Genomic DNA, 72,089 nt, shown 5'->3' on the forward strand with positions numbered 1-72,089 from the left:
CAAGCTGGAATACAACAAAGGTTTGGAGAACAAAGACACAGCCGAAGAACAGAAAATTGAATTATACGGAAGTCTGACAACAACTAACCGTTCAACAGGGATGGCAAGAGGGGTGGAGCCAGCAGCAGAGCAGGATTGGGCAGGACAGATCCCCCGACCTAGGCGCGCAAGTGGCCCGGACCCAGTCAGGGTGTGGGGCAGGTTGACCGAGGTCGCACATTTGCGCACAGTGAGACTGACCACACAGGCCCCAGGGGGCGAGGGCTGACTGTGGTGGCACACTCGTGTGCAGCAGGATGAAACGCGCGGGCCCCCATGATGGTAGCAGCTGTTGCACCTGTCGGGGACGCGGCTGGAGGTGGCAGACGGGACACCATTGCTCCTCTTTGACCCTGCCCCCACATACAGTGTCACAACCCAGCGACTTAGTTGCCCTGCTCAGGTGAAGACCTAGGGCTCTGATCCTGCTAAGTAACAGGCACGAACAGCCCAAAAGATGGTGCAGGAAGAACTCAAAGTCCCAGAGCTGATATCCCTAAGCGACCGAGAAATTGCCAGCCTCTCAGAAGCACAGTTCAAGACACTGTTTATCAGGATGCTCACAGAACTGGTTGATTATAGTCATAAATTAGAGGAACATATGAAGGCTAAACTAATTGAAATGAAGGGAGATGTCCAGGAAATCAATAGCAATGGAAAGGAAACTGGGACTCAAGTCAATGGAATGGACCAGAAGGAATGAAGAAATGACCAAACAGAAAAAAGTGAAGTTACAAGAATTCAAAAAATGAGGAGAGGCTTAGGAACCTCCAGGACATCTTTAAACGTTCCAACATCCAAATTATAGGGGTACCAGAAGGGGATGAGGAAGAACAACAAGTGGAAAACTTATGTGACCAAATAATAAAGGAGAACTTCCCCAGTCTGGCAAAGGAAATAGACTTCCAGGAAATCCAGGAAGCTCAGAGAGTGCCAAAGAAGTTGGACCCAAGAAGGAACACATCAAGGCACATCATAATTACATTAGCCAAGATTAAAATGAAGGAGGGAATTCTAGAAGCAGCAAGAGATAAGGGGACAGTCACCTACAAAGGAGTACCCATCAGACTGTCAGTGGATTTCTCAAAAGAGACCTTATGGGCAAGAAGGGGCTGGGAAGAAGTATTCCAAGTCATGAAATCCAAAGACCTACAGCCAAGATTGCTTTATCCAGCAAAACTTTCATTTAGAATGGAAGGACAGATAAAGTGCTTCTCAGATAAGGTCAAGTTCAAGGAGTTCATCATCACCAAGCCCTTATTATATGAAATGCTAAAGGGACTTATATAAGAAAAAGAAGATAAAAAATATGAACAATGAAAGGACAGCAAATTCACAGTTACTAACAACCACACCTAAAACAAAAGCAAACCAAGAGGACAGCTAGATCAGGAGTGGAACCATAGAAATGAAGAACACATGGAGGGTTAGAAACAGAGGGGTGGGAGGGGGAGAAGGGAGGAGAAGGCACAGAAAATAGCATAGATGGTAGGTAGAAAATAGATAGGGGGAGGGTAAGAATAGTAGGGGGAAATATAGAATCCAAAGAACTTGAGACACGTGGTTATAAACTAAGGGGGGGAGAATGGTGGGGGAGGGAGTTTGTGGGTGGAGGGGAATGAAGGGGGAGAATAGAGCAACTGTAATGGTATAATCAATAAAATATATTTTAAAAACCTGGAAGGAAAAAAATAAAAAAATAAAAATAAATAAAATACCTGGTAAAAATTAATATCCTAGTTTAATTAATTGTGAATGAATTTGGGCATCTTATATGTTTGTTATTTTTCTTACTGTAAAATTTTTCCCTATTTTTATTTGTCTGTAAGTTACTGATTTTTTTGAGCCTTCTACTATTTTTCTTTTTTTTTAAAGATTTTATTTATTTATTTTTAGAAGGGAAGGGAAGGAGAGAGGGAGAGAAATACCAATGTATGGTTGCCTCTCATGGGTCCCCTGCCAGGAACTGGCCTGCAACCCAGGCATGTGCCCTGACTGGGAATCTAACTGCGATCATGTGGTTCGCAGGCCTGCGCTCAATCCACTGAGCTACACCAGCCAGGGCTACTATTTTTCTTTAATGTTTTCATTTTATAAAACATTCTTGGCTATAATGTTGGCCTTACACTAAAAACTTTGTAAGCAGTTTGGGGTATAAATACATTCCTAATTCTTTGTTGAAAACTTCACTCAAAAATGTAGCAGAGAGGACTTTATAAGGCGGATGATTCGATGGTGTACTTTTAAGAAAATACAATAAGTAGGAGGAAGATAAGCCAAATTGAAGAATTAAGGTCTTATTAGATATTAATTCTTTTTGTTAGTCTTCTCTTTTATAGGTTTTACTACCACTTTATGTTATATATGGTCGAGCAAAAGTAGGTTTACAGTGGTTTGTATGAAAAATAATATAACAATTAATAAACAACAATACAATAGTAAACTCTGTATTTTGTATACTCTCAACTGTAAACCTACCATTTCCCCACTGTCTTTTAGCATGTAGATTTACATGTATATTATAATACATACTTTGTCATGTTATCTCTAGAACTATTATTTTTTAAGCTCAGCTCATACTGAATAAATCCTCTATGTTGTTGGGTTTTCTTTATAACTTTTAACTTTGGGAAACCAGAATCAACAAAAGAATTTCTTAAAAGATTTTGTAAGATATAACTAAAATCTTCCACACTGTGCTCTGATTATAATTAAAATAAATGTTCTCCCTTTTACTTAAAATTTTAGCTCTGAAGGAACTGAAGCCATGGAATCATTTCCTTTTTCTCCATTTTTATGCATTATAAAAACTTCCATATTATTCTTTATAAAAACAGCAACAAAAACATATCCATTGAAGCCTAAATTTATTTATTTTTATTTTTTAATTTTTATTTTTATTTAATTCTTGTTTAAGTACAGTTTTCTTGAAGCCTAAATTTATGTAGTTGTCTCCTTTTTAAAAATTGTAAGATGTTTTAACATTGTAATTATAAACCATTTAAAAGCCTCCTGGAAATCTGAATTTAATTTTTTATGTGGCTTTGATATTAATTACCTAAGAATAAGGATATTTGGGGGTTAATATAGCCCATAAAATCTTTGGTAAAATATTTATGTGGCATATATATTCAATTTATATATATTTAATAAGCTCCTTTTTTATCGGTGACACTATTACAAATGAGCCCCTTTTCCCTCCCTTTGCCCAATTCCACCCAGTCCCCTTCCTCCTCCCCTGGCCTGCACCACTGTTATGTAATTCCACATAATCTATCATTTAATATTTATCCTGGAATTTGTTTTTTTTGTTTTTTTGCTGTAGCACATCAACTTTTTGAATTTCACTGGGATCTGAGAGTTAACACCTTTTTTTGTTATTTTAAATGGTAAGTTTTGAAATACTTTAGTTGATTCCATATATTATGAAGCTTACCATAATATGAATTTCATTCTTCTTAGTTTCATGCAAGAAACTATTAATTCTCTCAGTCCATGCTGTCATTGGTAGTCTCTTAATTTTAAGACATCAAATTTATTTTAAAAAATTGAATTTTTTGGCCTGTCATCAGTTACTCCAAATGTATATTTTGTAAGGAGGCAACTAATTGGTTCCACATAATCAAAGTTATCATTGTCCTAAAATTATGTAATCTATGTTTACTTTCTAAATTTCACCATAATTTGAGATTTTTCATAACATTGAATAATTTCTATATCCATTTTTCCTCTCAAATATTTTAGAGAGTATAGAAAGTTTTGACAAACGTTATAAAATTTTAAATAATGGAAAATTAATTTGAAAAATTAAGCCAATTTTTTCTAAAATGTATAATGTTCAGTAAACATCTATATTTAGAAACTATTCTGAGAAAAGATAATTTTTCATTTTTATCTAGAAAAATTATTTTAATATTATAAGATCTTAGTAATACATTCCAAATGTAATAATCAGAATCTTTATTTTTGCCATATTAGTACAGTGATAGCAATCATAATTTTTAAATACCAAAAACTATGGGGAAACTTTTTTGTCTTTTACAAATTTGAAAAAGTCATTTATGTATGAACTAAAAGCTAAAAACTTCTTTATGCTGCACTATCCAGCTTATTTACTGACTCCCTACCATTGCTAATTACCTTTTGATTTTAAAATATATGGTAGTAAGGAGCTCAAATTTACAGTATTGTTAAAATAAGGATGTGAATTCTTTTGTATAAATCTGTATTATTGAACTAATGAGCCCTCTCATTCAAAACAAATTTTAAATGCACCACTCATTGTCTCATTCATTAATTCATTCCATAATGACTTGCTTATTTTTCTAATGGTTTCTAAACACATACTATGTACAAGACATTAGTTTATTGATGGGGAAAAAGATTTCTCAATACACGGAATAGAAAGAACCATAAATGCTTAAAGTAAATAAGTTGAGTGCAATGGCAAATGTGTCCATGGGGCCATAGGAACCAAACACATATACAATCCAGCCTCACCAGGAATAGTAAATATTATATGCAGGCAACTGAGGGCAGAGGCATGAAAGTAGATGGAATGATGCTTTGTGTCTGAGAGCAATCTCCACGGATTCTGGAATATAGAAGGCACTGACAAGTGTTAGGTGAGAAAATGACACAAAGAAATAGCAAAATTATCAAGTGCAAATTAAAACAGTGTTTTAAAGATGGGAGAAATGTCCTCCAAAGTTTTGGGAGCATGACCTCATATATTCTATCAATGCTAAAACTTTTTGCTTACAAAATTGGAGGAATATTTTTCCCCTAAGAGATAAATCTGTAGTTCTTTATTCAAATTGTTTAAGAAGGAGATATTAGTCAGAAATATGGGTGGTCATTTCACCTTTGGGACTTCAGGGCTAAAATTTTTTCACCTTAAAGAAATAAAATGCCAAAGTATACAAAGGGAGTTAACCTAGTCAAAGTCGGAGTGTTAGATCCAGTCTATCTGGACATGAAGTCCAAGTTCTCAAGTCTTGAGTACACAAAGTTCTGCCGCTCAGCCCTTTGTGATGTTAATTTGTTCTCAAATAAAATAAATTTTTATCGTCCTTCAAGCTCACAACTAATTCTTTTGGCACCTAAGAAAACTGAAGGTTTTGTAAAGATACATTTCACCTGCTGAATTTCTCCAGCAATACCCAACCACTCAGTTTGTTTCTTTCTTTTTTTTTAATTGTGCTCCTTCAGTCAAAAGCTGACAAAACTGTCGAAACACAGTCACTGTTACACTAGTCAGTCACACTCCGATAATGTGTCTGTCATCATGTTAAAGCAGTCATTTGCTGACATATTTTATGGCCATGAACATGTTTCAGAAACCAGCAAAAAGGATTGGCCTTTAAAAAATAAGCTAGAGTAGCATTTCCTTCTAGTGAAATGACATATAATTTGAAATAATAGTGTGTCAATAGTGACTATAGGAAATTGCTAGAAAGTGGACATTTCCAAGTCCACTTTTATCTGGGAGAAAGTAGTTCTTCTTAAACCAGCAAACACTTTATTAAATTCAAAACATTTTTTTCAGATTTTGAAAATGTTTATTGAACAAGGTTTGAAGTTCTTCTCTAAATATGTAGAATGCAATTTTGAAAGAATAAATATTAATGTCGTACAAGAGAGCATTCTATTTTCAATACCTCTTCATTTCTATTAGAGCATGGTTAAATTGACTTTTGCATTTAATAACCTATATTGGAAAGTATAAGAATAGTCAGGGAAAAATTTATAAATAGAAATGTAAATGTACACCTAGATCATCTTGTGTCCAAAGGTTTGTTCTGAAAACTCTTAAAATGTATCATGGATAAACTTCCATTATTTGATAGGTAGGAAACAATTTGAAAATAATAAAGCATAGACAAATCCAACAAGGTTAAATACAAATGCACACTAATTTTTATATGGCATTGAAATTGGCAAAATGAATATTTTAGTGGATCCCTAAGTAGCTATAAGAATAGCATCTCCTTAGGGTGAAGTATTTACTCATTACAAATACCTGCTATTTCTCACTCTGCATGCAGCTCTTACAAAGAAGAGCTCACATTCTTTTCATAATACTATTGTATTTTGATCCATCAGACTATTTATAGATAATCCTAAGAGCTTATTGTTGAAATATGAAAACCATTAAATATGAAACTATGAAAATGATTTACTTTCTAAATTGCTTGCTAAATTAGGAAACAAATCATGGTCCTGAAAACTATTTAATCAACACTGGCACACTATTGGAGTACATGATCAAAAAGATCATATACTTTTATGTTAAACATTCTTGAAATTATAGGGAATTTCATATCCAACAAGATTTGTTAGTATTTTAATGCATTTTAAGGAGCAATTCAGTATTTCCTCTTAACACAGACATTTAAATCTAGTATCATCAGCTCCCTAGAAACACGGAAAGCCAAACTGTTTTATAGATGCTTATGTCCACAGAAGCAATTTTTACAGAAGAAGCATTATTTCACTTACTTGGCTCCTTTGTTCATTAAGCTAATTACTCTAGTCTACATTCATGCCTTTCATCTACCTTGTTTCTTGAGCTTGATCCTTTCCCAACCCTGAATCGACTGTTACTGAACAGTTGAAGCTGAACAGGAAGGAATTGCAGGTGTCAACTCACAGTTTACAAATATGACATCTCCTCTGGCATAGCTGGAAATATGAAATATTGATTTATGTGCAGTAAAAGGTCTTATAAAAATGATCACATACACATGAGAGATTAATGCGCAGGAGATCAATAGAAATTTCATTCTTGACGCTAGACTGTCACCTATGGTGAAATGCTAAAATACAGAAATCAATATTATCTATGAAATGTCAAATTTATTATAATTATGAGGATGAAAGCTGGCCAAGTGGCTCCCAGGAGAGAAGGAAGGATAGGTTACTGTGCTGAAGCATCCTTCATGTCCCTTGTTCACTTGCTGCCAATTTGAGAGCAATATTGGTGCAGGGGGGTTTCAGGCATTATGTACCGCTGTGTAGGAACAAATGCCTGCTGGAATATTTAACTCTTGAAACTGACAATAACACAAGTGTCCACGTAGTCAAAAGATGCAGAACTTTTAGCTCCAAAATATGGGGAACGTTTTAACATAGATTTTAATGTGGTATGTGTACCACAGCCCACTGCTTAAGAAAATCGAGCTTTTACAGACAGAAGATTTATAAGATCTTGGTGCAATTTTATTGGAGCTCATGTTCTGTTCTCTCCGGTGGTAGGGGGAAAGACGGAAATCCTAAATTATCTATTAGTAGGCTTCACATTTTCTATAGTTTAAGCCATTAGCTTGATTCTTAGAAATTGCCATTCAATTTCCACTCTTAGGCAACAATTCTTTGAAAAGATTTTTATGAGTTTGTGGCAGCCTTCTAGTCTCATATATCAAGTTTAATAGAGTCTTTGAAAAAGTAACACAAAGCTAAAAGTTTATGAGCCTATGAGAAAACAATAAAATGAGAGTATTTTTGTCTTTCCAAGTGAGGAGGGGGATTTTTAGAAGTTGAAGGTAAAAGCATAAAAAACAAATATTTCTTTTCACATATTTCTTTTCCATGTCCACAGAAAAACAAAGTATTAAACCCTTGTCAATAGTATTATTATTGTTTCTTCTAGTAAGTGTGGGTCTTACTAGTGAATGTTAATGATGTTACACGGTGATTCTTGGAGTGATTGGGACTTGTGGGTACAAGAAAGAATGAATACACCTCAACAACTAGTGATGTGGGCTTCCTGAAGGAAAATCAGGTGCTATTGTAAGTGGTATAGGTGATGAATAGACTGTGTTATTTTCTGTCGATGAACACTGCCCATACAGCTTTCGATACAAATTTTAATGATTCATAGCTTTGAATATAAGGAGTGTGCTCTGACAGCCACACCACAAGGACATCATGAAAAGCTGGTTTATTTTATTACTTGGGTGCCTTTATATGGAAAGTCCTCAGAAATTCATGAAATGAGTGAATGAGTGAATGAAACAGTAATTCACTCCATGATACTCTGGTTCCACATGAATTGTAAGGGCTAAAATTTCATCTCTTTTGGACTTAATGTTCTATTTTCTTCTCTTATGATTCTCTTTTCTCTCTCTCCTCTTCTGCAATATAGGTAGTGCTTTGGTAACCAACACTTCTGGTTGGAACATGGACTTGAGTACAAATTGCTACATATCAAAATTTTAAAACATAAAATCTGCCGAGTATTGGTACATTTCATTACGCATTACTCACTAAACTTTTAACTGAAATTACACACAATGTGGGTATTTACTTTCATTATTAGTAACATTAATTTATTTTACAACCATTATGAATTTGTTAACTGTCTTATTTGTTATTCTGCATTTTTCTTGAATCTTCCTAGCTCTGAATTTCTTTTATTTTTTTTTTTTTTTTTTTTTTTTTTTTTTAAATTTTTTTTTTTTAATTATTTTTAAAGTTTNCATCCTCCCCCCTCCCTCCCATTTCCACCCTTCTCAGTTGTTGTCCATGTATCCTTTATATAGGTTCCTCTAAATCCCTCCCTTATTTCCCCTGAAATTCCCTCCCCTCTCCCCTCCGGTCACTGTCAGCCTGTTCTCTATTTCAGTGTCTTTGGTTATATTTTGCTTGCTTGTTTGCTTTGTTGTTTAGCTTCCTGTTAGAGGTGAGATCATATGGTATTTGTCCTTCAACACCTGGCTTATTTCACTCAGCATAATGCTTTCCAGTTCCATCCATGATATGTTAAGAAAGAAGAACAAAGTAGGAGGGATCACAATACCTGATATCAAACTGTATTACAAGGCCACTGTAATCTGAATTTCTTTTAGACTTTGTTTTTAATCCTTAGGGAGATTATTCTCGTCTAGAATTAGATTAAGTTGAAGACATTTTGACTAAAGATATCTAAATACTAATATTTAATATTCATTCTTAATTTTTAGGTGTTCATATAAAAATTGTGCAACATCATTTAATTAGTAAGAATCACATTTCCTTCCCACTAGTAGATTACCATTTTACTAGAGCTTCAGTTTTTCAGTGCTATTGTGTAAAGCTTTTTCTTTTTTCATGGCATATATTTTGCAAGTGTTGTTAATTATTCATTAATGAGCACCTATCATAGGTGCCCCAGTGCTGGCAGACTTAGACATCTCTCATGGAGAAACACACAGAGGAGTCACAGTGAGTGCTTGTAAGTGCTGAGCAAGACCCCGTGCGTATGCCATTTAAGTCAATGAACATTAGTTCATTGTCTTAATGTCTACTATATGCAGGAAACTGGGGACAAACAAAGAGGGAACAGGAAAATCATTCAAAAATTGTACAAAATAGTACAGATTTGGTGACATTTAGAAATGGGAAATATTTAGAAAAGGAAATTTCAAAATTTGGAACTTATACAAGCTCTCTTGAATCCTTGAGTTGGTGCATTCTCAGCTCAAAGAAAATCCCATTTCCATACCCTTTAGAAAAGAGTCAGTCCATAGACACGCCAGAGACATAAAATACAAAGTTCTTTCTCATCTATTATTACTGAATTATTTACTCTTCTTAAATATTATCTCTTTTGACCAGAATTTTAGGATTACTGTTACTGCCAAAGATGATGGAGAACTCATAAACTTTCCTCCAGTTGGTAATATAAACAATTTTTTAAATCTGGAAAAGAGATAAAGAGTTATTTACTTTTATAAAAAATGCTGTAGCATTTACCCAATTTATAAATAGAGATTTGGGAAGATTTTCCACTCTACACAGCTTCTTAAGGCTTCCCCCTCCCCCTTCTGTACCTCAAGTACCCAAAGCAGTTAAAGTTAATACCTAATGCAACCCAGTTGAAGAGATAGGCATTTCTTGCAGTCAGGTCTCAATTAAGAGATAAAAGACAAAAAGTGCAAAGCGCTTGATAAAGCTAAGAATACAAGGCCAGCCATGGATGTGCTTGAAGCTGTCCATAGCGATAACTGGATAGTCAGCTGGAATCTTCTTGAATTGAAGTGGGTGCTCTAACTTATCAAATTCCACATATGGGGAAATTATTGGTGCCTACAGTGGTGATTAACACTAACCCACTGGGTCAGAAACAAGCTGGGATAAAGGTGAAAACTGTATCTGACTATCAACACCAAATACATCCATTTAGAGAAAGATAGCAGAGGGTTTTTTTCTTTTTTTATATCTTCAGTTGTGCAGGTTGTCAGGCTGGTCACACGGTTAACGCTGCATATAGAGTGCTCTCTATAATGTGCAAATTGCAATGCACATTAAAATGTAATCTACTTTAATAAGTCACATGAAGATTACATTTTAAGATAATTGTTTGTGTGTTTATACTACACACCAAAAATATTTTCCTGCTTTGTTTACAGTATTTTCTCTTTGCCTTTAAAACATAGTGATCACAACTATTAGCACTAAATAACTCTTCTTCAAATGGTTGGGGTTGAAGTTAATGAAGATTCCAATTTTGGATTTCTGAAATCACGGTTCATAATACAATGTTCAAACTGCTTAATCTCATTGACTTTCCCAAAGTTAAACGTGTTATGATGTTATGATTATGAAAAACCTCACTCTGCATCAGTAATTAGAACACTTGAATTATGTAGATAGTTTTGTAAAGTTGTTCACTTTCCAATTCCTGTGTAGGCAAAAATATTTGAAAGGTGGTAATTTTTGAAATAATTATAATAAACATCATAACCTGGGTTTTCTGATGAATCTATTTACTTGGAATATGACCAATTATCAAAGGTTTATTAGAATGGGTGAGAAAAAATTAGAGAAAAATAAAAATGACAAATAATCTCAAAATTCACACTGTTCATTCATTTAAAAGTGCTTCTCCACTCAGCCACTGGTACAATTATTTACAAGTGATAACATTTAATTGAAAATATTTTCTTTTTTAAAAAAATTATTTTATTGTTGTTTAATTACAGTTGTCTGTATTTTCTCCCCCTTCACCCCCTCCAAACCCACCTCCTTCCCTTGCTTCCATCCTCCTCCTTGGTTTTGTCCATGTGTTCCTTATAGTAGTTCCTGAAAACCCTTCTCCTCTCTGTCCCTTTCCCTCTCCCTTCTGGTTATTGTTAGATTGTTCTTATTTTCAATGACTCTGATTATATTTCGTTCGCTTTTTCCTTTTGTTAATTATGTTCCAGTTAAAGGTGACATCACATCGTATCTGTCTCTCACTACCTGGCTTATTTCACTTAGCATAGTGCTCTCCAGTTCCATCCATGCTCTTGCAAAGGATATAAGCTCCTTCTTTCTCTCTGCTGCATAGAATTCCATTGTGTAAATGTACCATAGTTTTTTGACCCACTCATTTGCTGATGGGCATGTAGGTTGCTTCTAGCACTTGGCTATTGTAAATTGTGCTGCTAATACTTGAAAATATTTTCATCTCTTTTTTCTCCCTCTTATCCATTTTTTAAAGAAAGTACCAAGGAATACAGAAATAAACCACTGTGGTCAAGAATCCTTATTTTTTAAAAATTATTTATTTATTTATTTATATATTTTTTATTGATTATACCATTACAGTTGTTCTATTCCCCCCTTCATTCCCCTCCACCCACAAACTCCCTCCCCCACCATTCTCCCCCCTTAGTTTATAACCAGGTGTCTCAAGTTCTTTAGATTCTATATTTCCCCCTACTATTCTTACCCTCCCCCTATCTAGTTCCACCTATTGTCTATGCTATTTTCTGTACCTTCTCCCCCCTTCTCCTTCTCCCACTCCCCTGTTGCTAACCCTCCATGTGATCTTCATTTCTATGGTTCCACTCCTGATCTAGCTGTCCTCTTGGTTTGCTTTTGTTTTAGGTGTGGTTGTTAATAACTGTGAGTTTGCTGTCCTTTCACTGTTCATATTTTTCATCTTCTTTTTCTTATATAAGTCCCTTTAGCATTTCATATAATAAGGGCTTGGTGATGATGAACTCCTTGAACTTGACCTTATCTGAGAAGCACTTTATCTGTCCTTCCATTCTAAATGAAAGTTTTGCTGGATAAAGCAATCTTGGCTGTAGGTCTTTGGATTTCATGACTTGGAATACTTCTTTCCAGCCCCTTCTTGCCTGTAAGGTCTCTTTTGAGAAATCCGCTGACAGTCTGATGGGTACTCCTTTGTAGGTGACTGTCCCCTTATCTCTTGCTGCTTCTAGGATTCTCTCCTTCATTTTAATCTTGGCTAATGTAATTATGATGTGCCTTGGTGTGTTCCTTCTTGGGTCCAACTTCTTTGGGACTCTCTGAGCTTCCTGGATTTCCTGGAAGTCTATTTCCTTTGCCAGACTGGGGAAGTTTTCCTTTATTATTTGTTCAAATAAGTTTTCCACTCATGGCTGTTTCTTTCCCCCTTCTGGTACCCCTATAATCCGGATGTTGGAACGTTTAAAGATGTCCTGGAGGTTCCTAAGCCTCTCCTCATTTTTTTGAATTCTTATTTCTTCATTCCTTTCTGTTTGGATGTTTTGTTCTTCCTTCTGTTCCATTCCATTGATTTGTGGCCCAGTTTCGTTTCCATCACTATTGGTTTCCTGTGCATCTCCCTTCATTTCAACTAGTTTAGCCTTCATATGTTCCTCTAATTTGTGACTATAATCCACCAGTTTTGTGAGCATCCTGATAAACAGTGTCTTGAACTGTGCGTGTGAGAGGCTGGCAATCTCTTGGTCGCTTAGAGTTATTGGCTCTGGGACTTTGAGTTCTTCTTGCGCCATCTTTTGGGTTGTTCGTGCCTGTTCCATAGCAGGATCAGAGCCCTAAAGTGTTCACTAGAAGAGGGCAACTAAGTCACTGGGTTGTGACGCTGTATGTGGGGGCGGGGTCAACGAGGAGCTATGGCGTCCCATCTGCTGCCTCCTGCCGCGGCTCCCACAGGTGGCCGGTGCTGCAGCAGCCACCGTCACTGGGGCCCATGTGTTTAGTCCCACTGCATGCGAGTGTGCCACTGCCATCAGCCCTCCACCACTGGGTTCACCCTCTGGGGCCTGCGTGGTCTGTCTCACTGGGCACGAATGTGCGACCACAGTCAGTCTGCCCCACACCCTGACTGGGTTCAGTGTACCTGCACGTCTAGGGCGGGGGATCTTTCCTGCCTGACCCTGCTCTGCTGCTGGCTCCGCCCCTCTTACCGTCCTGGTTGAATGGTTTGTTGTTGTTGGACTTCCGTATAATTCAATTTTCTGTTCTTTGGCTGTGTCTTTGGTCTCCAAACCTTTGTTGTATTCCAACTTGGTTGTGGGAGAAGGCAGTGTTTCCACCTATGCCTACATCTTGGCGGAAGTCCAAGAATCCTTATGAGTCTATGTAGGTATTGTGCACTTAGCAGGAAGCAAAATGACTAGCCCAGCATTGGTAACCAAGAAATATTTCTTTAATGAATGAGCAAATAAACAGAGAATTAAAAACATAACTGAATTACGAGTTGATAGAACTATTCATTTTGAAAATATGAATATTGAAATGCTCAAAACTTGCTGCATTATTTTGGTTTGCTTTGTGGAGAGTCTATCCTTGAAGAATAGGCACATGGCTTAGTCACAGATGACTACTTTTTAAATTATATTAATGTCTATATTTCTCATATGACTTAGAAACATGATCTAGCCTCCTCTGGAGGAGGACACTAGGACATAAGGCATTTGTTTCATCAGTAATCTTTGGATTACTGGTGAAATCTCCAAACTACTTTCTACTGAAATAATTTGGTAATCATTTTTATCTGCTGGAATATCATAGTATGAATTCTTACATCCTGAATAAAGAATGAAGCTCTACATTGAGAAAAGTATTTTAGTGCTAACTGCTATAAAACTCAACTGTAATAGGCTGCAGAAGAAAGAAATATTAGTTTATATATGTATCTGAAAATTTGGCAGGAGGACTTCAGACATAACTAGACACAGGAGATCAAATAATATGATCAGAATTCAGATTTTCTTTAACTCTTGGCTATGACTTCCTTTTTATTGGCTTCCTTTTCAGGTAGCTCCTCCCACAGGAAGATTAGATGCCCTCAGTGTCTCAAGGCTGCATTGTTACTAACCTCAATGAATGGAAAGAGAATCTCCATTCTATTACTCCCACTAAAAACTTGCAAGTTGAGCTTCATTGACTTGCTTGTGTCTTGTCCCAATCCTTGACCGGAACACTCTGGCTGGACACATGTAATATGTCATTTGTAATGCCCAGATTATAGGTGCTAGAACAATTCAGTTTGTGTTGTTGACACCCATTAGGCTCTCTCTTGGGTCCTATATCTAATGTTTGAATTCGGGAGTAAGATTAGTATGAACTGAACCCCAAGAACTGGGGGTGAAGGAAAATGCCTCTCTGGGAAGCAAAATGGTACATTTCCAGAAGAAAGAATGAATCTTGAAGTTATGGGGACCATGGATGTACATAGCAAGAAGTATAGATGGGAAAAAATGAAATGTTAAAAAATTACAAAGAATAAAAGCCCACAGAAGCTCTGAAATCCTATCTACTAAATGACTAAAGTTTTCTCAGAGGCTGTATCAAGTTATTAAGTCAAACACTGTAAAGCATTACTCAAATATCTAGGTCTATCAAAATATTTTGGGCTATAGTCAATCATGTAGTTGAAAAATATAATCAATACATTATTTTTGATGTTGGTCAAGCTAGGAGGAAACCCAGCATTTACAGACTTTCCTATTATTAATTTAATCTGGATTTTGGTTTTGAAGTCAACTGAGAGTCAAAGCTAGGGATGAGCAGAAGTAGCACATTTCCTTGTAGAGGAGACTCATCAGCTCGGGGCATATGCTGACTGTTCACACCACATTGAATTTTGCTGCCCCTAGAGGACATTTTTTTTGGTCAGGAATAAAATTACATTATTGAATCAGAATGGAAGAAGGAGAAAAATGATTGCCTTGATGACGTTCAGTAGATTAGGTAAAATAATATTCAACTATAAAATCTCCTCAATAACTTTAAGCAGCATTTCATTCTAGACTCTTAATATGATTTAATAGGTTAAGTAAAAGAGAGCATCTGAAAGATTTGGAGTCTAGAATAAACTAATCTAAACTTAATATAATTTGTGAATAAAATATTTTATACTTTAAACTTGGTACAGAATCTTGTCTTGTCACTTTGTTCTGTGCTTTGGCAACTACTACTGAAGATAACATTATTTTTTATATTTCTATACTATTGTTTCTAGCAGAAAAAGATATTGTTCTTTCATCACAATTTCATGATAATTTCTTAATTCTAGACTTTAGAACAGTAGTGAAGGCCCTGTGGTCTTGGTATGATTGAACAGACTCTTGACTATAAATCTATTTTATAAATGATCTTCTATAATTTCATCTTATTTTATCATTAAAAATATACAGTAATTTTCTTCAGCAAATCATCAAATTGTACTAAGTTGTGCCAGCATTGGCAACCTATTGCAGTTCTTTCCTAAATTATCTCAGATTAAAATCTCTATGCCTTTGGAGTATCTTCTGTATTAAATGAAGATGATATTACAGAATTTGTGTTGAGTTTTAGATAAGGCATTACATTTCAGTTTATCAAGAATTGTTTTCGTATTTCCAAGCCATCTAATCTGAATTGACTTTATGAGTAGGCATCTTTGTGCTATAGTTGAGGGGCAGCCAAAAGGCCCTCTGGACCTACTAAAACTTCCTTCATCAGTCTCATGAAATAAGTACTGTAATTCCTATCAAGTGAGTCACCTTATGGTTAACTCATTATTTCTAGAAAGGCCTGTGAGGATAACATATGGGGTCATTAACAGAGCCATTAACATTTGAAGCCAGAAAAGGTATGGAGCTGGAAAGGGAATGGGTGAAGGATAGTGTCTCAAGCCTGTGGTTTTCAGAGGAAGATCCTGTTTAATTGCAGAAACAGAAATAATTTCACAATTTTGTCTTCTTCATCATTTTGTATAGAGCAGACTCTAGCTGACATTTTTTAAAAAGATTTTATTTATTTTACTTTTAGAGAGAGAAGAGGGAGAAAGAGAAAGGAACATCAATGTATGGTTGCCTCTCATGCACCCCCTACTGGGGACCTAGCCTGCAACCCTCTAGCTGAGATATTGTAAAAAGAGAAATTGAATTGAGATATAAAGATTGTATACAATATTGAATATGTAAAATTTTGGAAGATATGGTTATTTGTTATAATGAGTTTCTGTTTATTCATCTGTTCATTCTTTCATGTAATAATAGGTGTTTTTTTAAGTTTACTGCAAACCAGATATTGTCTTAATTGAATTACCTGTATTATTTAAGCCTTCTAAACAATCTTCTGAGATAGGTACTATGATACACGTTTTACAGAATGAAACTACTTGCATAGACATTAAATTAGCAAGGACATAGTTGGTAGGTGATGTGTATTGGCACTGAGGAGGGTTGAAACATAGCAAACAAGTAACATGTACATGAAAATCTACTACTGTATATGCAAAAAATGAGTGATAGTATAGAAGCATGGAGTTTGGTTGTTAGGAAAGTAGGAATTATATTGCATCAGGTGGTTAAGGAAGGGTTTTTGGAAGATGTGAAATTTGAGAGAAAACTTGTAGCTCAAGAGAAATGAGCTATGCAAATGCAGTATAACCTTTCTAATGAAAATAAGCTCGGTGAATTTGATGAGAAAAAAAAAATTCCCTGTTAGCCATGTCTCAAGTATAATTCTTCTGCTTCAAAAGCCTGATCTACTTAGAGATCTAGCAAGATCAGAGGAAGAACAGGTAGTTTTTTTTAAAGTTCTGTTCAACTTTGCTCATTTTCTTTGAAATCAGCAAGTATTGGGTACTGGAGTGTCTTTTTCACCTTTTGAATTTCACATAAAATTTCTCTCTTTAGCCTTTTCCTCCCAATACTTATCTGAATGGCATATATACTAAAGGTCCACAGCATTTAACTAAGAAGGAACTTCTTTCTGTTTTCAGTCCTTATTAACAGTAGAGTCTGAATGTGATTAAAAAGGCAAGTTTCTTTAATTCATAGGCTTACATAATCACTAATCGAAGGCCTACTATATATACTTTGGGTATTACCGAAACAAATTTATCACAGACACTATCCTTCAGAAGTTTAAAGTTTAATAACATATGCATTTTAAAATATATGAGCTCAGTCCAGAAGGTATCCAGCCATGTAATAAAAAAATAGAGACATTTATTGAAGAAGATGCAAGATACAAGAAACATTGTACATAGGACAATGACACCTCAGTCCTCTTCAAAGTAGGCCCCTGGGGACCTCACACAGTTCTACCAGTTGCCATCAGCTGCCCTTTTGTATTTTCCTGAATCACATAAATGGTCTGAAATCTCTTCCCTTTCAAAGGTGATTTGAGTTTGGGGAAAAGCCAGAAGTTGTAGGGTGACAAATTTGGGCTGTGTGGGTGCTAAGTCACCTGAGTGATTTGATGTTTTGCCAAAAAACTCTGCAAGTGACATGATATATGAGTGGGCATGTTGTCAATCACCAGCTGTCAAGCTGTCAATAACGAGCTGCCTATAGCTATGGCCTTCTGAATCATCTGAATAATTTCCATGGAAGAATGTTCAAGCTTAACGCAAAATTTGATGCAGATTTGTTGCTCTACTCTCTCGGTCATTTTGAATGCAACAGCCACAGAGTATACATCCTCATTCAACTGGCTCCTACCGCCCCCACCTGCTAGTAGAGTGAAGTCATCATCGTTCACACATGGGCATCCTGGTCCACTCTCCTTGGCTGCCAGGTTACACTGATGTTGTGCACAGTTCTTGTTATATTAGCAATGGCTGGACTTTTTCTGGACAGACTTCATATACATTATTTTAAAAATATTTGTCTTATTTATTTTTTTCATCCCATCAATCTTTTTACCTTGTGACTTCACTTTCCTTAGAGCTGATGGGCTACTCAGAGAAAACAAGGAAGTCATTATTCAGGCTTAAATTTCAAAAACAATTTTAAGCTAAAGAGACAAGAGTATTAAAAATCAAGCTTTGCCAAGAAAGAAAACAGAGAAAGAAAGAAAGCAATTCCAAAAAATTGTTTTTACATAGCAGGTGGAAAACTTGGGGATCTTAGTGTCTTATTATAAAGCATAACATGTGGAGATTATAAGAAATTATGTGAGAAAACTTCTTTTTTAAGTATATTCTATTGATTACAATATTACAGTTGTCCCATTTTATTCGTACTTTTTGCCCAACTTCACCTAGTACCCCCATTCCCTCCAGCAATTCCCCCCTTAGTTAATGTCCATGGGGTATATATATATATATATATATATATATATATACACACACACACACACACACACACACACACACACTCTTTGGCTTCTCCATTTCCTATACTGTTCTTTACATCCCCCCGTCTATTTTTTACCTACTACTCATGCTTGCTATTCCCTGTATCTTTTCCCTAATCTCCCCTTTTCCCCTCCTCATTCATAACCCTCCATATGATCTCAATTTTTATGATCCTGTTCCTATTCTAGTTGTTTTCTTCGTTTGTTTCTGTTTTTGCTTTTTTTATATTGATGTGTTGATAGTTGTGAGTTTGTTGTCATTTTACTGTTCATAGTTTTGCTCTCCTTCTTTTTCTTAGATAAGTCCCTTTAACATTTCATATATTAAGGACTTGGTGATGATGAACTCCTTTAACTTAACTTTATCTGGGAAGCACGTTATCTGCCCTTCCATTATAAATGATAGCTTTGCTGGGTAGAGTAATCTTGAATGTAGGTCCTTATTTTTCATGACTTTGAATACTTCTTTCCAGTCCCTTCTAGCCTGCAAGGTTTCTTTTGAGAAATCAGCTGACCTTATGGGAACTCCCTTGTATGTAACTAACTGCTTTTCTTCTACTGCTTTTAAGATTCTTTCCTGAATTTTAACCTCTGGCAATTTAATTATGATGTGTCTTAGTGTGGCCCTCTTTGGGTCCAACTTGTTTGGGACTCTCTGAGCTTCCTGGTCTTCTATGTCTATTTCCTTTACCAAACTGTGAAGCTTTTCTTTCATTCTTTTTTCAAATAAGTTTTCAATTTCTTGCTCTTCCTTTTCTTCTTCCGGCACCCCTATGATTCAGATGTTGGTACATTTAAAGTTGTTCCAGAGGTACCTAAGCCTCTCTTCATGTTTTTGAATTCTTGTTTCTTCTTCTTATTTTGGTTGAATGTTTATTTCTTCCTTTTGTTCCAAATTGTTGATTTGGATCCTGGCTTCCTTCCCTTCACTATTGGTTTCCTGTATATTTTTGTTTACTTCACTTTGCATACTTTCCAATTCTTCCTTTAGTTTGAGGCCATACTCAACAATTTCTCTGAGCATCGTCATTACTAGTGTTTTGAATTCTGCATCTGATAGGTTGGCTATCTCCTCATTGCTTAGTTCTTCTTCTGGAGTTTTGATCTATTCTTTCATTTGGGGCATATTTCTCAGTCTTGTCTATTTGTCAGCACACCTATTATGTTGTAAGGGGTGGAGCCTTAGGTGTTTGCCAGGGCAGGGCAATCTGCTTTGCTACACTGTGGCTCTGGATATGGGGGAAGAGTTAGAGAGAGAACAATGTTGCTTTCTGGGCTTTTGCCCTGCTTTCAGTCACTTCCCCCACTTCCCAAAAGTGATTAGCACCCTTCTGATTGCTGCTATGGTGATTATTTCTCTAGTGAGTGGGCTTGTGTACATTCTAGAATGGTATGGGCCCCTCAAATGGCCTCTCCTGAGATACTGGCAGTTTTTTCCACCACTTCAGATCCAACAGGTGTTTATAGGCAGAGGTTATGAGGCTTTTTTTTTTTCATGGTGCTGGAACCCTTGGTTATGAGGTTTCTCCTGGCCTGGGGTTGCTTGATCTGCAGGTGTCCCTCCTGCAGGTGACTCCCACAGGTGCCAATGGTTTTCATTGGCATGTGAATGTGGAACCTCCTGGTCCTCTAGCTGCTGCCTCATCAAGCATCCTCTCTGTCTCTGCTGTCCATCTCTGCTCCTCCTACCAGTCGGAATGAATGGTTCTTCTTTAACATCTTGGTTGTTGGATTTCCATACAGTTTGATTTTCTGGCAGTTCTAGTTGTTTTTGTTTTCCAGTTGTTGTTATCCTTCTTTTAGCTGTGTGAGGGGGCCAAGTGTATCTACCTATGCCTCCATCTTGCCAGAAGTCAGAAAAGATCTTAACCAAGTACTAGAGAAAGAAGATTTTTGTTTAATGAATATGAAAACACAGAAATATTAAAGAACTGGCCAGAAGTACTTACCTGGATAGTTCAAAGACTCTTCAGTCTTGGCTCTAGAAGGTGATTATAGAAAGATGGACCAAATGAAAACAATATATAGTTGAGATAGAAGCCAAAAATATGGGGTTTTGTGCTTTCTTTCTTCTTAGAAAGTTTATGAGGAAAACTGTCACAATGGGTCACCATGTACCTCTGAGCACCACACAACTTTGGGAGTGTTAGTCAAATTATAATCTGTTTCAGTTGTGCCCCTGAAGTTGTGCATTGCTCAGCCGAGTTATGAATATGACATCCCTGATTATCTTCTTATTATAGAACAGAAATTGTTTCATGAGATGCTATGGCAAAGAGGGTCTGAAATAATTCTCATGAGTATCCTTCTTTCCATGTGTGAGGAAAAGGACTTGAAAAATTTCCACATATCTCCAGTTAAGTAATGTAGAAGGAAGATGTCAATGCGGGGGATTACATGAGAATGATGGTCAAACCCTAGAAGATTTATAACCTGAATAAGAAAAGAAGAAGGGTCCTGGATAGCAGCTGGGTGTTTACGTTTCCTGGGAGAAATGACTATTCTCTTTAAGAAGAAAATAAAAGAAGCAAGTTAAACTGCAGCCACTTCAGTACTGCAGCCAGTAGCACAGAGGCTGCTTGCTTCTCACTGGCTAGTCAGGTGGGAACACCCCAGAGGAAGTAGAGCACAAGATCCCCTCCTCTATATTATGAGGCACAGTTAGCTCCTCCTCACACCCAGATGCAATCTTGGGAAAGAAAAGAGGTGCTGTGAACGGGAGCTGAACTTTGTATTGTCTTATAGTTACCAGCAATAGATGATTCTGAACATGAGGAGACATAATTAATATGACTTGGTAAGATCAAGGGTTTCATTAATTTTTCCACCTAGATCCTTGCCACAATAATTTTAACCTCTGCCCCCACTTTAAGTTTGTAGTTTGAGAAGTTTTTTCTCCCACTTCTGTATACATATATGGTACTAAATATAAAACAAGGCATCTGACAAAGTTTCAGTAACGTGGTTTTGAGGTCAGACAAGAACCAGATTCTTTATATATAAAGTAACTTGGTTTTAGTAAAGTTAGCGTGCTGCTTTTGGTTTCTTAACTCTAAAAAAGGATTTCCCACATTGATATTAATTAATTTGTGTAGTTGGAGCTTTTTATACTTTATTGATTGCTTTTAAGATTCGTTTAGAGTTTAAACAATAGTGCTTTCAATAATTAAAGAATTAGTTTTATTACTATGAGTTACAATCCATTTTGTTTCCAAATGTATTAGATTTCTCTACTATATGCCAAAAGTAGAAGCTCAGATGTTTTTCACTCACTCAGTTAATTAGTTACCCAGTACCAACAAAATTGCTTTGAGGTTTTTTTTTTGTAGGAAATGGGGTAAATGAAATCTTTTATGAATATCTGCACTAAGCTTAATTTAAATTTCTAGCAATAATGTAAAAGTTGGGTCACTTTGGTAAGGTATTGGCTTCATTTTTTGTTTCTTGTCAAATCTTTTGAAAACTTTTCTCCAACAACTGTGTCCCTAAGCTTAGCCACAGGGAATATTTAAAATGATTTTATCAATTACTTTGCCTTATTGTTAGCCAATAAGGGCTACAATAGACTGACACCACCCTATGGCTTTCCTGATGTTGGCCAGCAGATTATCAACCTTGGTTTAGGGTAAATGACTTCAGCCCGATTTATCCTTTGTTGGGTTTGACACTAGTAGTACTAACAGTTGCTATAACTATAACAGTGAGGATTTCTGATACTCCGTCCTCACTTTTTTTTGGAAAAGGGTGCATATCCTCCTCAAAGAAGATTTTTGTTTAATGAATATGGCTGAGGTCTTGGTCCACACACAACTAGATAATAGTTATTTGATTTATTTGTTCTCTGTTTACTTTGACAATGTAAACAAAAGGGAAAAATATATTTTGGTAGCATAGTAATGGAAAGGTTCTGCAATTCGGATGATCAGTGTCCGCAAGTAAGGGCTTGGTTTGTGTTAAAAATTATTTTCATGGAGGGTGAACTATGAAAGGCATATTTTTTTATCTCCTTCACCAGAATCTGGGTCTGCTCTCTTTCCCTCAACTCACTTCAGGATGAACTATGTGGGTCAAAGCATGGAGGAGAAAGACCAAGAACTCTGGCTAAGCTCAGAGGAAATAAAGTATGAGGAGGTTTAGGAAAACCAGGAGAGGAGAGGTGAGAGAGGTAGGTGATCCCTAATGTCCATGAAGAAACAGACTCCGTGTGACTGACAGGCAACTGCTATTAACTATTGACAAGTAACTATTTTCCACCAGGTCTTCGACACTTTTCATGCTTGACTGTCTCATAGTGCTTTATGTGATCGGCCATCCATTTTTATCCTTTTAAACATTAAGGGCACAGCTTAATTTTTTTTGTGTGTGTGCATCTCTGTTTCCTAATGTGAACTGTATTGTTTTGAGGATTATGTTATATTTTTCTCTATTGTTCCTGCCACCATATTTGACACATTCTCAGTAAATGAGTAAATTACAGTGGAGGAAATTCCAAAATTACATATTTGTTCTTTGTGGCTCTGAACAACAGATTTTGATTTAGTTATTGGCCAATTTGTCCATTCAGGGGACTTTAAAATTCAAAGTGATCAAGATGTAATTTGATGCAGGTGTCTTTAAAATCTCCAAATGTTGTATGTTTTCTTCAAATATAAAGTAAAAAAAATGAAAAAAATTAAGTGACTTATCTCATCATAGAAAAATCATCAAATGAGCTATGGTATTTATAGCATGTTCTTATAAAAATGTAGTAAAACTCATTAAACTTTTTCATTAGATTACCTTTTACATAGTAGCATATTGACACAATATCATTTTCACTGCCTTCCCTTTGAAACAGTGTTTGGCCAATTAATTTTTTTGTTTGACAATTACGTGTCTTTACCACATGCAAATCATTGTTATTGGCCAAAGGAACAATATAGTAGTGAACAAAATACTTTCCTGCTCTGACAGAGATTACATTCAAGTATTAGACACAGAAAATAATCAGATAAATAAGTAAATAAGTGAATTACAAAATATGATATGTTTACTCCTATCTTACACTGTATAAAAATTAACTCAAAATGGGACAACAAAACCTAAAATATGGGCATTAAAATTATAAAGCTGGCCCTGGCTGGGTGCCTCAGTTGGTTGGAGAGTCATTATACACATCAAAAGGTTGTGGATTCGATCCAGGTCAGGGTACATACCTAGGCTCTGGTTTTGATCCCAGTCAGGGCCCATATTGGAGGCAACCAATTGATGTTTCTGTCTCGTGTCAATGTTTTTTCTCTCTATCTCTCTCCTTTCTGTTCTCTCTCTCTAAAAATCAATGAACATATCCTTGGTGAGGATTAAAAAATACAAATCTGTTATAAGATAACATAGGAATGAATTTTTATAACCTTGGCTTTGGCAAAGAATTCTTAGATATGACAATGAAAGTACAAGTAATAAAAGAAAAATAAATTGGAATTTGTAAAAATTAAGAATTCTCATACATCAAAAGACATGATCAAGAAAGTGAAAATACAATCTAAAGAACCGGAGAAAATATTTGATAATCATATATTTGATAAGGATCTAGCATGAAGAATACATAATGAATTTTTACAACTTAACAATATAAAAGACAAACATCCCAATTAGAAAATAGAAAAAGAATTTGAATAAACATTATTTCTGGAGAAGATACACAAGTGGCCAACATACACATAAAAAGATGCTCAACATCATTAGTCATTAAGGAAATGCAAATAAAAACCATGATGAGACACTACCTCACACTTACTAAGATGGATATAAAGTAAAAAACAAAAACTAAAAAATTAAAGAAAACTTGGATAATAATAAGTGTTGGTGAGGATGTGGAGAAATTGATATCTTTATATATCACTGGTGGAAATATAAAATGGTACAGCCACTGTGGAAAGCAGTTTGGCAATTTCTCAAAAAGTTAAACATGGAATTAGCATATAATACATTAGTCCATTCCTAGGTGCATAACCAAAACAAATGAAAACAGGTATTCAAACAAAACTTGTACATGAATGTTGAGAGCATTATTTATAATAGTCAAAAGGTGAAAATAACTTGGTGGCAATTAATGGATAAATAGATAAAGAAAATGTGGTATATCAGTACAATTGAACATTATTTACCCCCAAAAAGGAATGGAGAAGTGATACATGCTACAATGTGGATAGACTTTGAAAACATTAAGTGAAAGAAGAGGAAACAAAAGACCACATATTGTATGATTCAATTTATATGAAATACTCAGAGGAGGCTATAGAATACATGATAGAATTTGATGACAGATTATATGTGCTATATTAGAGAAAGAAGAACGAGGACTAACTCTATTTTTTTTGGTCTGAACAACTGAAAAAGTGGAGTTTTCATTTCCTGAGATGAGGAGGACTGAAAAAGAAACAGGTCTGGGAAAAGACCAAAAACTTGGTTTTGGAGATAACTGCAAAAGACCTATTTGACACCCATGGGGAGGTATGGAGTAGGTAGCTGAATATACTAGTCTGGTATTCAGGTAAGTGGTTTGAATTCATCAACAAAATGATAGTAGTTAAAATGGAGAGACTTGAATGGGATCACCAGAGTGTGTTTAGACATGGGAAGAGTTACAATGACTGAGCCTTGGAACATTTCAGTGTCTAGAGGTTGGGGAAATGAGAGGTTGGAAAGGAGCCTGAGAAGAAGCAACCAGGGATTTCATCTCATTCTGATGGCTTTAGTTATCATTTTTATTCTAGTAATTACTGTATCTGAATCACCAGCCCCAGCCTTTCCCTAAGCCACAGATTTCAGTTTTCACTGTCATTTTAACACCATACTTGAGTTCTGGCAGAACCTCTACTAGATTGATATACTGTGTGGCCAATTTCTCTCCAACCCCTTTGTCCAACTCCTTCCTTACTCCTGCTTTCTGTATTCCGACAATGGCAGTGCCGTTCCCCCAGTGACCCTGGTCTGAAACATCAAAAACACATGATTCCTTTTTTCTTGATCCTGAAAACATCATAAATCAGACTCTCAAAACCCTCACCTGGATCATGGCAGTAGGTTTCCAAATGATCTTTCTGCTTTACCTAGCTTTCCTTTCAAACCAGTCCTGTGCACTGTTGTAAGTTTAACCTTCCTAAAGCAGATCTCAGCAATGTTATTCTCCTTTCAACCTCTTCAATGTCTCCTCTTGGCCATCTAAGTAAACATTCCAAGGCCTTTCCAAATGCAACCACATGTTAATTTATAATCTTATTCTCATCATGTCTGTACACACACTCCTGCAAACACTAAACTCTTCTTATTGTTCCTGTACCTTCCTTGCTAATCTTTGCATAAATCCTAGATATTTCAAGGTCCATTTTACATGTAGCACTCAGACATGGACCATCTCACTTTTCTTAATCTCCGGTCCTCACAAACTATCTCATGCCCCTGAGAAGGTTTCACATCAGCTTTTCTTAAGACCCAGAAGGCTTTGGTTATTTTGTAAGTTGAGAAGCCATATATCCTTCTGCAACACATCTTGAGTTTCTCTTGGGGGAGCTATTCTATATTCTTCTCCTGGATGACTTGGGTGGTATTGAGGGCATTTCTGTGGATACAGAGATGGTCACATGTCCCAGGCCTGCCCAAACAGTATCTCTGAATGATCAGGGATGGACAGGAGACACAAGCTGGGTAGGTGAGTTACTTTTAATCCCATACCCTGATTTAATTTTCTTTATAACTCTTATTAAAATAAGTTAACATATGTATTTTTGTACTTGTCTAATGTACACTTTTCCCATTAGCATATGAGTTCAATGAAGGCAGGAGCTTTGTCTGTTTTGTTCACTACCATATCCTTGAAGAACCACCTAATACTTAGTAGGTGCTTAACGTTTGTTCAATGACTGAACAAATCAATGACACCAGCCTAAGTCTATTACAAGAGCTGGAAGAAAAGAATATAGAATATAAATGTGGAACTAGTAGTTATTCTTTTGCCACTGCAGAGGAGAGACTGCCTGAAAATTAAGCCAATCCTGGGCCAAGGGGAGTAAGAATTAACCAAAGACAGATTTCTATCAACGTGATTTGAATGCCTGGACCCAGCTGCTCTGGAGTTACTACTACCTGTGGGATTTGCAGTTTCTGAGGCAATATATTTCCCTTCCCAACATTTTTTTTCATTAAGCCAGTTTTAGTCATTTGCAATGTTGAATCCTAATGCATAGCTTTCATTGTACTCTTACTATACAGCATTTCACAGATTTAGAAATTTTTTAACTAACCGAGAGTAAAGAATATGCCTCATAGTCATCTTTACATTTCATGTTGTATTGACCCACTGATTTCTTGTGGCCACTTGGTAAATATTTTGTAAACACAAATTAATATGAAATCATTGGTTTTCATTTGAAAGTCAGATATAGAAATTCTTGCATAATAGTTTAGAGAAAGATATTGATATTCCAGAACAAAATGTTTCCCATATTTCCACTTTTCAATGTCCTTTAAGGATAAATCTTGACTACTTAAAAATGTTTCAATAACATATTATACTATATTCTATGATAATATATTAATCATATGAGCATTTTGGATACAAGTCTCTAAAGAAGCTTCATAAAATTTGTCTCCTTATCAAAAGCCTGGGAAAAATATTGCCACATCTCTTTTTGAATTTATAACTTGTTCTGAGTGCTTCTTTGGTGTGCATTAATTAAAAAAATAAATTATAAGTTATAAAAATAAAAAATGGTTCTTTTCTAACTTTTATTTTTTTATGTGTTTGTTGTTTAAGTACAGTTGTCTCCACTTTCCTGCCACCACTTTCCCCCACTGCACCCACCCCCACTGCCCACCGTCATTCCTTCCCCACTTTGGCTTTGTCCATGGGTCCTTTAGATATGTTCCTTGATGACCTCTCCTCTTCTTTCTCCTGTTATCACCCTCCCCCCTCCCCTCTGGGTGCTATTCATTTAACAGATGGCATGACATGTTTTTGGAGTTGCAGATTTATCTAATCCAAATGATTTGCTACCAACAGTCTCATCTTTAATCTTGCATTTCCGCCTAGGAAATGCAGGTCAACTAAAAGGTTGTATATGTACCCAGGTCTGTTCATTCTCTCTTACTCAATCTTCCTAGTGACCAGCAATACCTACAGGTCTGCTAGCTAGAGTTAGAAACCAAATGATCTTCCCGGTCAGAGAATCAGCAGTTTTGATCTCCAGAGCTTGGCTTTAAAGTCATGGAAATGAGCACCCAAGGATATAAGGTCATCTTCTCTGGTTCAGTAGGATTTCAGGGAGAAGAAAACAAAGACCATCTCTTTTCCTTTGCATTTCTTTGATGGAGATATAAACTCTGACGTGCTCACAGGCCAGGAACATGCCAGCAATTTTCTACATACTTTTCACTTGAACATTAAAACATGTGCCCCTGAAACTGTATTCTAGTCAAGAAGTCAGAGACATGTTTGACCCAGTAGAAGATTAGAAATCATTGGGTACAGAGCACAGAACTGGGGTGCAGGAGATATTCTAGCTTGAGATGTGAGACCATGCTTTCTTTATATGCTTAGATGTGGAGAGCAGGATCAATAAAATGGTACTGGTCCAGTTAAGATAGAATAAGGTCTACAAAACAAAATGGAATCACTCATATTGATGAAGATAGATGCCAGTTCAAGAGGGAAACTAAATCATGCTAGACACATCTGGCAAGAAGACACACCTGAGATATCTGCACATGTGATCAGAACAGCCATGTCTGCAGAGCAGGACCACCCATAGAGAGGATCCTGGAGGAATTCCCCAGTTGCCATCAAGGGTGCCAAGACAGTCATCAAGAGAACCGGAAGCATGAAGTATACCATTTTCAAGGTATAACTGAGCAGGCTCCAGACCACCACTGAGGCAGCCGAGCTCCACACACCAGAGTGCTATTCCATGCCACACTGGTCTCCCTTTGGCATCAGCCACCAGAAGCTCTGCCCTGCTGGACTGAGGACTTCATCTACCCTGTTGCCCATGTGGCTCTGGAAATCCTTCCGTGTGTGATGCTGACAACTTCCTTGCCTACCGTGCTCTCTCTTGGACCTGCAGACTGAGACTCTGGGACTTGGGTTCATTATTCCTCATTGATTGCTATGTGTGTGTGTTTTATATTCCTCTTAGCTTGTTATAACGTGAGTAGGATATTAATGTATGTTGATGTTCTACTTTGAGTGAACCTGCATTCAATAAAAGCTGAGTGAATAACATAGTTATCTCGTGCGATTCTTATCCATTCCTTCGTGCTAGGAGGCAGCTAGCAGAGCAGTTGCCCAGCTGACTTATAGGAAAGACTATGTTGTGAACATACACTCCCAACACTTACACACACAGGGTCTGACACATAGTGTAGGCTTAGCAATCTACTACTTTGACAAATAAGGAAAGATTCCAGCAACCTTTCTTGAGGCAGAATTATAAGCTATAAAACCCAGAAAGTTGATTTTTTGTTTTGTTCTTTGAGACTTCCTAAGTAGATTTGGTATCATTCACTGATTAGCAATTCTTAGAGTCTAGATTTTGGGGGTTATATTTCAGTGATATAACCATCTTTTGTTGCCTGTCAATATATATTTTTTTAGTTCAATGCTCTATGGAATTAGAGAACAGCTGCTCAACACCTTCTTTATAATTTCAATTCATTAATGTAGAAAACTCTCAGACTTATATTCCCCTCTAGGTTAAGTAGCCTTAACTTCTCGGAAAACACCCAGCATTAATTTTTCCCCCTAATTACCTTTCTCTGGATAATCTCCAGTTCCTCCAAGTGCCTCTTTTAAGGGTGTAAAAACTCATTACTGCAGGCTTTCTTGGACAATAACAATTCTGTTCCTTGTTCTTTGGTTGACAGGGTAACATGCCTAACATTATGGTAATACAAGGGCTGAGGGACCCGAGAGTTGTTTTCTACCTTTACTCAGTGGCCAATTTAAATACTATCAATATTCCCAAATTTACCACACAGTGATCACACACTGAGAAAACTCTTACACGGAAGCAAAAGTCTTTAACATTGTCCACCAGTCCTTGTAACATGAGAGGCAATTTTCTAATTCTTGCAAACACATCTGTAGGCTGGAGCCCCAATATCAGATGCCACGGGTCAAAGTCGTTTAAACCAATGAAGCTGGTCAAGTACCAAGCACCTGTTCTAAGCATTCCATATGGTTTTTCTCCCAGAAGGAATGACCGATCTAAAGCAGCTGTGAGTAATTTTATTAGCCAAAACAAGCTGGAAGCAAAGGGAAAAATAACATAATTAAAATCTTAAATGGAACGCAGTACAATCTCATTAATAAGCTACAAAGCACTTCAATAACTCGAGTGCGTATGTGCTTGCCAGTATTGCCACATCATCAAGAAAGTGAAAAATGGAATACATGTTATGCATTAAATTCTTGAAGGTAGGAAATTGTGGACTGATTAATTCAAGCAGGTAAATGAAGCCAAGAAGTGTGGATCACTTGGTGGAAAATAACCAGGCCATTACTAGCTCACCTAGCTTGTTGTGCGATAGAGAGGAGAAACAATACAGCACAGGTGGCCAGCACAAGGCCTGCAGACCGAATCTGGCCCTCCACCTTGATTTATCCTGCCCAGCACCTTGTTTCTACCTGGTTCTCACTTAACTGTTAGGAAGTAGTTACATTTATACAGTTCTAAAATTATATCTGGCCCTTTGAAGGCAACTGTGAGGCTGATGCGACCCCCCAGTGACAATGAGTTTGACACCCCTGGGATAAAGGATGCTACCAGGAAATAATAAATGAGCATCCTCACAGAAAACTCAGAGAAAAAAATTGTGGGGGTTACTAAGTCAGTAAATAATTCTACAATTCCTGCTCACGGTACTGTTTCAGTCACATTACTGGTTGCTAAAGGTATTTACTAAACTTTGGAGTGCTAAAGTAGAAAAAAATGCAACAATAGAAAATTGCAATTATAACCAAGCCAGAAAAAGTATATAGTAGATAATTAAAACCTCCTTCCATTGCTATCTGTACATCTGTTTGTAATGTGACATTGGTGGTCCTCTCAAGCAGTGAACTTAATTCCTCTACTCATTAAATCTTGCCCATGTAACTTCCTTTGGCCAATGGAGCATTAACTAAAATAACTCAAGCAGAGGCTTAACAAGTCCTCATATATTTGGACCTGTGATGGTTAATTTTATGTGCAACTTGCTGGGGCTAAGGGTTACTCAGATAGTAGGTAAAGCATTAGCGCTGGTGTGTCTGTGAGGGTGTTTCCAGAAGATATGAACATATGGCCCTCCTCAGTGTGGGTGGGTAGCATTCACTCTACTGAAGATCCGAACAGAACAAAAAGGCAGAGGAAGGGCCAATTTTCTCTCTCTTTTTGAGCTGAGACACTTATGTCTTCCTACTTCTGGCTCTCAGGACTATTGGGAATTACATCATTACCTTTCCAACTCCAGCTTTCTCCTGCACTTTCTCTTAGGCCATCCAACTCAGCCAGAATTACTATACCAGTTTTCATGGTTCTCCAGCTTGCAGGTGGCTGATCATGGGACTTCTTAGTTTCCATAGCTGCACAAGTCAATTCCTATAATAAATCTTCTTTTATGTATATCTACATATATTTTATTGGTTCTGTTTCTCTAGAGAACCCTGACTAATATAGGTGCTGCTGGGAATCCTGAGTGCCAGCTTCCAGGAAAGAGAACAGAGAGAGAAGCTCTAACGTTACGTTATCTCTACTCAAACAAATGTGTAGATAGAGGCCCAAATGTGCCAGTCACACCATCCATTTGATGCCCCAAACATTTGAGGGGAACCAAACCAGACCAGTCAGTCTTCTGCTTAACCACCACAAACCAGAACTGCCATGCTGTCTACAGAAATGTGAGAGATAATAATTTTTTTGTTGTTTTAAGGCCACTAAGTCAGCAACAAAGACTAATTGATACACCATGAACTAAAGATTTATACAATTAATATTTAACTGCAAAATATGATATGTGGTGGAATGATTAGAGATATTATACAGGAGTGAGGCCAGGATGGAGGATCCTTAAAAGCAAGTGAGGTTTGGTGCTTTTGTGTAGAGTCTTTTGCAAAGATCCTTTTGTGCTTCCTTGTCAGCCCCAAATCTTATCTGCGAATTCTGGTTGCTTTATATTTAAATTCCTACCAACACCATCTTCTACATCTTTCATCTCATTTTGTCTATAATCCAAATAAGGAAGTTTAGAGCCATTTGAGTTACATACAAATTCTATGAGGACTGGAACTATACTTAGTATCAAGATTTTTTGATTGTTCAAATAAAATGTTTTAACTTGGAAGCTAAGTGCATAATGTGGTAGCTTTAAAATATGTCCACAAATTCTTTGACCTTCTCCTTTCCTTCAAAAGGTGGAGTCCATATTCTAATTAGTTTTCTAACCAAGTCAGTCTGTTTAATAGGCCTCCACATGAAATGCCATTTGTCTCTTGTTCAAAGAGAAAGGCCAGACTCAGTGATTTGCTTCTGATGAATAGATTGCATCGAAAGGGATTCCAACTGACTTCTGAAAATAGGCTGTTTAAAGGAAAGTTTCTATTGGTTCTCTCTCTCTTGGATTATTCATTCTGGAGGAGGTCGGCAAATATGTGAGAATAATCAAGCCTTTGGAGAGGCCAACCTAGCCATTAACTGTGTTTCCTACCATCAGTGAGCAAATGGGTGTCACATCACTAGTAGGTCTAGCTTAGAATGCTAATTGTTCAACATTTCTTGTGTATATGCTATGAATACAAAATTCATTCACATCCCCTAATTGATAAATGCAGACTTGTTCTTGAAAGAAAATTACAATCCCCTTTTTCTTTTTAATTGTATTTTATTGATTATGCTAACACAGTTGTCCCAATTTTTCTCCCTCTGCCCCCTCCAGACAACACCTCCCACTTCCTCAGGACATGCCCACATCATTGTTCATGTCCATGGGTCATGTGTACAGGTTCTTTGGCTAATCCATTTTCTATACTGTACTTTATATCCCCATGGCTATTCTGTAACTATCTATTTGTACTTAATCTCTTACCTCTTCACCCATTCACCCAAATTCCATCCCATCTGGCAACCACCTTTCTGTATCCATGATTCTGTCTCTGTTCTTCTTGTTCACTTTGTTTTTAGATTCAGTTTTGATGGATATGCATCTATTGTCATTTTATTGATCATAGTTTTGATATTCTTTTTCTTAAATACATCCCTTTAACACTTCATTATAATGGTTTGGTGATGATGAACTTCTTTAGTATTTCCTCGTCTGGGAAGCTCTTTATCTGCCTTTTGATTCTAAATGATATATTTGCTGAGCAGCGCAATCTTGCCTGTAGGTCCCTGCTTTTCATGACTGAATATTTCTTGCCAATACCTTCTAGCCTACAAAGTTTCTTTTGTGAAATCAGATAACAGTCTTACGAGAACTCCCCTGGAGGTAATTAACTGCTTTTCTCTTGATGCTTTTAAGAATCCCTTTTTATCTTTAACCACTGGCATTTTAATTATGATGTGTCTTAAAGTGGGCCTCTTTGCAACCATCTTGTTTGGGACTCTCTGTGCTTCCTGGACTTGCATGTCTATTTCCCTCACCACATTTAGTAAGTTTTCTTTCATTATCTTTTCAAATAAATTTTCAATTTCTTCCTCTTTCTCCTCTCCTTTTGGCTCCCTATGATGCAAATGTTGGACCATTTGAAGTTGTCCAGGAGGCTGCTTATAGTATCCTAGTTTTATTTTGGATTCTTTTTTTTCTTGTTGTTCTGATTAGTTTTTTGCTTCCTTATGTTTGAAACCATTGATTTGACTCTTGGCTTCATTTATTCTACTGTTGTTTCCCTGTAAATTATTCTTTAGTTGATCCTCTGTTTCTGACTGGATGCTTTTTATGCTGCTGAGGTCCTCACTAAGTTCCTTGAGCATCCTTATAACTAGTGTTTTGGACTCTGCATCTTATAGATTGCTTATCTCCGTTTTCTTTAGTTTCTTATTTTCTTGAGTTTTCATCTGTTCTTGCATTTAGGACATGTTTCTTTGTCATCTATTTTGGCAGCCTTCCTCTGTTTCTATGTGTTAGGTATAGCTGCTGTGGCTCACTATCTTGGTACCATGGCCTAAGGTGGTAGGTGTCCTGTGAAGTCCAGCAGCCCAGCCTGCCCTATCACCCAAGCTGGGTACTTGAGGTATGTCCTTCCCGTGGTCTGAGTACACCTTTCTCTTGTAGGTGAAGCTTGATTGCTATTGGCGGGTCAATGGAAGGGATTTACCCTAGCCATTCAGCTGCAAGGACTGGCTGTGACACTGACCACCAACCTCCCCCAATCTGTGAAGAATCAGCTATGCAGGGGCAGAGTAGTGGTGCTCCAATGTGATCAGCATCTGTCTACTGGATGTGCAACTTCTGGTGTTTCCCAGGTGATGTAGGCAAAGTCAGCCCCTACATGTGTTCTGCCTGTGGCCGCTCTGCATAAGCTATAGCATAATCTGAGATGGCTGTTATTTGTGCTGGTTTGTGAATCTAGGCTGACTTCTGGTAGTAGGAGGGCCTGAGGCCAATCAGCTAGAGTATGGAAGCTGAGGGCTTACTGAGGCTGGCTGTTGCTTGTTTGATAGGATTTAGGATGTTTTAAAGCATGAACCAAGTCACTGTTAACAGTTTGGGTGGGCCCATAAGTTAGGTGGGATAGAATCTCAGGGTATCTCCTGGATAGGGCAAGCATAATTAGCCTGGTAGATGGAGTCTCAGAATGGCACCTACCTCCCTTTGCTGTGGCTCTTTCAGGGAGGGCTCAGCAAATGGAAAATGGCCTCTGCCTGACTTTCCGTCTGGGATAAAGCTGTCCCCCAGCTCCCGTTTCCATGCCAGACACTTTATTCCTCCCTGTATGCCATTCGTACTTTTCAAGTTACTACCCAGGTGGTGGAGCTCAGAGGGAGTGAGTTTAAGTAAATCTGTATGTGGGTTCTTTAAGAACAACTGCTTGGGACTCCAAAAGTTTCTTCCACCAATTCAATCTCTGCTGGCTTTTGCAGCCAGAAGTTATGGGGACTTATCTTCCTGGCACTGGAACACTGGGCTGGGGGTCCTGGTATGGGACTGGGACTCCTACTCCTAACTCCTGAGATGTCCCTCTTGAATTTGTATCCACCACATTCAGATGTGGGACCAGCCATTCCACATCTCCATCCATCCTACCAATCTTTATGGATGTGGTTTCTTTAATTCTGCAGTTGTCAGACTTCCATTCAACTTGATTTCTGACAGTTCTGAGTGATGGTTGATTTATATTTTAGTTGTAATTTTGATGTGATTGTGTGAGGAGGCGAGCTGTGTTTACCAATGCTGGCATCTTGACCAGAAGTACTGGAAACTTATAATCTGGAAGGAGGAATTGACTGAATGATCTCAAACAGAAAATCATAGGACATGACCCCAATTTAAAAAATTCAGAATAAAAGCATTTATGTAATTAAATCTTTAGGATGATTACCATTAAATGGTAGTGAAAATAAGAATCATTCAGTGAATTTGTTAATATGAAGGCATCTGGATATTTTCACTGGCGATTTTGAGTTTTTGGTCTCGGTGCAAAAGCCGCTTTTTTTTAAACAAGGTCTACAAGGCATTAAAAACTTAGTGAAAGACTGGCCTTTATTGCTTAAGGCAATCAACATTAAAGGCTAATTTTAAAGCCAAAATGGATGTATTCATGATCCAAAGATAATTCTTTCTCTGTAGCAAAAACTAACTGAATTCTAAGAAAATTGGAGTGGTTATCCTAATATCAGACAAAATAAGCTTTAAAATAAAAAAAATTAGAGATAAAGAAGAGCATTTTATAATTACTAAATGGTCAATCTATTTGAAATATAAAAGAATTATAAACATATATGCACCTAACAATGGGAAACTAAAATTTAGGCAGAAGCAAAAATGGAGAGATAAATTATATTTAATAAAAATTTTAATTATTTGTGCATCAAAGAACACTATTATGAAAGTGAAATCACATTAATAAAGTGGAAAAGTGTGTACAAATTATATATTTGGCAAAAGATTTTTATCTAGAATCTATCAAGAATGCTTAAGACTCAAAAATAAAAAGACAACCCAACTGAAGAAGAAATTTGCAAATGGCTAATATGCACATGAAAATGTACTTAATATTATTAGCCACCAGGGAAATCCAACTTAAAACCCCAGTGAAATAGCATTTCACACATGCTAGGATGGCTACAATCAAAATGTCAGCTTATAGCAAATGTTGACAAACATAGAGAAATAACAATCTTAATATACATACTACTGGAAGGAGTATAAAATGGTATAGTAACTTTGGGAAACAGTTTGGCAGTTTCTAAAAAACTAAAGATAAAGATACACTTTGACTCAACAATATACACTCTTAGTTGTATATTAAATTACAACATATGTCCATACAAAAATTTGTACATAAAAGTTTATAGAAGCATTATTCATAATAGCTTAAAGGCAGAAGCAACCTAAATGTCCATCATCTCATGAATAAAAAGCAGTGTGGTATAGCTACACAATGAAATATTTTTTTCATAAAAAATAATTAAGTACTGACACAGGCTACAGTATGGATGATGCTTGAAAACATTGTGCTAAGTGAAAGAAACCAGACACAAAACATCCCATACTGTGTGATTCATGACATGTAGAGAATAGACAAATATGTACTGACAGAAACTAGATTAGCAGTTGCTTAAGGAAGGATGCGGTGGTGACAGATACAAGGTACGGGATCTTTTTGGAGTGATGAAAAATTTTATAAATGACAGTGGTGTTGGTTGCACATCTGTGTGAATATGTTGAAAACTCATGTCCTTTAAATAGGTGAATTGTATGGTATGTGAATTGTATGTCAATAAAGCTGCTACAAGAAAGCTCAACTAACAGAACACTGACAACACATTTGCAGACTCTTAATTAATGTGTGTCGTGTAGATAGAAAATATTTTATCTCTGACTGTTAATTTTCCAATTAACGCTGCAGGCTAGTTTCTGTTAGAGGATACATACCCCCAAATTTCCAAAGAAAGTTTCATTAGAATCATGAGAACAGAGTAAGTTGGAGCAGAGCAGGCTGTGGATTGGAGTTTTTTGCTCAAAGTGGACCTGTATTGACTCTGCATACAAGACATCACGATGTCACAGGACCAGAGCCAGCTGAATCATGAGCTAAATAAATGAAATCTCTAAAAAAATTACAGGCTCTTTTTATTCTTCAAACAAGAAAGATGCTATTTCTAAACTTTGGGGACAAAATGTTGGAATACAGATATGATGTTATTATATAAGACATGTTAAGCATGTGCATCAGTGTGTCAGCCCCACCCATCACCAAACTATCCCAACCTGGGGACATTTTCCTGAAGACTTTCCCCATGTATTTTTGTCTATATTTTCTTTTCCTTTACCTTCTACAAGTTATCACTAAGAACTATTAACTATTCTTTAATAATATATTAGAGGCTATTACATTTTGTCAATTCACAAATACATGAAATTCTTTTATGTTGGAAAACAGCTTATCTTGGAGTATTACTGCCCAAACGTGATAGGTTAACTTACAATAAAAGGCTGGGTAGGACTGGGGGTTCTTTAAATTGGTACAAGATCAGGAGAAGAGGTGAACATGGCTGAAAGAACACCAGAGTGGCCTTGAGAAATCCCTGGGAGAAGAAGAAGGAAGGGAAATGGAGCAGAAAGGTACTGGGGTATGGTAGAGTGAGGCACAGTAGGCAACTACCATGGTGGTTTCTTTTTCTTTTCCTTGCTACAGACCATTAGTGCTGGTGAAATCCTCCTTCTTCACTCCCTTCTGACACTTCCTCTCCCTTGGGCTACGCTTGAGATTTTTGAGCAGGATGAACCAGTTAGAGGTGATAGTCCTAAGGTATATTTCTCAGGGCCAGAGTGACCAAGTGTCTGAAGAAGGGGGCAAAATACATAGCCAACAGCAGGTGTTTAAAGTCTGCAATAAGATGCCCTGAGGGGCCTGTAGGAGCTGTAGCCTCCAAATCCTACACAGAGATGCAGGAACTTAAGGGATATTCTGAAAGCAGATCTTTGTTCAGGTAATAGCTCTACATCTTACTAGCTCTATGATCTTAGACAAATCACTTTACATCTCTGAAACCCATTTGCTTCAATGATAAAATGGAAATAATAGTAACATCTACCTCACATAGTTATTTCAGGGACAACAATAATTCTCAAAATTTAATAATAATAAAATGAGAGCAGTGCCTGGTACACAGTTAGAAGTAAATAAATTATAGACATCATTATTATTGTGCTCAGACATCACACACCCAAGGCAGTGGAAGTAAGACCCCAAACCTTATTTTTTCACTCAACCTACCAACAAATGTTGACAATTCTTTGATCATCTTAACATCCTGACTAGCCATTTGGGATAGTCAGTGGAAATATTTAAAAATATTTAGTAAAGGCTCATTGCAACATTTTTTTCCAATGAAATGACAGATATAAATGGGTAAGAAAACATTTCCCATCACTTGTTTTTTACAAGTTCCAAGGTATTTAACATTATCAGAAGAGGAACAGATTCTGGAGATCACTTGAAAGATCTTCTTTATTTACTGAGCAATACTATACCATTTGATTATTAATTCCTAACATTTTACCTTTAAGAGAAGCAAGGTAAGTATCTTTTGAACCTTTATCCCACATACTCACAGGATTTGGGACCTAAAAAATAAATAATCTTATTGACTTAGAATCTCATGTTATACCAAAATAATGATGAATAGTTACTAACAGTTCTATACTTGTCAACAAAGAACTTACTTTCTGGTACATATTATTTGAATTTGTATTTTGTATATTGGCAAGGTTACTTACTGGTTTTTATTTGTGTCAATGACAGAAAGTTAAAAACCTATTTTTAAAAAACGAGTTAACAAAAAACAAAATAAGAACATATAGGACAGGTAACACGTGGATATGCAATGACAGAGCCCCAGTGTGTATTCATATCTCTGGGTTTTCAGCATCTGTAATGTGTTTAGTAAATGCTTGTACGTGAATGGATGTGTGGAATTCTGCCTTGCTTTCCAGTGCATGCCTGCCATGTGCCCAGTTCAAGAAACGTGCTTTCACCGGATATGCCATTCTGTGTGCACATTTACCTCTTGAGTCTGCACCTCCCTTTGAGGCTTTATTTCTGCCTTATTATTGTCTGCCATTCCTGAGCACTTTAAGCCTAGGGCCGCTCTGCATGTTCTTTGTCTTTGCTCTTTACCCTTTCCTTTCCCCACCCAATGTCATCTCCAGTCTCCAATTTCAGGGACCTTTCCTGCTATATTCGTTTTGTACCCTCCAGGACATAGCACAATGACTGGCATTTAAGTACTAAATACAGGTTTAAGAGGGACCATAGAAATAATTTAGTGGCTTTGTAAAGTTAAAATCTGGTAAAAATTGTATAACCTGCTTGCATAAATAGATTGGTCAATTCTCAGTTCTCATCTTTCTTGATCTTCTAATCACTTGTCACCATTTGTTGTTATTTCTTTCTCAAAACACATTTTTCACTTTTCTTCCAGAAAACCATACTCTCCTGGTTTTCCTCCTACCATACTTAACACTCTCTCTCAGTGTTCTTTGTTGGTTTTCCTCTTCTGTGCAAGCTGTTGATGTGGGTGTGTACTAGAGCTCAGTATTGGACTTACTCTTTATTTATACTCACTTTGTCAACAACTTATCAATTTAATTTTTTTCAGTTGTTAGAGCCAAAAATCTTGGAGTCATTCTTGAATTCTTTCTTCCCTCACTTTATATATCTAATTCTTCAGCAGAATTTATCAACTGCCTTCAAAATATATTCAGATTTCAATCACTTCTCTCTACCACTTCCATAATTCTGATGCAAGCAACAATTTCATATATACCTAGATTATTGCATGAACCCCCTAACTTAAATGTTTACTTCTACCCTGTCTTCCTGTAGTTTATTCTTAAAAGAGTGATTTAAAAAATCAGTACTATCATGTTGTTGTCCTTCTACTTCACATCCTTTTTAATATCTGCTTCAATTTTCTCCAGTTCTCTCACAATTATTTTTAGCATTATACTGAGGTGTAGTTGATGTGCAATAATCTGTACATACTGAAAGTATTTAATTTGATCAGTTTTGACATTTGTGTACACCCATGAAACAATCCCCACAATCAAGGTAATTAAGACATTCATTACCCTGAAAGTTTGCTCCTGCTCCCTTTTATTCCATGCTTCCTGCTTTTCCTTTACCTGGTCCATTTTCCAGGCAACCATGCATCTGTTTTTCTATTATGATGGTTTGTTTTAATTTTCCAGAACTTTATATATGAAATAATGTGGTGTGCATTTTTCTAATTATATCCAGCATAATTATTTTGAGATTCATGTATGTTTTTCTGTGCATCAAACATCCATTTTTTTTTTTTTTACTGCTGAATTATATGAGTTTTCCATGGTTTGTTTTTCCATTCATCTGTCAATGGACATTTGAGTTGTTTCCAATATTTGATGCTAATATATAAAGCCACTATGATCATTAATATGCAAGTGTTTGCATGAATATAGGCTTCCATTTCTTTGGGGTGAACACTCAGGAGTGGAATGGTCAGATCATGTGGTAAGTGAATTTTTACTATTAAAATAACTGAAATACTGTTTTCAAAAGTGTTTTATCACTTTACCTATCCACCAGCATCATATTATAGTTCCAGTTCCTTCACATTGTCACTAACATTTAGTGTGACCAGTCATTTAATTTCAGGAGCTCTAAATTCTCTGTTGTATAAAAGTGTAATTTTAATTTGCATTTTTAGTGACTAATGCTGAACATCTTTTCATATGGTTATTTATCAATCCTATATCTGTTTTGGTGAAATGTTTTTAAAATCTTTTCCCCATTTTCTTTTTCTTTTTTTTTTCATTGTTGAATGTGAGGGGGCTCTGGCCACAGCCCTGTCCCCCACCCCGCCCTGCCCACCCCTGCTCTGGCTGCCATGCATTAGAATAAGTCTACTAAGACATAATCTGCTTGGGGAGGAAAGGTGGCCGATCTCTCAAAGGAGAAGGGTCAAGAGCCTTTTCCTCAATGGGCTTTTATTGAGTTCATTTTGCATAGGAATACAGGTAAAGCTCATTAATTATTGTTAGGCAGTAAGAATCAAACAATAGATAACATGCAAAGAACTCTGAGGACCTATTCTGAGTCAGGATCTGTTATCTAAAGGGCTACAAAACTTTGGGAAACAAACTCATTTCCTGCTCTGACCCTTATCATTTAATGATAAGAATTTATCATTTAAATTCTTAGCAAAGCAGGTTTCACAAGATTTTATATATTTTTCTTAGGTCTGATCACCCAGGGAACCCACCCTTTCCAGTTCAGGGCTGCACTGCCCTCTGTCATTGTTTTAGGCTTAAGTCAGGCAGGGGAAATAAGGCAACCAAGAGATTAGGAGACTTCTCACTGACAGAATGAGGATTCAGGCTGTGTCAAAGCTGAGGAGTGAAGGTCCATCACCCCCTTTTGCTGTAGCCCCCCAAGTCCTTCCCTGGGGCCTTCCTATGATCATGCCTGTCTTGGGTCATTCGCCCCTTGAGGAATATTACCCATCACTGGCTAACCGATCACGCATTGGGGGCCAGTTATGGATGAAGTGAAAGGAGCAGAGGCAGTGCTCTTGCCAGGGAGATAAGCTTTGTCTCCTTAGTGTCTTAGGGTCCCAAGGTCACTCATTCAGCCTTAGCTTAGCTTATCTTTGGAGGGGGTTACAGCTTCTGACACCAGGCAGGGTTGTTCCCAACAGTTGAATTTTAAGACTTTTTTAAAAACATGTTTTAGATAGAAGTATTTTCATTAGATATATCATTTGTAAATATTTTCTCCAAATTTTGGCTTGCATTTTTATGATTTTAACAGTACTTTTGAAAAGCAGATGTTTATCGTATTTTGATAAAATCGAATTTATCTTTTACTCTTTTAAGTATCCTTAAGCTTTTGTGTTGTGTCAAAAAAATCTTTGTGTAACTGAAATAGAGAACAGGGGGACAGTGACCAGAGGGGAGAAGGGAGGGAATTTCGGGGGAAAATGGGGAAGGATTTACAGGAACTAGTATAAAGGACACATGGACAACAACTAGAGGGGGTAGAAATGGGAGGGAGGTGGGGAGCACCTCCCAAATGGGGGGGGTGGGCTGGGATGGGAGTAAAAGACAGAAAACTGTACTTGAACAATAATTAAATTAAAAAAATGAAGGAAAAAATCTTTGTCTAAGCCAAAGTCACAAAAGTGTTCTCTTATATTTTCTTTCAGAAATTTTATAGTTTTAGGACATATTTAGATCTATGATTCTTTTTGAGTTAATTTTATATGGTTTGAAGTTTGTTTTTTGCATATGAATTTTCATTTATTCCATCTCCATTTGTTGATGATACTATTCTCTTTTTTTAAAATATATTCTTTTTTCATCTTTGTTAGAAATCAATTGCCCATGTATATGTAGATCCATTTCTCGAGTTTCTATTCTGTCTCACTAATCTATTTGTCTGTCTTGATGCCATATCCAAACTGTCTGGTTTATGCATCACCTTCTAATAAAACATGCTGCATATTTTCCTCCTTTATGTTGTTTTTTGTTTTCTCTCACCCTTAGAAAGCCAGGTCCACAAGGAAAGAGATTTTTGTTTTTGTTCTTTGGTGTTTCCCAGGATATTCATGTGTGTCCCAAAATATTGTCCATTATAGTGTAGTCACTGGATATGTTTTCTTAGATAAATGAATGAACAGAAATAGAGAACTCTAGGGAAGAGATGATTTGCTGCTGTCAATTTGAAGTGACAGCAGAGCCTCCAGAGAGAGCTGGCTTTTGAAAATACGAGACTTGAGAAAGGTCAGATCGCAGGTAGAAATTTGGGAGACATTTGTGTACAGGAGAAAATTCTTGGGGTCTTTTCACTGTTTTAGAGGACATAAAGACAATGATGAGGGTACCCGCATTCCGCCTGTCATGAAAAGTAGGCAAAGCTGTGTTTCCCTCTTGAAGGTGTTTGGTGTATCAGACTACACTTGCTTCCGGTCTCTGCTACTTGTCCCAGTTTAAAACCTACTGTACGAGCTTGACATCCGGCTAAGGACTGATCTCTTTTTTTTTTTTCCATTTCACTCTGCCTTAATCTTCTAATTGGCCTTTGCTGACTTGTGTTACTTTTCTTGGTTCCAGACTGTCTGCTTGCCCTGACCCTGTGCTTAATTTCTGACCTGTCCATGACTCTTAGGAACCAAAGCCTGAACCTTAGATTGACTGATGTCCACAGTTCAGTCAGAAGATGGACGCCTTTAAACTAAATGAATTCTTGGATGCAGGAGAAAATATACTTATATAAGTATAGGTCTTTGGGTCAAACCTTGTGAAATCTTAAAAGTAGGAAAAGAAAGAAGGGAATGAAAAGAGAATAAGACAGAAAAGGTGCAAGCGTATAAAAGAGAGTAAACATTTTCTTGAAGAAAATAATTAGCCAACTGAATGAAATTCTACAGTAATATCCTACAGAAAAAAGAGCGAGTCAAATCCATTGGACTGTGTGAACAGGAAGCCATTGGTGACCTTTAATTGCATTTGGATTTAGTTGTTAGATAATTTTGGTACTTTTGAATGTGCTTCTTTACCATTTAGAAATGAACATATGTCTCTGTATATGTGAGTGCAAGCTTTTCAGAGAGGTGATTTGGCTTAATCCCACTGAAGGTAAGAAGGCATATGTTTGTGTGTGGGTGTGTGTTTGGGTAGGCAACTGTAGGGGAGAGAAGCACTTAGGATTTTGAAATTTTTATTTGTATTTTTCTCTTATAACAAATCCAAATTGTATAGAAGTGGGAGGTTGTGGTCTGGTTTGAGGAGTATGCTCTGTCAGGCAAGTAATTTTATGTTTGCTGTAAACAAAAAAGAACCTCAGCTTTTCATCCACCCATCTTGAACTCTTGATTTAGTGTTCTTAAAGGCTAACAGCATTTGTATATCTATGTTCTACTACATTCAGTGATCTCAGCCTGTTCCAGTGGTTTGCCTTATAGACTGGTCTCGCATAGTTCTTTCAAAAGTTCAAATCTGGGTTGAAGAAGCTGAAGCTGTCAGTGAGCTGTGATTAAGCATAGCAAAAGGGCAAAGACATTCTTATGTTTCTACAACAGCCAGAGTTTAAAGGAGCTTAATTCAGAAACATGAATATAGTATTATACATATTTATATGTTGTATACATAATGTATATGTAGTACACATTTCAAACTAGAATTTGTGGCACAAAGCACCTTAGAATTTGGCACGGTGTAATCCCCCAAGGACTTTTCTTTCTCTGTTCAAAATTTAATTTCTAGCTCTCATTTTGGTGAAAACATTACTGTTTAATAATTTAAGAAGATAATCTATTTAAAGCCAAAAATATTTTGACAAGTGCATCTTAGTTTCTGTCATTGGCAGATGTTTTACAACAAAATTGCAATGGCCCACTTTAGAGGTTGTCTAGTAGTATACACACACACAGACAAACACACACACAAACACACACATTTAAGGTATGGAGTAGGGGGGAAAGTAGTAGTTTTGGGGACCCTGCTTGACTGTATGCTGCAATTCAAGGTAAGCAGGTGGCCTGGTGAAATAGAAAGGGCTTGCTAAACAAAGAATGTTGTTTCCTGGTTGGTGCCTGCAGGGGAGACGTTATAAAGGAAAACAGAAACCTGACAGCAAAAGAGAGTCCAGAATTTTGAAGCGAAATGTTTTTATTGATTTTAAAAGGCATGCAAATTGATTATGATGTACAAAATCCCCTAAGCTTTTGAATATGATAAATTATTTAAAAAATAATAGTTAAAATAGTTTCTTTATATCCTGTTAGAAACCACCACTGTAGCTCAATAGGAGGGTGTAGCTATTTTATCACAGATGATTGATTTTGTAAGAAGTCAAATAAATAGTTTGAAAGAAAGCATGGTATAATGCTTAGTTGCCTACACTTTTGTGTAAACTATTAATGAATAGATCAAACAGGAAAAGAAAAGTCCTTGGGGAATTACACCATGCCAAGTTCTAAGGTGTTTTGTGCCACAAATTCTCATTTCAGTTTATTTCTAAACAGGAAAGACCATCTACCTCAACCTATATAAAATCTTTATTTTAATAGACATGCTAAATTACACTATGTGCTCCTCACATTTCTAAAATTAATAGTTACTTGAGGCCACAAAGGCCCATATTTGTTTTTTTATTTTCATAGATGATTTCACGAAGAAGAAGCCTTGTTAATTCTACATTCACACAGATAGAAGGTCAAAGTTGGTCAGTGAGCCAAGAAATACCATATCAGAGTTTCTTTCCTCTTCAATTGAAAAAGGTATAAATTGTGGAATTAGTGTATTGATTGAAGGCTACAACTTCAAGCAATCAGTTTTTCTGGCTTGACAAGATTATTTTATCCTACTTTTCTTTCATTATTATGTGTAGTATTTGAGTCATCCTTCAGGCAGATGAAGTGACAGCTTGATTTAACTCAATAAAATCCACCAGTTAGGTAACCTACTGAGCTGAACAAAAGATGAAAACGACTGCTGGGCAGGTGCACTGTTAGTTTGAGGGAGCAGAAGAGTCTGAAGAAGAAGAAAATATTAACAGAAATTATGCCCTAATCAATCCATTTCTATGGAAACTTGAGAGAAATTTGTAAAACCTTCTGTCTGGGCAATTGAGCGAATAATACCTTTGCTTTAAAAACAAGACAAAATAAACAAATCTTTAAAACTAGACTATGTGCAGGAAACACAATATCTCTATAATGGCTGTGCTTTTGTTTAATTGCAGTAAGTCAAATAATCATTAATTTCTTGGTGTATTTGAGACGAAAATGCCACATGATGTATTTAGAGTAGTTTGGAAATTAAAATTATAGTATCTTTCATTGAACCTTTGCTTTCTTACATCATATTCAATTGATGCTCTTTATGATTTCTTGAAATTAGGTTATTTGAACATTTACAAATATAATCAATTTAAAATTCTCTATGGAACCAAAATGCATAAGTCATAGTGGATACTTTGCAGAACTAGAAGAGTTTTATAATTTTTAATGACCTCTTAATAAAACTGAAGTTTTTATTTAAATCTCTTCAAACCTAAGGATGCTCATTACTCTTTGATTACATATAAAGATTTCATTCCTGAGAGTGGGAATGGCTTCACAGTCAATTGGGATCAACTTACATGAGTGGAATTTGGCATTTAACTTAGCAATTTCATTAATACTCACTTCCAGAGCTTTTGAGACCATGTTACATTCTGCATTATTTAGAGTGCTGACTTAAATAACACTGGGTTAGAGATCCTGGAGGAGTGTACGTGAAGTTGTGAAGTTCGTGGTGTGGTTGTGGGGTGAAAGATGGGGAGTTTTTCATAAATTTATAAGAAAATTGGAAATTCCTTTCATTGGCAGCACTCTTAGGTTTCAAATGGACCTGGTCTGATCTTTGCACAAAGAGTCATTTCTTATGTAACCCAGATACTTGAACATCAGTTCTTCAAATGTTCCCCAGACTTTTTCTTAGTAAAGAATATTCTTTACTAAAAATATCACTATCATAAAGAACAATATTATAAAGAACATCAATATTTGATAACTTTCAGAAATACTTCTATAAAGTTAACAGAAAACTCTTATGGAGCAGAGATTAGATTTTTCTTTGCATGCGAGTTGTGACCAGTTGGTAGTGTTTTCCTGATGTCGTGAGCTGAGGATGACTCTGAGGTTCTATTCAGGCTTAGCAGGAGCAAATACAATGAGGTATTAGTGACAACTGCCTTAAATGTGGGACAGGGATGTCATGGCAAATGGACTGTTATTTTTAACTACTTTTTTTTTCAGTGAGATAGGTCATGTTTATTTATTAAATTATTTTTTTGTAGTTCTTTGATTTTCTCAGAGTTTTCTCTTCTACACACATCTGTCTCACCAGAATTTTCCACAGCTAAGGGGAATTTCTGATGGGTGAGGGAAATGGTACTGAGCCAGTGTGATTTCTTAGGTTGCCAGCATCAGGATTCATACCACTGACACAACAATGATGTTGGCAGCTTAGAGCCACAGGGACGCAAACAGGTACTATGGGGCAGGTGCCCATTTACTGGAGGCACTAACATTATAAAGATTTATTATTTCCACACACTTTTCATTTCCTTTAATACCCAAAGAATTAAAAATATTTTGAAAAGCTGTGGTTAAAATAAAGAAAATTAAAATCTTATGCCTTAGGATATAAGCTTTTTATACCCTAAGTTTAGGAGAGAGGGATAAAAAAGGAAAATATTTTGTTTAGAATTCATATAGGGTTGCCCTCTTAGAGCCAATATAGTGATTTTCCCCAGGATATAATTTAGAAAGTACTATCAGATATCCAAAATATAATTCAACTCCTATTAGTGCAAGATATGGAAACCAGTTAAGGTTAATGTTGTTTTAATATGCTACATTTAGGGAATAACTTGTCAAGGAATTCATGTCTGCTGCTGACTTTTTGATCCACATTCCCCCATATGTGCTTCGTTTTGTTGATTGTCATGGCGGAAATGAAGCAATTACAGTACCCTCAGTTTCATACCAAAATTGCTGTAAGTTTTTTTAGTTTTATTTTATTTTATACTGATGTACACTTCACATGTTCAGATTGATGAGTTTTGACAATTCTATGAGGTCTGTCTGGAAAAAGTCCAGCCAGTGTCATTATAATGAGAATGGTTTGTATGGTACTGATGTAATCTGGCAGCCAAGGAGAGTGGGCTGGAATGCGCATGTGTGGACAATGATGACTTCACTGTATTTCAGTGGGGGTGATAGATATCCACACCAATACTCACACTCACATACATCCTCCAACACACATATATATTTTGACTGTTTCTGGACTTTTTACAAGTAATATCATATAGCATGCATATGTTCTATTTTTTCTGGCTCATTATACTCATAATAATATGTTATTCATGAGTATAAGAGATTTATTCATGTTGTTCATTCATATTCTCATATTCATGAGATTATGAGATTCGTTCATGTTGTTCCTTTTTATTTCTGAATAGTATCATGTTATATAAAAACTACAATTTGTTTAACCATTCAGTTAGGGTATTTGGGCTGTTTATAGTTTCTGGCTATTAAGTATAAACCTTTTATAGACATATTTTCATTCATATGTATTTATCTTTGTAAATACATATGAATAAGTGGAATTTCAGAGTCACAGCTTAGATGCATGCTTTTTTTTCTAAAAATTACATGAAAATTTAAATAAGTAAATTTTTATTTTATTTTTGGTGTACAGTTCTATGATTTTCCACACATATGTATATATTTGTTTAAGCACCACAAAATTCATGATAAACAATGGCTCCATTGCTTAAAAAAACTATTTGTTGTCAAATACTTCTTCTTATTCTAAACTCTGACAACCTTTTATAGAATGTTTTGCAAAAATAATTATACTAGGTCTTCCAAGAAAATTTGTTGCTCTACTCAGTCAGTCATTTTTAAAAATATATATTTTATTGATTATGCCATTACAGTTGTTCTATTCCCCACCTTCATTCCCCTCCACCCTGAAAACCCCCTCCCCCACCATTCCCCCCTTTTAGTTTATGACCACCTGTCTCAAGTTCTTTAGATTCTATATTTCCCCTACTATTCTTGCCCTCCCCCTATCTATTTTTTACCTACCATCTATGCTACTTATTTTCTGTATCTTCTCCCCCCTTCTCCTCCTCCCACTCCCCTGTTGTTAACCCTCCATGTGTTCTTCATTTCTATGGTTCCACTCCTGATCTAGCTGTCCTCTTGGTTTGCTTTTGTTTTAGGTGTGGTTGTTAATAACTGTAAGTTTGTTATCCTTTCACTGTTCCTATTTTTATCTTCTTTTTCTTAGATAAGTTCCTTTAACATTTCATATAATAAGGGCTTGGTGATGAAGAACTCCTTGAATTTGATCTTATCTGAGAAGCACTTGATCTGTCCTTCCATTCTAAATGAAAGCTTTGTTGGATAGAGCAATCTTGGATGTAGGTCTTTGGATTTCATGACTTGGAATACTTCTTTCCAGTCCCTTCTTGCCTGGAAGGTCTCTTTTGAGAAATCCACTGACAGTCTGATGGGAACTCCTTTGTAGGTGACTGTCCCCTTATCTCTTGCTGCTTCTAGAATTCTCTCCTTCATTTTAATCTTGGCTAATGTAATTATGATGTGCCTTGATGTGCTCCTTCTTGGGTCCAACTTCTTTGGGACTCTCTGAGCTTCCCGGATTTCCTGGAAGTCTATTTCCTTTGCCAGACTGGGGAAGTTCTCCTTTATTATTTGTTCAAATAAGTTTTCCACTTGTTGCTCTTCCTCATCCCCTTCTGGTACCCCTTTAATTTGAATGTTGGAACGTTTAAAGATGTCCTGTAGGTTCCTAAGCCTCTCCTCATTTTTTGAATTCTTGTAACTTCACTTTTTTCTGTTTGGTCATTTCTTCATTCCTTCTGGTCCATTCCATTGATTTGAGTCCCAGTTTCCTTCCCATCACTATTGGTTTCCTGTGCATTTCCCTTCATTTCAATTAGTTTAGCCTTCCTCATATGCTCCTCTAATTTGTGACTATAATCAACCAGTTCTGTGAGTATCCTGATCACCAGTGTTTTGAACTATGCATCTGATAGGTTGGCTATTTCTTGGTTGCTTACAGTTATCGGCTCTGGGGCTTTGAGTTCTTCTTGAGCCATATTTTGGACTGTTTGTGCCTGTTATGTATGAGGAGCGTAGCCCTAGGTGTTCACCAGGGCGGGGTAACTCAGTCGCTGGGTTGTGACGCTGCTGCCTCTGGCCACTGCTGCTGCCACCGCTGCTGCCACTGCTGGAACCCGCAAGGTCTGTCCCACTGCGCTTGAATATGCAACTGTGGTCAGCCCACTGCCTTGTGTCCTCGCTGGGTTCGCCGTTGGGGCCTGTGTGGTTTTTCTCACTGCTCACTCCTCTGCTGGTTTATCTGCAAGTGAATGTGTGACTGCGGCCAGCTCACCACCCTGAGCCCTCACTGGGTCCGTCTGACACTACCCCGGCTGCCTGGCACCTGGGGTCAGGGGATCTTTCCTGCTTGTCACTGCTCTGCTGCTGGCTCCGCCCCTCTTACAGGTCTGGTTGAGCAGTTTGTTGTTGTTGGACTTCTGTATAGTTCAGTTTTCTGTTCGTTGGCTGCATCTTTGTTTTCTAAGCCTTTGTTGTATTCAAACTTGGTTGTGGGAGAAGGCACAGTGTTTCCATCTATGCCTCCATCTTGGCGGAAGTCTCAGTCAGTCATTTTGAATGTGACAGCCACAACACTGCACATGCTCACTCAATCGCATCTATCACCCCCACTGACTAGTACAGTGAAGTCATCATTGTTCATGCATGCACATTCCCGTCCACTCTCCTTGGCTACCAGGTTACATTGATGTTGCACAGAATGTTCTCATATTAACAATGGCTTGATTTTTTCTGAACAGATGTTATGTGTTTATCAAGGATATTGGCCTATAATTTTCTTTCTTTGTAGTATCTTAATCTGATTTTAGAGCTAGGAAAAATGCTGGCCTCATAAAGGAGGAGGGAGGAAAAATGCTGGCCTCATAAACTCCCAAATGCTCACTTTTGGGAGTTTTTCCTCCTCTTGAATATTTTGGATTAGGTTTAGAAAGATAGGTCTTAGTTCTTCTAGGATTGTTATTCAACCTCCATGTATTTGCATGTTTTTCAGTTTTTTTCTTGTGACTAATTTCTGGTTTCATATCCTTATGGTCAGAGAAGGTGTTTGATATGATTTCAATATTCTTAAATTTGTTGAGACTTGTCTTGTGTCCTAACATATGGTGTATCCTAGAAAATATTCCTTGTGCACTTGAAAAGAATGCATATTCTGCTGCTTTTGGGTGAAAAATTTTGATGCTATCAATTAAATCCATCTGATTTAGTGTGTTTTTAAGGCCACAGTTTTCTTGTTGATTATCTCCCTTGAAGATGTATGTATGCATTGATGTCAATGGGGTGTTAAAATCCCTTACTGTGACTGTATTACTGACAATTTCTCCCTTTGTATCTACCAAGATTTGCTTTACATATTTAAGTGCTCCTATGTTGGATGCTTAAATATTTCCAAAGGTTATATCCTCTTGTTGGTTTCCTACCTTTATCATTATTTAGTGCCATTCATTGTCTCTTGTTGCCTTTATTTTTAAGTCTATTTTGTCAGATATGAGTGTTGCTACCCAGCTTTTAAAATTTTTCCTTTTCTTTTTTTATTGTTGTTCAAGTACAGTTGTCTCCATTTCCCACCCATTAACCCATTAACCCCCTATCCCCTACCCCAACCATTCCCACCTCCTACCCTTGATCCTACCCATCTTTGGATTTGTCCATGTGTCCTTTATACATGTTACTCAAAGAACCTTTCCTTATTATCCCTCCCTCCTCCTCTCTGATTATTGTCAATTTATAAAATTCATTTTAGAATAGTGATACAGTTTTTGATGTACATTTTAAATATCTTTTGTTAAAATGTACCTAGTCATCTCTTCTTTTCAAACTATGAAAGTCATTTTAATGATTTACTAATTAAGTCACTGTATAAAATGCTTTATAAACTTTTAAGTGTTTTATAAATTTTGGCAGAATTTAATAATAAAAATAATATTTATTCAATATCTTCCATTGGTTTTATATTCTTCCTAATAATTTAGTTCAAAATTTCAACATCTATTTAAGCAATAACTATGTTCACTTTTGTTAGCTGGATATAAAATGATATAATATAATTTTAGAAAATTAGTTTATGATATACAGGTTTTACTTTTTAAAAAATGTATATACCTGGCTGGTATAGCTCAGTGGATTGAGCACGGACCTGCGAACCAGAGGATCGCGGTTCGATTCCCAGTCAGGACACATTCCTGGGTTGCAGGCCAGTTCCTGGCAGGGGCCAGTTCCCAGCAGGGGATGCACAAGAAGCAACCATACACTGATGTTCTCTTCCTCTCTCCCTTCCCCTCGAAAGATAAATAAATAAAATATTTTAAAAAATGTATATAAACAGCTTGGTTCAAAATTTATCAAAGCATTTCTTGGACACTCTCTGTCCCCACCAAGAAATGTATCTAGTATAATGAGACTAATTTTGCACTTTCAGGTATGCTTAATTTTTCAGAATCATGGAAGATAGAGTCTCACTGCAAAAATAGCATTAAAAGAGAAATAAGATACATTTCATGATGATTTTTATAAGAGTACTTTTTAATAGGAAGCCCTGAATCAGTGGAGAATTTGTAGCTTCTTTTCATATATACAAAACATGAGAAAATATATTTCTGTGATGACTCAGTAGTCACATAAATCATAAATAAGTACCCCAAACAAATTTATAGTCACTGGAAAGAGAAACAATTAAAAATTAATCCCACTTCTGTTTATACATTAATTACTTTGCAAATTTCCAGAGCATTCAACATGGACCAAACACTATTCCAGGGGATTTCCAATTTAAAAAAATTTTTTTACAACAACTCTACATGGTTAGGGTGTACATTTTCCCTATTTTACAGGGATGCAACTGAGACATAAAGAATTGAAGTAATTTTTCCAAGGTCACATGGCTTAACCGCTCTGCTACACAGGCACTCTCGTGTTCTCTTTCTTACTTCAATTCTTATGGCTAGTGACATTTTATTAAAGTAAAGTCTTCTATCTTTATCAGGTCCTTTTATATTTATATTATCCATTGCATATATAATAGAACTCAGATACTCTTTCATCATCTCTCAAATTTATGCATTACAGAAATAGATATATGGATGACACATAAGCATATGAAAAGGTGTTCAAGATTATTAGCCATCAATAAAATTCAAATCAAATGAAGAAATACCATTTTACTCCCACCAGCCTGGGTAAAATCAAAACAGGTGACAAAATCAAATGTTGATGGGAATGTGGAACCATTAGACCGAGCTTGTAGAGCTAGTAGGTGTGTAAAATGCTGCAACTACTTGGTACGAGTGTTTGCCAGTTTTTTTTTATCAAATAAAACAAAGTTAAACACAGTCCAATTTCACAAATTTTCAGGGGTGAAATCCCAAATTCCTTCTTTTTAGGAACCTAATACTATACTTGATATTATCTTCATTATCTACATTATTTCATTGAATCTTCACAATGATTTTGGGAAAGTTTTACTCATATTCCACTAAAGATTATATTTTTATGAATTGGACAATCTTAGTGTATTTGGGATGCTATAACTAAATGCCATAGACCAGATGACTTATAAATAACAAAAATGTATTTCACACAGTTCTGGTGGTTAAGAAACTTAATATCAAGACGTCAGCATATTCTGTGTTAAGGGCTCACCACCTGAATCAAAGATGGTTGTCTTCTCACTGTGTTTTCACATAGGAGAAGGGAGGAGTGATCTTTCTGGGGTTTCTTCTAAAAGGGCACTAATCCCATTCATGAGGACTCTGCCCTCATAAAGTAGTCACTTCCTGAAAACCCCACCTCCAAATATACATTGAGGATTAGGTTTCGGAATGAATTTCGAGTAACACAGACATTCAGTTGATAGCATTAACTGTTACCTAAATGTGATTTTCTTCTACTTCAATATGTTACCACTGTTAATTTTCTGAAGTAAACTTAAAGAATTTTATTTTCATGGGATAATCTAATAATACATTGCCCCACAAATAATTATTTGAAAATACTCCTAAATTGTTGATTTTTTCTAGGATAAGTAAATAAGCATGAAAAATGAAGTGACAGACATTTGATAGATTGTCATAGTTAGGAATTAATTTAACAGAAGCAGAAGAAAGACATAGTGAAATGAAACAAACCGCCACAGAGGAAAACACATGAATGTAGGTGAATACCTTCATTCACCTACATTGAAGAGCATCCCTCCAGCAGCTACATTAAGAAGAGACCACGCGTATATGTGTATGGAGGGGGACTGGTAAGGATGAAAATGAGGAGACATAGTAGGAGGCTGTTGTAATCGTCTAGTGGGCAGAATATGGGACCTGGCTACCTGGGGATGGTAAAAAGTTGTTGGATTTCAGATTTATTTTGAATGTTGATCTCATAGAATTTACTGGTGAATATATGTATAAAGGAAAGAAAGACATTAAACTTGCTTCCAAGGTTTTGGCTTGAGGAAATGAATGTAATTTTTTCTATTAATGCAATAATAGAAAAAAAAGATAGAAATGTGTCCTTACAGTTTTAAGTATGTGGAATCAGTGCTTTTAATGTAAAATTTACTTAAAGTAAGTGAGGGAGCCCTGGTTGGTGTAGCTCAGTGGATTGAGTGTGGTCCTGTGAACCACATGATCGCGGTTGGTTTCCCAGTCAGGGCACATGCCTGGGTTGCAGGCCAGTTCCCATCAGGGGACTCACGACCGGCAACCATACATTGGTATTTCTCTCCTTCTCTCCTTCCCTTCCTCTCTAAAGATAAAAAAAAAAAAAAAGTAAGTGAGGGAGGCTAGTACCTGGCTGAGGTTTGATACACATCACTGAACGATTAGCAGAGGCCAAAATAATAGAAAGCACTTTGTGCAAGTATGGGTTTTTGGGGGCTAGAACACATGAAGGATATATATAAATCTGAGTGCATGCAGAAAAGGTGATAGGTGCTAAACAAAAAAAATTCATGTCTGCCGTCATGAATGAGATATGACACATGCAAAATACAGAAAATAAAATTGGGCAATTAACAAAGGAAGAAATTACTGTATAATTTTGTCATGCTGTCTTCTGTTAATTTAACTCTAGCTAACATTGTTTGCAAAATAGTACAAGTGAGGGAAAAAAGAGCAATGTTTGATCCAGGTAATAGAAATTATATGCATGCCATATATCAAAGTGTGATATTCACAATAATCAGAATTTGCAAAATTTATGAAGCAGTAGTTAGCAAAAGGTTAAAGTCTTAAGAGCCTTACTTTAAAAAAAAGTCAGCTGAAGGAATGCTATGTTATAAAGCATGTCATCTGCTCATCATTTCTCCCCCAATTTATAATAAATTGTGAAAAGTATAAATTCAACGAGAAATACATAAAAATGTGTGTAAACATTCACATATTGTATTTTGGCTGGTACAATATTTTCATACAAGTGAACTCTTTGCTAAAAATATAATTAACATAAGAAAATAAACAAAATTGTTCCTTTGTCTTTCATTTAAATTTTTTTTTATAATTAAGAAATCTGTGTTCATTCCATGGTATGATACTAACTGTTAAATTTCAATTGTCCTTCATTCATTCTTTATATATTTTTCAAGTAGTAATTGACTGCTAACCTTGTGATATACATTATTTTAGTGTCTGGAAGTATAGTGGTGAATCATAGGGACAAATCCCTGCCCCCACGGAGCTTACATTCAGATAGGGAGAGATGCATACACAAATTAAAACATAAAATATGTCAGATAATGATTAGAGAAGGCAAAAAAGAGGAGTAGTGATTTTTTTAATAGGCGGGTGAAGACAAATCTCACTGTTACAGAGACATTAGCACTGGAGCCTGGAGATGAAGCTATGAGCCATGCTAATATTGGAGGGAAAAACTTTTAGACAGAGAAAGTAGCAAGTTATTTAGAGTTAAGAGTGTGATTAGTTTGGCTGAGGAGAAGCAAAGGGCCAGTATTGCTAGAGGAAAGTCAATGAAAGGGATATGGCAGCACGTAAAATCACTAAGGTAGTAGAGTTCTCAATATATAAATAACAATTTTACTCTGAGTCCCTTAGGAACCATTAGAGAACTTTGAAGAAAGGAGTCAAACAATTTAACCAATGTTTTTAGAGCATCCCTCCAGCAGCTACCTTAAGAAGAGACCACACGTATATGTGTATGGAGGGGGACTGGTAAGGATGCAAATGAGGAGACATAGTAGGAGGCTGTTGTAATCGTCTAGTGGGCAGAATATGGGACCTGGCTACCTGGGGATGGTAAAAAGTTGTTGGATTTCAGATTTATTTTGAATGTTGATCTCATAGAATTTACTGGTGAATATATGTATAAAGGAAAGAAAGACGTTAAACTTGCTTCCAAGGTTTTGGCTTGAGGAAATGGAAATGTCACAAAGATAAGCAAGACATAGGGAGATTAGGTTCTTTGAGATGGCTCTTGGACAAAAAGTAAAGATGTGAAGTGGATCATTTGATACATAAGTTTGGATTTCCAACAACAAAAAAAGATCTGGGTTAGAGGTCTTTGCTGATATCAACATATAGAAACTGGGTAGGATTATCTTGGGAGTGTGTATAGATAACAAAGAGAACATTTAGTGTTAGAGATAAGGGAAGAAACAAGGAGACTGAAAAGAAAGACCAGAATGATACAAAAGAGATGAGTTTGTGTAATTTCTAAAGCCAGCTAAAGAAAGCATTTCACAGAGGAGAATATATGTGTTTTATCAGAAGCCTTGATGCCTTGTTGACATAATTTGGACCTTGCTATTCAAGTGTTCCTACCAAGGTTTAACTTTAAATATCCATATCGTCACACCTGAGGACTGTTTCTAAAATCAGGAACACATGTTCTGCCCAAGCATGAGCCAGAAATGCTTTGGTATTAATATAAACCTTCCACTTAAGAGCCCTTAACCAATGGCTACGGGGAGATGGTATATAAATACTCTGGCTCTACATCTATAGGTGAAATTAATGCTGAGGTGTGTGTTTTTACTGGTTTTATGAGTTTCTTCATGGGACTAAATTCCAGTAATAAGTGTTTTAATAATATATTCTTTATTGTTTGGTTTTCTGTTACTTTTTAAATTTTTTACATTTATTCTTTAAAAAATATTTTATTTATTTATCTTTAGAGAGGAAGGGAAGGAGAGAGGGAGAGAAACATCAATGTACACTTGCCTCTCATGCATCCCCCGCTGGGAACTGGCCTGTAACCCAGGCATGCGCCCTGACTGGAAATCAAACCATGATCCTTTGGTTCGCAGGCCTATGCTCAATCCACTGAGCTACATCAGCCAGGGTCATTTATTCTTTTTATTGTTGTTCAAGTACAGTTGTCTTCATTTTCCCCTCTCTACCCACCCTGTCCTCAACCATCCTGCCTCCCACCCTCTATCCTACCCCCTTGGCCTTTGTCTATGAGTCCTTTATACATGTTCCTTGGTGACCCTTCCCTTATTTTCCCCCATTATCCCTCTCCCTCCTGCCCTCTGTTTACTGCCAGTTTGTTCCTTATTTCAGTGTCTCTGGTTGTATTTGGCTTGCTTGTTTTGTTGAGTAGGTTCCATTTATAAGTGAGATCATATGGTATTTGTCTTTCACTGCCTGGCTTATTTCACTTAGCATAATGCTCTCCAAATCCATCCATGCAGTTGTAAAGGGTAGAAGCTCCTTCTTTCTTTCTGCTGCATAGTATTCCATTGTGTAAATGTACCATAGTTTTTTGATCCATTTGTTTATTGATGGGAACTTAGGTTGCTTCCAGCACCTAGCTATTGTAAAATGTGCTGCTATGAACATTAGGGTGCAGAAGATTTTTTAAATTGTATTTCAGGATTCTTAGGGTATAATCCCAGCAGTGGCATTGCTGGGTCAAAGGGAGTTCCTTTTTTATTTTTATTTTTTGAGAAAATTCCAAACTGTTTTTCACAATGGCTGCATCAGTCTGCATTTCTACCAACAATAGGCTTTCTTTTCCTCCACAATCTCTCCAACACTTGTTGTTTGTTGATTTGGTTATGATGGCCATTGTGACTGGTGTGAAGTGGTATCTCATTGTGGTTTTAAATTGCCTCTCTCTCATGGATAGCGATGCTTAGCATCCTTTCATATATCTCTGGGCCCTCTGTATGTCCTCTTTGGAGAAGTGTCTGTTCAGATCCTTTGCCCATTTTTTAATTGTGTTGTTTATCTTCCTTTTCTATACCACTTTCCAGTCACCTATTAGTGTTCCCTACAATGTCTAATAAATACTTGCATTTGAGCCCTTGTCTCAGGGTCTGCAGTGGAAAAAAAAAAACAAACTAACACTACTGAAAAGTTAGTAAAACGAGGGCTGTGTTTGATTTTTGAAGTTAGCATTAGTGGCCTTGAGAAAATTGGTTTTGGTGGAAGGTTTAGGCAACAGTTTTACTAGATTGCTTTTAAGAAGGGAAAATGAGATAAGGATATCAATTATATTCTACTCTTTAGGGAGTTTTGTGGTCAAGACACACAGATGAGCAGAAAGGTAACTGGAGGGTAATATGGAATTGAGAGTATTTCAGTTTTGTTTAAAAATAACAGAAATCCCAGTGTGTCTGTGTGTTGATGGGACTGACCCAGTTGAGAGTGGGAAATTATAGTGTAAGAAAAATGAGGGACACTTTGTGGAACAATGCACTTGAATTGACTAGAGAGGAAAGAATTGGGGGATAAATTGTCAGATAGCATCATGACCTGTCTTCTATGAAAAGCAAAAACAAACAAACAAACAAACAAAAAAGCAGCATAAGGACATATAGAAATATGTGAAATGTTTTTCTATTTCTATTTTGACTCATTTGTGAAAGGGGAGGAGGTGTGTATGGTATTTGCAGAAAGATGTAAAAAGTATAAAATAGGCATTGTGGAGAATAAATAGTTTTTATTGTTTAAACCTCAAGTCTGTTTAAATATTTTGATCATGAAGTGAAAGAGAAACTAGTGGACATGGTTCTGTTTTTTTTTTTTTGTCATTTATATTCAACTGCAAGTTTAGAAGCACAAAGCAGGATTGAATTTTTTTCTATGTTAATATGTTGAAAAGAAAGAAACAGTATAGAAAGGAATGATTAAAATAACAGATCATGAAATACAAGGTGGGTAAAGAATGAAAGGAAGAAATTGGTAAAAAGGAAGTGGGAGTTGGATTAGTAGACTGAAACTTCCAAGGAGTTGTCAACTATAGAGTCAGGAGTCTAGAGGAAGTAAGCTGGAAAGACAGGAGGCAGAGGTCAGGAAAGTGAGATGCCTGCAATTGATATTACAGGAAACAAGTACAATTACTGTCAGTATCATAAATATTTTAGAGTTTCAGGCCATAGGATCTCTGTCGCAACTATCACTGGGAAGAGTTCCAGACAATAGCTAAACTAGAGGGCATGGTTGGGTTTCAGTAAAATGCATTTATTAAAAAAAATACAATATACAAAGTTTCATGATCCAAGATTAATATGCAAATTAATAAAATCAATTGCTTTCCTATATAACTGCACCTGTTTTCTAATGGGAAAAAGGGATTCAGTTTTCGAACAGCCTTTTGGAATGAATTAAGTTTGAGAACCGAGGTTCCACTGTACTCCCCCAAAACAAGTGGAATTTGAAATTAATACCTCTTACATTGACACCCCAAAATAGAATACTTAGGTATAAATCTAATGAAATATGTGCAAGATCTATATGAGGAAGAGTACAAAACTCTGATAAAAGATATCAAGGGGCTTTGGAAGATGGCAGCCGAGTAGGTGAAAGCTGAGCTCACTTGCTTGTGCAGCCAGTATGGATTTTTGGCTGATCTTCCAACAAGTGACCTGAACAATCAATGGAAACTCAGCTGATATGATTTTTTGAAGCCAGGGAGTACAAAAGATACTTTACACCATCTAGTAAGAGATTTTATAAGTTGGGGGAAATGCCCTTTGCGAGGAGCCTGCAGCAGAAGAGGGAACAGACAGAAAATGCAGTTTAGTGGTTCCCCCCCCTCCTGGATTGGGGCCCTAGTCCCAAACAAGGAAACCACCAACCCTAATCGGGAGAGACGTGAAAGGATATACAAAGTCTGGGAGACGGGCTACACAGACACAGCAAGCCACACGTCTATAGCTGCAGCTCCAAATGGGAGAGTTCCAGAGAGAAACCTTATCTCCTAAAACTGTCAGAGGCACTGGCAGGATGTGGATAGCCTGACCAGGAGAGACTATGTACTTTTTAGGGAGCTGGAGCACACAGAGAACCAGCCCAGGGCTCAGTGCTGCAGTGTGAGGGCCAAATAGAGACTCTTGTAAGAGAGGCTGAGGTGAAATTCAGCAGGGACACTGTGCTTGCATGCACAGGCAGTGGTTCTGCCAACAAAGAAACCAGAGTGAAAACAGAGTTTGGGCCCACTGCATCCAGCTGCACGGGAAGAACAGAAAGTGGCACAATGGAGAGACTGTGGGGCCCCGTGAAGCATGGCTGGTGAGCAGAGGGCTGTGTAGAGAGGGGAGCTCAGGCCTGCGTCTCCTGTGAGAATAGCAGGCTTGGAACTGGATGGCCGGGAGCTGAACACTGGAGATTCTTTGCAGCCAGGCCGATCCCCTCACAGATAGGCATGCCCAACCCCCCACCTGTTGGATTGCAGGCTCTGCAGATCAGTTAGGACAGGCTCAGGAGCCCTCTGCTCAATGCATATCCACAGGGGAAAGGAAGAGAAGCTCTGAATGGGCCCTTTCTGAACTCCTTTCAAACGCTGTGAACTATGCTGGTTCCTCAGGCTCTGATCCACTGAAATCAGCAGAGCAGGAGATTAGAGACTGGTGCAACAAGGGGTGTTCAGGACCCAGCCCAGCCTTGGCTCTTATACGGAACTGCTGTCAGCACCAGGTAGGAAAGGGTTATCCTTTTTAAACAGATTGGCTCCTCACCAGAAACAAACAGCTATCGACAGAAACTATACATTATGGGAAGTAATCTGGGACAGATTAAGACCAGTGGTCAGCAGGGTGGGGAGGGAGGTGAGAAACACTCTCACCATCTCCTCTGAACGGTGCCCCCTGTGGGTGATCCAGGGATTCCACCCTCCTGATTGCACCAGAAGTCCCCTCTGGAGGCCGGTGGAGGTGGTGCGGGTAGTGGTCGCTACATTAGGTGAACCACTCTTGGGGCTTGTGTGAGGGAAAGCTAGCAGGATAGAACAGTGGGGTCCAGCCAAGCCTGAAGGAGACAGCAACAGACTGTGGATCACTTGAAATCTCGAACAGGCTGCCTACGGCTAGACTAGAACACCATCTGACATCGTAATGGGTGGATCCAGAAAGAGAAGACAGGGACAAACACTAGACTCTGCTGAGATGCATTCCACCTTGGTCTTCTTCATTACGTATGATATTTTTTCATGCATAGCTTTTTAACATTTTTCTTTTTCTTCAAGTTTGTTCCTATTATTTCACTATTTTTAAATTTTAGTTTATTTGAAATCTTATATTTTACTACTCCTTTTTCTTCCTCCATTTTGCCTTCTTCCTTCCTCTTCTTATTTGTGTTCTAAATTTTATTTTTTCCCTTTCTATGACTTGTTTCTGTTCTAGACTCTTACTGTTTCTCCTCCCTCCTGCCTCTCAAAACCATTTTTTAAGCCATTAGTCACCTCACATTCTTTTCTCCTTTCTTATAATATCCTATTATTCACCTTTATTAAACTTTTCTCATTGGTTGTTGATGTGGTGGCTCTTATTGCATTTCTTCAATTTTATTCCTAGACATTCACTATTTTTACATTTCAGATCTCTAAGTAGAGATCTGAAAAACAGGTCAATGGAGCAGAATTAAAAAGCACAGGAATAGACCCACATAAACATAGTCAACTCACCTTTGACAACAGAACACAAGGAATACAATAAAGCAAAGATAACCCTTTCAACAAGTGGTTCTGAAGCAACCAGAAATCTCATGCAAAAAAAAAAATTTAGACACAAACTTATAACATTCACAAAAATTAACTCAAAATTAATCACAGACCTAAATATAAAACATAAAACTATACAACTTTCACAAGTTAATATAGGAGAAAACCTAGATGACTTTGGATTTGGTGATGCTTCTTATATACTCTAAAGGCATAAACCATAAAAGAAATAACTGATAATCTGGACTTCAGTAGAAATAAAAACTTCTATGTGAAAGACATTGTCAAAAGAATGAGAAGAATGCTACAGCCTTGGAGAAAATGTTTGCAAAAGACATGTCTGGTAAGAGGCTTTATCCAAAATATGTACAAAACTGTTAAAACTCAACAATATGAAAACAAGCAATCCAGTTAAAAAATGGACCAAAGACCTGAGCAGATACCTCACAAAAGAAGACATATAAATGACAAGAGAGCATATGAAAATGTTCAACTTCATATGTCATTAGGGAAGTGCAACTTCCAACAACAATGAGATATCACTACCCACCTATTAGAAGGGCCAAAATTCAGGGCACTAATGAGGATGTGGAGCAATTGGAACTCTCATTTATCACTGGTGGGAATGCAAAATGGCATAGTCACTTTGGAAGAGAGTTTGACAGTTCTTATAAAATTAAACTCCCTCTTACCATATGACCCAGCAATAGCTCTCCTTGGCATTTATTTAAATGAGGTGAAAATGTGTGTTCACACAAAAGCCTGCACACAAATATTTATAGTGTCTTTATTAATAATGGCTAAAATTTAGAAGGCATCAAAAAGTCCTGCAGAAGTAGAAAGGATAAATAAATTACAATACATCCAAATAATGAAATATTTTTCTGCACTAAAAAATGAGAGATCAAATCATGAAAAGACAAACATGAAACTTAAGTGCGTACCACTAGATGTAAGAAACCAATCTGAAAGTGTTACAGACTATGTAATTTTAGCTAGGTGACATTCTGGAGGAAGCAAAATTATGAAGACAGTAAAAAGACTCGTGGCTGCTAGGGGTTAGCAGTGAGGTCGGGTTGGACAGGCAGAGCACAGAGGACTTCTAGAGCAGTGAAACTGTTCTGTACAATACTACAGTGGTGAATGCATGTCACAGTGCATATGTCAAAACTCGTATAATGAAGTATTACACCAAGAGGAAACCCTGTGTAAGCATGAACTGGGTGAAAGTTGGTATGTCAATGTAGGTTCATTGGGACCAATGTATCACACTGGTGAGAAATGTTGATAGTGGGAGAGGCTTTGCATATGTGGTGGGAGGAGGTATATGTATGGCAAATTTCTGTATCTTTTGCTTAATTTTTCTGTGAGCCTAAAACTGATCCTAAAAACAGTTCATTAAAAGAAAAACAAGTGGCTAGCCTAGGGGCATAATTTGCCAGCTCCTGGACTATGGTATGTCCATGAGATGGAGTTGCTGCATTAGGATGGAAAACAAGACTGTTTTGAAGTACAGTAATGAAGTCAAGTAATGAAGCACCTGCCCATGCAAGCTGAAGTTGGACAACTAAAGACAGACTTCAGAGACATCACCACAATACCTCACCTGTGGGCAGTCTTTATGACTGCTGCAGGAAGATAACCACAGACAGTCAAATTACAGCACAGAGGAATCTATCAGACTGCAACTGTACCTTCAATCCATCTGAAGATGATTTGAGATAGACATCTAGAAATCTTCTTGACTGCCTGTCTTCAGAACTCAGAAACAAAAACTATAGTCTGCTCCAACGATTAACCTTTGCTTTTGTTTTGTTTCCACAGAGATACCTCCTATTAAATTCCTGACGGCTTGAACCATAGGCTTAACTTCCAGAGCACACCAGCATCACTTCCTCCTAAAATGAGACACATCTGTTCAACTTAATTGAGCTTTTCTCAAGATTGATAATAGCAGAATGGTCTATCAGCTCAATTTTGGAATATGAGAACTTCCAAGGAAGTTTCAGAGAAGGGAACTGTGGGGGTTCAGAACAAGCCATCCCACAATTGCCTTGGTGGTATGCAGATTATTTTGAGCTGGGCACAAGTTTAGCTTAGGGCACAAGTTTAGCTTAAGTCTCAAGAGAAATTTTTCTTCTCTCTTCAACTACCTAGAACTTGGATTAGGAGCCTTGCCTATAATAAAAAAATATCCTGATAAACTCTTTTTGACATCTGCCTTTCTTATCATCCTGAAATTACCCTCAGGAGTCCCCAAGGTGCATTACCTCACCCTTACTCAGAATGTTTTGTATACTTTGATTTCCCATTTTATCTCTGAACTTTTCCTGCATGTGAGCATTTCTAACTCTCTAGTGTATGTGGATTTTCCATACATATGTAGGTGATAAATTTGGTTGTTTTCTCTTGCAAAAAAGCGAAGGAAGGAAAGAAAGAATGAAGGAATAAAGGGAGGAAGGAAGGAAGGAAAGGAGTGTCTGAGTGTTGAAAGAGACATTAATATGGACACTGACATTACTCAGACACATGAAAGTAATTCTGACAGAGTGACAATAAGCCTAGAGTTCAAGTGTTTAAGAAATGAAGGGGAATGAGCCTGGTGTTAGTAACTGACTACACAAACATGTGATAGAACAATTCTGGTTATTTTTTTTAAATATAACACACGAGCCCTGGCTGGTGTAGCTCAGTGGATTGAGCACGGGCCTGTGAACCAAAGGGTCACTGATTCGATTCCCAGTCAGGGCACTTGCCTGGGTAGCTGGCCAGGTCTCCAGTAGGGGCTGTGTGAGAGGCAACCACACATTGATGTTTATCTCCCTCTTTCTCCTTCCCTTCCCTTCTCTCTAAAAATAAATAAAGAAAATACTTTAAAAATAAATAAAACATAACACACAAAGAGTTTCCTGAATATTTCAATTTGAGTATTATTGTTTAAATGACATAACATGGCAGAAAGGGTTTTGCTAAAAATTAAAGAACCATGAAATCACAACCAAGAAATCAAACTTATCTTAAAACAAAATGCTGAACAGTTATGAGTTATTAGTCTCCTATTGGGGAAGACTTCCTCTGTTTATGGCATCCGTATCCACGAAATCATTGTTCTGATTAATTTTGGTAAGCTGTTGTCATATTTGTCTGGGAACACACTGTTTTGGATGCATTCAGTGTTAATTCTTGATCACCAACTTACATGATTATTTTTTCTGTTTGTATTTAATGTTAATTTTACTGCTACTTGGTTAAATTTGAAGATCTGCTATATAAAATAATTTTTTAAAACCCTAACTAAACTAACCTTCTGTCTGTGTTAGGTAATATGCTTGCCTCTCACTGCTCCATCAGGTTGACTGGCTGACAATGTGTGTCTCTTTTATAGCTTCTGATGTGCAGAAACGTGGCTTCTTTCTAGGATAAAGTCAGCTATTTCTGGTTAGGTACTGTGAGGGCAGAAAAAGGACAAGAGCTACTTAGAGGAGTTTTTATTTCCAAATGATTACTCGTAATCATAGACTGTAACATGAAGATGCCTGCGATTATAGATTAATCTTTTTATCAATCCGTGTTCTTTTGTCCATCCATCACTTCATTACTTTTTAAGTTCTTGATATTCTTTGTGAGAATCACATCACAATCTCTTGATATTATAGCTCGGTAAATTACTTGTCCAGAATTTAAGTGAAAGCAATTATAAATAAATACACAGTTTTCTAGTATTTCTCACTTAGATGTCTATATTTTGACTAAATTTACTCACTTTAACCTTTCAAAGAAAGTCTAGGAGTTCTTATTTTTTTCATACGTATTTTTAGTACTCAGCTGACATTCTGACTTACCAAAAGGACATCACCATTTTTTCCTAAAGTGCATCTGTTCAAAATCAGAAGGAAAAAGAGTAAAAGCTTTCATTTTTTCCTTTTCACTATTTTTTCTTTACTTTAAGGAGTTTGGCAATCATAATTTCATAGGTGACTTAAATTCTATAATTCCATAAACTGGACCCACAATGTACCAAACGCTGCCAACTGTGTTAACAAAAAAATGCCACTCGATATCAAAACAGTCATTGCTTTTTCATCATACATATTCAAATCTATGTAATTGACTACCTCTCCCATTAATACAATAATGTGCTGCCCTGTGCTTTTTATAAGGTGCTTCTGTCCCATTGAGGGTGGGGTAAGCTCTTGGAGGAGGGTTTTCAGGACCTTCCTGTATAGAGTCACATATACATTTGGGGGTCCTCCTATGACCAGTATACTGACTAGGTGTCTGGCTAAGATTTCAAAAACTTTCAAGAGTTCTTTTCTTTTTTGGAAGGCAGATTTTTTGGTAAATATTTTTAATTAAAAATTCTTTTGCCTTTTAAAATATCTGTTTCTCATTACCTAGTAAAATATATTTCACTATTCATTTACTATTCATTTTAGAATGAGGATGACATAATAGGTGGAAATACATTTGCTGTTTTTTTATACAAAGGAATGCTTTTGCTATTTACAAAAAGGAATGTACTTATTTTAATTTTCATATTTGAGACAGGACATTAAGAAAGAAAACTTGACATCTATGGTGTGTGTATGTGTGTGTGCATACATATGTCTGTGTTCAAGGATGTCACACTCATCATAGATAAAATTCTTCAGTTATGATGGCAAGCCCACACATCTATCCTTGAAGAATAGAATTACTGGCATGCAGAAGCTTCTAAATAATTGGTTCACAGACTTTTAAATGATATCTGTAGTGATTTGAAACAAAACTGCTTAACTGACTAAAAACTATGCTAAATATGAGTTTCATGTCACTTGTTGCAAGTGTGTTATAAAAATGCTTTAATACCAAACCTACTTCACATTCTGTCTTGATTCTATACTTGAGTTAGAAGTGGACTAGTAAAACAGTGATTTCAGTTTGATTATAAGGAGGAAAGTAGACTGAAGCCCCTACCTTGATCACTAGCTGTGGCTCCTGGTGTGCTACTCAGGGGTCTATAGGGTCATGGTGTCTCTCTAATGGGAACTGCAGGTGGGGAGCCTGTGGTCTGCACTGTGGGAAACAGGCTATTGCAGCCCAATGTTTCTCAGCAATTGCTCCATCAGATAAAGATTGCTGGAGAATCAGTAAGGGAAGAGTGTACACTGGGATCACAGGGGACAAGCATTGAGCTAATGCTCATTGTTTCAGTTACCTGATATTTGGGAAAGAGATATATTAAAGCAAGTGTGACATATAGGGTAAGACTTGAGGTTAAGATAGATTTTCTAAAATTTACATTACATTCTAAGAATGTTTTTGTGATGTGTGGGTTAGAATATGAGTATATGTAGTATTTACTATTTAGGTATATTAGTATGTAGTATTTAGCATCATGGATTAACTACTGAGAATGAATTTGTATTTTATGCAATCCAGAATATGTAGAGGAGAAAGCAGAATGATTACAGTCACACCTTATGTTTCTCCTTTTTATCTGAAGATGCTATCTGTCTTCGATATTTTTACAGTGTGGAGCAAAAGTAGGTTTATAGTTGTTTGTGTGAGAAAACAATACAATAATTAATGAAAATAATACAAGAATAAACTCTGTTTTGCATACTCACAACTGGAAACCTACTTTTGCCCCACCTTGTATATTAAGGTAAAGCAAGTTACCTTTTTAGTCTTCATTAGATGGGAAGTTATTTGGAGAATTAGGAAGGTGGATTTATTTACTTTTTTATTTTTATTGAAAGCACCTGGTAGGTGCTAGGATGGCAAAAGATACAATGAAGTATAGTAAGAACTTTACTGTGGAGTTAGGTCTCAACATTAGAAAATTTATCATATTATATATAACATTTTTGCAGATTTCTGATAAAAGGAGCATATGAGAGGTTCTGACAAGCTCTGAGAAAAATATATCTCTTTAACTTTGTTGAAGATTCCATTTCCCAAGAATTCTTCCTTTGTAAAACAACTATAATTTCTCCAGCAAACTCTATGTATATTTGAGGGAACCACTTTGGGAAATGCTGGGTTGTAGTAGCCTCTTTACCTTAGTTTAAACTCAGTTTACATACCCAATTTAAACCAAAGGTTTTATTACTCTGTCTGAGATTTCTGATTAAGGCTTTGACTGTATAATTTGAAATATTTACCAGATGTACAAAAGGGATTTAAGTTGTTACTAAGTTCCTATCTTCCCTCCCAACTACTGAGAATATTCATAGTGATGTTGTAGGGCCACCATGCTACCATGGTAGTCCTTTAAAGATTTGGAGGAAAACAAGGCATTTCCCAACCCTAATATCAAGATGAATATGTACTTCACAACTTGGCCTAAAACTCCTGCTCTGATGGGCACAATTGTAGAATTTTAATTATTTTTGTCAAGGTGACTTGAAACAGAGCAAGCATATTTCATTCAGCAAAAATATTTAAGCCCTGGCTGGTGTAGCTCAGTGGATTGAGCGCGGGCCTGCGAACCAGACGATTCGCGGTTCGATTCCCAGTCAGGGCACATGCTTGGGTTGCAGGCCAGTTTCCAGCAGGAACCAGTTCCCTGCAGGGGGTGCACGAGAAGCAACCATACATTGATGTTTCTTTCCTCTCTCCTTCCCTTCCCCTCTAAAAAGATAAATAAAATATTTTAAAAAAACAATTACGAATATTCAAAAAAAAATTTAAAACAACTTTCACCCTTGGAGGCAGAACAAAATCTTATAACTGATTTCAATGTTTTCATTTACACCCATGCCCCAAGAGATTCTATAAAGCAACTTAGACCACTTATTCCTGTATTTACAATCCTCATAGGGCTTCTATTTCAGAGAAAAACAGCCAACCTCCTCACCACATTTGACAAAGCCCTGTACATCCTAAAATCTTTGTCCCATCTCATTTCCTCTCACTTCCTCTCATTTCCTCATCACCTCTCTCCTCCTCACTCTTTTGTATAGTCATACTAACCTTCCTGCATTATAGTCTCTCCTAATGAAATGGTCTTCCTTCAAAATAATTCATGATTAACTTCTTCACATCTCTAAAGTCATTGATCAAATATTAGTATCTCAATAAGACCTATAGTGACCAACTATTTAAATTTGCAACTCCTTCCAAAACATTTAATCCTCCTTATCCTGCTTACTTTCTGAGCATATATTATTTTCTAAAATATTGCATAACTTATTACATCTATGTTTATCATCTCTCTACCCTGCTAGAATTTAAATTGAGTGAGGCCAAGGGTTTTCATATGTTTGCTTGTTTTGGGTTTTGTATTTTTTGTTTTTTGTTCATTATTGTATCCTGAGCACCTAGAACATTGCTGGCACATAACAGGAGGTTAGTTAATAAGTATCTGTCGGCCAATGAGTGAATAAATGGAAAAAAGAATCAAAAGAAAATAGTTCCAATTTTTTTCATAAAAATTATCAGTTGATCAATTGAGATCTTTTTTGCTAAAAAACTAGTGTTTACAAGATAGAAAAACCCAGCTTTAATTAAACTAATTATTTCATTGTTTTTTTAGACAAAATATAGTTATAAGATTCACAATCTCATTCATTGCATAGTTAAAATATATTTTGATATTCACTGCTTATTTTGAGTTGTGTTTTTTAATTTCATGCCAATACTTGGCATCTAGATAAATGCTGTATGGTCCCAAAACCAGTATTTTTCTTTTTTTGACTTGGGCAGAAGATACTACATTAGCCTTCTTTAGTTATAACTAAAGTCAAGGTTTCAATAGGCAGAAGGAGACATGCATTTCATACAAGTGGAGTCACAGAAGTTTTCATACTATATATTTTCTCTAATTTTTTTTCAAATGTTGTTTGCAAAATGGCAGAGAAAAACTTTTGCACTGCTTGTGATGGCAGGTTACCCATGGGGGCAAGGTTGGGAGAGGCAGGCTCCAGTTGGAAATCACATGTCCTCAGAGGAAGATTAGAGGACTCTCAGCAACAGCTGTAGGGTGAGGGAGGTTAGAGAGCTGACAAACACAGCAAATAAAACAAAACAAAACAAAATAAAAAAAAATAAAATAAAGGTAATAAAATAAAATAAAAAATAAATTAGCTTTGTGCCAGATTTGCACAACTATGACCACAACTGATAATTCTTCTTTAGGAACTACTAACTGGTTGCTTCCTAGAGCACCCTGGAAGGAGTTGCATTATACAGAAATGTCAGAGTCTTATTTAGAAGTTCTCTCCTCATTGCTTTACTTTTGTCCCTTTATTTATTTATTTTTAACTGTTTTATTTTTTATTGCAATTTAATTATTTTTATTTATTTATTTATTTATTTATTTTTAATTGTTCAAGTACAGTGTTCTGCCTTCCCCCGCCCAGCCCAGCCTCCAAGCCCTCCCCACCTCCCTCCCATTTCCACTCCCCTCCCCTTATTGTACATTGTCCTTTATAATTGATACTGCAAATCCTTCACCCCTTTCCACTGAAATTCTGTCCCCTCTCCCCTCTGGTCACTGTCAGCCTGTTCTCTTTTTCAGTGTCTTTGGTTATATTTTGCTTGTTTGTTTGTTTTGTTGATTAGGTTCCTGTTAAAGGTGAGATGATATGGTATTTGTCTTTCACCACCTGGCTGATTTCACTCAGCATAATGCTTTCTAGTTCCATCCATGCTGTCACAAAGGGTAGGAGCTCCTTCTTTCTTTCTGCTGTGTAAATTCCATTGTGTAAATGTACCATAGGTTTTGACCCATTCATTTACTGCTGGGCACCTAGTTTGCTTCCAGTACTTGGCTATTGTAAATTGTGCTGCTATAAACATTGGGGTGCCTAGGTTCTTTTGGATTGGTGTTTCTGGATTCTTAGGATATAATCCTAGCAGTAGAATTGCTAGGTCAAAAGGCAGATCCATTTTTAGTTTTCTGAGGAAATTCCATACTGTTTTCCATAATGGTTGCACCAGTCTGCAATCCCACCAACAGAGCACTAGGGTTCCCTTTTCTTCACAGCCTCTCCAACACTTGTTTGTTGCTTTGTTTATGATGGCCATTCTGACTGGTGTAAAATGGTATCTCATTGTGGTTTTAATTTGCATCTCTCTGATAGCTAGTGATACTGACCATCTTTTCATGTGTCTCTGGACACTCTGTATGTCCTCCTTGGAGAAGTGTCTATTATCCAAACTGTATTACATGGCCATTGTAATCAAAACAGCCTGGTACTGGTGTAAAAACAGACAGATAGACCAATGGAACGGAACAGAGAGCCTAGAAAAAAGACCAAGTCTCTATGGTCAATTAATTTTTGACAAAGGGGGCAGTAGGATAAAATGGAGTAAAAATAGCCTCCTCAACAAGTGATATTGGGAGAGCTAGACAGCTTCATGCAAAATTAAACTCTAGCACCAACTTACACTGTAGACAAAAATAAATTCAAGGTGGATAAAAGATTTAAATATAAGTCACGACACCGTTAAAGTCCTAGAGGAGAACATAGGCAGGAAAATCTCAGATATTTCATGCAGCAGTATTTTCACTGATATGTCCCTTAGAGCAAGAAATATAAAGGAAAGAATAAACAAATGGGATCTCACCAAAATAAAAAGCTTCTGCACAGCTAAAGAAAACAGTATTACAATAAAAAGAGAACCAACTATATGGGAAAACATATCTGCCAGTGATATCTCAGACAAGGGTTTAATCTCCCAAATTAATATATAGAACTCACATGACTCCTCTCTAAGAAGACAAGCAACCCAATTAAAAAATGGGCAAAGGACTTGAACTGTTGTCCCTTTAAATGATACTTTTTTACTTCATTCATTGACTGCATGATAACAATTTCTGGCCTTCCTTATGCAAAATAGTAAATCTAAATTCTAAATTCTAAAGAACAATTTCTAGATATTAACTCATTTCTCTTGCTTTTGCACCTAAAAAATCCACCAGCTGGTAAATCACCCAAGAAGATGGCTCAACAGATACCCCAGTTACCTCTTCCCCAACATACTGAAGATGTAATTTCCTGTGTTTCTAATCTCTTCGTCCTATTGTCACTCCTCAGCTACCCTAGGAATATCTTTCTTTTCCAACACGTTCTTTTAAACCTTGACAAAGAGGACACTTATTTGACTGTAAAAGTCTGAAACCTATAATTATATATTTTAATCTGTAGGTTAATTGAAAATATTAATTAAAAGTGTCCTTCTAAAAGCAAAACAAAATTATATGAATAATTTTATTTTTTAGAAATTTTATAGATTTTGCAAAATTTTTTGCATTGGGGATAACTACATAGTCAAAAATATTCTTAATAAACATTAATTAAAAGTTATATTATTTATTAGTCTAACTATATATATATATATTTTCCTGCAACCCAAGCATGTGCCCTGACTGGGAATCAAACCAGCAACCGCTTGCTTCACAGGCCCGTGCTCAACTCACTGAGCTACACCAGCCAGGGCCACTATAACAATATTTTTTAATTTCAGACTATTCTCTAAACTGTGGACCACTAATTTATTTTGTTTTCCTACTTATAGCTGCTATGACATTTGTCTCTCTCTTTTTTATTTTGAAATATCAATACTATTATTACTTTCCTTATACACTATCATGTAGATATTATAAAGGTAATAATTGCCAAAAAATAAAAAATGTGTAAATTCAGAAACTTACAAATCCAAAAAATATATAAATATAGAAAAATGTTCTATAACTTTCCAATGCTAAGATGATAATCATTTACACTTTACTATATGTACTTGAATTTTCTCCAAATATGTGTATTTACTGTGTAATTGTGCATAAACACATCCTGGCACACAGACACATTTTAAAAAATGGGGGCATAATTTGCATACTGTTTTATTCTTTAAATATGTAGTATGCACATCCATTGAATAAGTATACTAGAAATTATTTATTATTAAAATATTAAACTA

This window comes from Sturnira hondurensis, unplaced genomic scaffold (assembly GCF_014824575.4).
Source record: "Sturnira hondurensis isolate 20B ecotype Veracruz unplaced genomic scaffold, ASM1482457v3 Scaffold0019428, whole genome shotgun sequence".
Lineage (NCBI taxonomy): Eukaryota > Metazoa > Chordata > Mammalia > Chiroptera > Phyllostomidae > Sturnira > Sturnira hondurensis.